At 43.2% G+C, this 71301-nt stretch overlaps 2 protein-coding genes and 2 non-coding genes across 6 annotated transcripts; 3 read left to right on the forward strand and 1 right to left on the reverse strand.

Annotated features, from left to right (window-relative positions):
• Nucleotides 1-1784: 1784 nt before the first annotated feature.
• On the reverse strand, nt 1785-30944 carry Kars1 (lysyl-tRNA synthetase 1). 3 transcript variants are annotated; one of them, XM_004659604.2, is made up of 15 exons: nt 30825-30944; nt 27666-27845; nt 22258-22417; nt 18512-18677; nt 15344-15437; nt 14583-14769; nt 14370-14495; nt 12728-12847; nt 9723-9885; nt 9444-9617; nt 9232-9317; nt 8738-8823; nt 7887-8013; nt 2510-2653; nt 1785-2040 (listed from the first exon to the last, which is right to left on the reverse strand). In XM_004659604.2, exons 2-15 carry the CDS (start codon nt 27809-27811, stop codon nt 1960-1962), a joined length of 1860 nt encoding a protein of 619 aa, XP_004659661.1. In that variant the 5' UTR covers nt 27812-27845; nt 30825-30944; the 3' UTR covers nt 1785-1959. The 3 variants fall into 3 exon arrangements, with proteins under 3 accessions (XP_004659661.1, XP_044997555.1, XP_004659662.1); XM_045141620.1 differs by lacking the exon at nt 30825-30944 and adding an exon at nt 30298-30516; XM_004659605.3 differs by lacking the exon at nt 27666-27845 and having other exon boundaries at nt 30825-30941.
• On the forward strand, nt 5654-5756 carry LOC123458144. The gene has a single exon (XR_006635442.1). It is a non-coding gene; the product is annotated as a U6 spliceosomal RNA (small nuclear RNA).
• Nucleotides 30945-31031: 87 nt separating the features above from the next.
• On the forward strand, nt 31032-40247 carry LOC101616032 (TERF2 interacting protein). Its single transcript, XM_045142445.1, has 3 exons — nt 31032-31757; nt 37971-38095; nt 38892-40247. The coding sequence occupies exons 1-3, from the start codon at nt 31073-31075 to the stop codon at nt 39279-39281; spliced, it is 1200 nt and encodes a 399-aa protein (XP_044998380.1). The 5' UTR covers nt 31032-31072; the 3' UTR covers nt 39282-40247.
• Nucleotides 40248-55371: 15124 nt separating this feature from the next.
• LOC123458310 lies at nt 55372-55475 on the forward strand. The gene has a single exon (XR_006635596.1). It is a non-coding gene; the product is annotated as a U6 spliceosomal RNA (small nuclear RNA).
• The last annotated feature ends 15826 nt before the right edge of the window (nt 55476-71301 follow it).

Consider the following 71301-nt stretch of genomic DNA (forward strand, 5'->3'; position numbering starts at 1 on the left):
TCTATCAGATGTATAGCTGGCAGAGATATTTTTCCCATTCTGTAGGTTGCAAACACCTTAACTACTGAGCTCTCTTCAGCCTTTTTTCCTCACCTTTTTCGAGTCAAGGTCTCACTCTAGCCCAGAGGCCTCACTCATAGGAGACCTGCTTTATCCTCCTCAGTGCTGGGATTAAAGCGAGCTGTGTCCAGTTCTGTCCTTCCTATTTGTCACTTTTTCTGCCAAATCCCATATGTAAGTTGTCTAGAGCCTCAGTTCTTTGCAGCCACAAGACAATTGGCATCGACTTCTAGTCTTCTACTTATCTGTAGGTCACTTATAGATTCACTAATTATTGCAGCTTTTTCCAATGGTCTCCATAAAAGACATTGCCTTATTTGGTCCTGACTCTAATCTCCCTTGAAGAGAATAATCCACCTTTGTACAATCACCTTGATGAGGTATTCCACACTGGAAGTGTTTCTTCTGAAAAGACTACCTGGATCAACATAGGTGCGAGTCACCACGCTCTGCTATCCCTTCTGGAGTTTTCCCTCTAAGTAAATGACAACTCATTTCTTCAGGCATTCAGGCCCAAGCCATTTTCTCCTTTGACATCCAATTAGCAAATTGTTGTTCTAGGGAACAAGGACAAAGTACAGCTGTGACCTTTCCCCAACTATAGCCCAACTAATTGGTCTTCTTGTTTTCTCTTACTTTGAGATGCTCTAGTCATGTTGCTTCTGCAATTACAGATATGTGCTACCATGCTTGGCTGACCTGCTTTCACCTGCCTTCCATGTCCCTTTAAACACTCCAGCTTTCCGCCTTGCTCCCTAGTGACTGTGAGGGGCTCGCACAACCCAGGCCCTCACTGACCTTCACTCACTTTTCTCCCATGTACCAGGTGCTCTAGTCCTCTAGTCTGGTTGTCCTTTTCCTTTTCCCATACATCTCTCTGCCTACAGATTTTTACTTATGTGTCACCTGGCAAAGGTCTTCCTGCTGTTTTCAAAAATAGCTCTGTCTGGAGCCTTTAATCCCAACACTTGGGAGGCAGAGGTAGGTGGACTGCCATGAGTTCGAGGCCACCCTGAAACTATATAGTGAATTCCAGGTCAGCCTGAGCTACAGTGAGACCTTACCTCAGAAAACAACAAAAACAAAAGCTGTCTCGACTACTTCTGTCCTCTTACCCCATATGCTCTTCTTTAAAAAACAAAACAGTGGGGCTGGAGAGATGGCTTAGCGGTTAAGCACTTGCCTATAAGGCCTAAGGATCCCGGTTCGAAGCTCGATTCTCCAGGACCCACATTAGCCAGATGCACAAGGGGGCACACACATCTGGAGTTTTGTTTGCGGTGGCTGGAGGCCCTGGTGCGCCCATTCTCTCTCTCTGCTGCAACTCAATCCCGTGCAAACGAACTTCAGGCGCATGCACCACCTTATGCACCTGGTTTACAGGGTCCTGGGGTATCAAACCTGGGTTCTTTGGCTTCACAGGTATGCGGCTTAACCATTAAGCCATCTCTGCAGTCCTGATTTGCTCTTCTTAACGTGCATGCATTATCACCAAAAAGATCTTGTTTCTTGTTTCCCTAGTTTTCCCTCTGCCATCCATTCCAGCCTTAAGAAAATGTAAATTCCACAGAAGCATTGACTTAGTTTTTGTTGAGCGCTGTCTCCAATCCCTTAGAACAATACTAGGTACTGAGCAGACATTAATATAAATCAGTTCAAGGAAGAAGATAATACTAAGTATTCATTAGGACCAGCAGTCTGGCAAAAACTTAACATCCCAAAAGTTAAGAGACAAATGGTTTATTTGGTAACAAGGATTAAAAAGAAGTTTTCAGTTCCTTTTCTCTTTTCTGGTAGCTGACTGAACCATGGTGGTCAAATGGATGGCAACACAAGAATTTCCTCAGACACAGTCTTCTGCAGAAATGCAAAGATGTCAGTTTTAAGACTTGCACTATTCTATACAGAAGTGCCAACTGTTGTACCTTCCACAGTCTCCTTCTTATCTTCAGGTTTCATGGCAGGAAATAGAAGTACTTCCTACAAAAGATTAAAAACAATTTTGAAGCTATACTCCCAGTGTTCAGGAGTTGGAGACTGGAGTACAGATGTTCAAAGTTAGCCTTGGCAACCTAGTTAGTTTGAGGCCAGCCTGGGCTATATGAGGACCCTGTCTCAATAAAACAACAAAAATTAGAATTCCACCCCCCTTTATAGGAACATTAAAAAAAAAAATTTTCCAAGCCTCACAGTACTGACTTAGACAAGGTAATGCATACAGAGGGCTGAGCACTTCTCTAGATCTTCAAGAGAAGTGAACAGTTGGTATTTCTCCTGTCCCAAGTAGGGAAAAACTAAAATCCTGTAATGTCATGCTTTTAAGTCTCCTTAGAACTCCTTTGTCTATTCCTCCTCCAGCCTAAAGTCCTTTAGTTTCTAGGGACACCACGTCTGCCTCCCACACAGTGACACTCCAGGACAGTGTGTGCTGTGGAGGGCTGCTGTGTACCTTGATGTTGTTAGAATCTGTGAGAAACATGGTAATGCGATCGATGCCCATGCCCCAGCCAGCTGTGGGAGGCAGCCCATACTCCAGGGCTGTACAGAAGTTTTCATCTATGAACATGGCCTCGTCGTCACCAGCGGCCTTGGCCTAGAAGAATAAAGAACATCAAAAGTAATATGCTTCCAGGACATTTCAGTGTCCAAGTGGACAAAGTAAATAAAATTTTCAAAAGGGAATACCAGGTAACATTATTTCAGGAATGCTCCCAACACTTAGGGCTTGGTGGGAACTGAGTTCGCTTTCACTCTAGAATTTAGCTATTTCTCCCATAGACTAGGAAGTCAGGACTAATAAAATCTACCTCAGAGACAAAGTCAATTTTTTTTTTTTAGTTTTGCGAGGTAGGGTCTCACTCTAGCCTAGGCTGACCTGGAATTTACTATGGAGTCTCAGGGTGGCCTCGAACTCATGGCAATCCTCCTACTTCTGCCTCCCGAGTACTGGGATTAAAGGCTTGCGCCACCATGCCCGGCTGAAAGACTAAGTTTATTATTGTAAAAAGAAAGTAGTAACACACACTTGTAATCCCAGCACCTGAGAGGCTGAGGTAGGAGGACTGCCAAGAATTGGAGGCCCGCCTTGATTACATAGTGAGTTCCAGGCCAACTAGGGCCACAAAGTGTGACCTTGTCTCAAAAAGCCAAGGGGAGGTGTATTATTTAGCGTAAGTAACACACACAAATTAAAAAAAAAAAAAAGGTGTAATGGCTTACACCTGTAATCCCTGCTTAATTTAAGGCCAGCCTGGGCTACAGGGTAAGTTTCAAGTCAGCCTAGGCTAGAGTGATACCTTGCCTAAAAATTAAAAAAAAATAGACCCAGGGGTGGTGGCGCACGCCTTTAATCCCAGCACTTGGGCGGTAGAGGTAGGAGGATCACCGTGAGTTTGAGGCCATCCTGAGACTCCACAGTGAATTCCAGGTCAGCCTGGGCTAGAGTGAGACCCTACCTAAAAAAAAAAAAAAAAAAAAGGCAAGAGAAATCTATCTCAGTGCACACAAATTTTCCTGAAATAAAAATGCTTCCTGTTTGGGGATATGCTCCAGTAAGACTAGTGCTCAGAGTCTCCTATTTCTTGAATCTACCTACTGCAACGTAAGTCATATTAAAAAAATGTGCTGTAACTGTTAGAGCTGATCAAAACCTACAGCCATGTAGTAGGATACAAAATAAATACACAGAAGTCAGTAGCCTTCATATATGCTAACAACAAACACACAGAGGATGCAATCAGAAAATCACTCCCATTCACAATTGCATCAAAAAAAAATAAAGTACCATGGAACAAACCTAACCAAGGATGTAAAGAATCTCTACAATGAGAACTTTAAAACACTCATGCGAGAAATTGCAGAAGACACTAGAAAGTGGAGAAACATCCTTTGTTCCTGGATTGGAAGAATCAATATTGTGAAAATGGCAATCTTACCTAAAGCAATATACACATTTAATGCAATCCCTACCAAAATTCCAAAGGTATTCTTCATGGAAATAGAAAAACAATCCAAAATTCATTTGGAATCACAAAAAACCTCAAATATCTAAAATAATACTGAGCAACAAAAATAAGGCTGGTGGTATCACCATACCTGATTTTAACCTATACTACAGAGACATAGTAACAAAAACAGTGTGGTACTGGCACAAAAACAGACATGTAGATCAGTGGAACAGCATAGAGGACCCAGATGTAAGCCCAAGTAGCTATAGCCACCTGATATTCGATAAAAATGCCAAAAATACTCATCGGAGAAGAGACAGCCTCTTCAGCAAATGGTGTTGGGAAAACTGGATATATATCTGCAGAAGGATGAAAATAGATTCTTCTCTCTTGCCATGCACAAGAATTAAGTCCAAATGGACTAAAGACCTTAACATCAGACCTGAAACTCTGAAACTGCTCGAGGAAAAAGTAGGGGAAACCCTTCAACATATAGGTCTTGGCAAAGACTTTCTGAATACAACCCCAATCGCTCAGGCAATAAAACCACAGATTAATCACTGGGACCTCATGAAATTACAAAGATTTTGCACTGCAAAGGACACAGTGAAAAAAGCAAAGAGGCAACTTACAGAATGGGAAAAAATCTTTGCCAGCTATATATCTGATAGAGGATTAACATCTAGGATATACAAAGAACTCAAAAAGTTAAATAATAAGGAAGCAAACAAGCCAACCAAAAAATGGGCTATGGAGCTAAATAGAGCATTCTCAAAGGAAGAAATACAAATGGCATATAAGCATCTAAAAAATGTTCTACGTCACTAGTCATCAGGGAAATGCAGATTAAAACTACATTGAGATTCCATCTCACTCCTGTCAAATTGGCCACCATCTTGAAAACAAATGATCATAAATGTTGGCGGGGATGTGGAAAAAGAGGAACCCTTCTACACTGCTGGTGGGAATGCAATCTGGTCCAGCCATTGTGGAAATCAGTGTGGAGGTTCCTAAAACAGCTAAAGATTGATCTACCATATGACCCAGCTATAGCACTCCTAGGCATATATCCAAAGGACTCATCTCATTTCCTTAGAAGTACGTGCTCAACCATGTTTATTGCTGCTCAATTTATAATAGCTGGGAAATGGAACCAGCCTAGATGTCCCTCAACTGATGAGTGGATAATGAAGATGGGGCACATTTATACAATGGAGTTCTACTCAGCGTAAAGAAAAATGAAGTTATGAAATTTGCAGGAAAATGGATGGACCTGGAAAGGATTATACTAAGTGAGGTAACCCAGGCCCAGAAAGCCAAGCGCCACATGTTCTCTCTCATATGTGGATCCTAGCTACAGATGATTGGGCTTCTGCGTGAGAAGGAAATTACTTAGTAGCGGAGGCCAGTAAGTTAAAAAGGAGACATAAAGGGAAGAGAAAGGAAGGGAGGAGGGTACTTAATAGGTTGATATTGTATATATGTAAGTACAATGATTGAGATGGGGAGGTAATATGATAGAGAATGGAATTTCAAAGGGGAAAGTGTCAGGGGGGAGGGAGGGAATTATCATGGGATTTTTTTTTTATAATCATGGAAAATGTAAATAAAAATTTAAAAATTAAAAAAAAAATGTGCTGTTATGCTTGCTTTGGCAGCACATATACTAAAATTGGAATGATACAGAGAAGATTAGCATGGCCCCTGCGCAAGGATGACATGCAAGTTCGTGAAGGGTTCCAAATTTTTAGGCCTCTGCAAAACTGATCGCGAGTAGAAACCCCGCACGGTGGTTGGCTGCAGCTGTGTAGTTGTCAAGGACTACAGCAAGGAATCTCAGGCCAAGGATGTCATCGAAGAGTACTTCAAATGCAAGAAATGAGCAAATAAAACTATGGCTCATTTTCTTCACAAAAAAAAAAAAAAATGTGCTGTTTAATCTTATTAAGATCTGACTCTAAAATTGGAGTAGCCCCTCCATTTCAGATCCAATTATGTGTTTATCTCAAAGTGTTGTCTAAGACTCCTTGTCCTGGGGCAGGCTGGGCCCCTGGCCCTTCAACAGGAAGAAAGAAAAATAAATGGTTGAAAGGTTAAAAAGCACATCTTCTAGGAATAAAGAGATGGCGCAGTGGTTAGGGAGCTTGCCTGGAAAGCCTAAGGATGAGGGTTCAATTCCCCAGTTTCCAGGTAAAGCCAGTTGTACAACGTGGCACATGCATCTGAAGTTGATTTGCAGCAGCTATATATCTAATCTCTATCTACCCCACTTTCTCTCAAATAAATAAATAAAACATTAAAAAGAAAAAAAAACAACCCTGGGCTGGGGAGATGGCTTAGCGGTTAAGCGCTTGCCTGTGAAGCCTAAGGATCCTGGTTCGAGGCTCGATTCCCCAGGTCCCGCATTAGCCAGATGCACAAGGGGGCGCACGCGTCTGGAGCTCGTTTGCAGAGGCTGGAGGCCCTGGCGTGCCCATTCTCTCTCTCTCTACCTGTCTTTCTCTCTGTGCCAGTTGCTCTCAAATAAATAAATAAATAAATAATTAAAAAAAAAAAGAAAAAACCCACAGCCTTCTTTTCGAATAGTTGGCAGGTGAACCATTTCCAGGATTGTCTCCCTTCCCCACCAACCCCCGCTCTTAAGACTTTTTTGATTCAGCGTCTCACTCCAGCCCAGGTTGTCCTGGAATTCACTATGTAGTCTCATGGTGGCCTCGAACTCATGGCCATCCTCCTATCTCCGCCTCCCGAGTGCTAGGATTACAGGCGTGTGCCACCATGCCTGGCCAACACTTAGGTAGAGACCACTGTTGACACTATGGTATAAAAATGCCCCTTGGTGGGAGCTGCTAATTGCCTAATTGGAAGCCTAACCCAGTGAAGACATGCTCTATCCAGGACCATCCTGACAGCAAACTCCCTGACGCTTTCTTTTCTTTTCTTTTTGTTTATTTTTATTTATTTATTTGGCAGTGACAGAGAAAGAGGTAGAGAAAGGTAGAAAGAGAGAGAGACAGAGAGAGAGAATGGGTGCACCAGGGCCTCCAGCCACTGCAAACGAACTCCAGATGTGTGAGCCCCCTTGTGCATCTGGCTAATGTGGGTCCTGGGGGATTGAGCCTCAAACCAGGGTCCTTAAGTTTCACAGGCAAGTGCTTAACTGCTAAACCATCTCTCCAGCCCTGACACTTTCTTATTCATTTATTTATTTTACAGAAAGAGGGAGAAAGGGAGGGAGGGAGAGAGGCAGAGGTAGGAGAGGATCACTGTGAGTTCAAGGTTACCCTGAGACTACCCAGTGAGTTCCAGGTCAGCCTGAGCTACAGTGAAACCCTACCAAAAACAAAAATTAAAAAAAAAATGAGCGAGCAAGCAAGACAATGGGTGCCCCAGGGCCTCTAGCCACTGCAAACAAACTCCAGATGCATGTGCCACCTTGTGTATCTGGCTTATGTGGGTCCTGGGGAATTGAACCTGGGTCCTTTGGCTTTGCAGGCAAGCACCTTAACTGATAAGCCATCCCTCCAGCTCTCAGCTGACATTTTCAATGGGGCTCCTGCAGTCATTTCTGCTGGATGTTCTGAGTGTCCCATCTGATGTCTGTGGATGTCCAGCAGAAGTAACAGGAATCCCTATTGATGGCAGCAGCAGCAATAAGAGAATGCCTATGACAATCCGATGGGATACAACCCATTTACAGCATGTTCACATATTTAGTTCCCAATAAAAAAATTTTAAATAAACAAAGTTAGTCTCCATTTTGAAATATGGCTTCCTCTAGCGAGGCCTATGGTTTTATCTTTCATTCTGTAAAACCATCAACTCCCGGTGTATGAGCTCAGTGCGAAACAGGTGGTTTTGCTCACTGTCCCTCCTCACCTTGGCCTGTTCTTCAAAGAGCTGCCTCTGCCGCATGGGGTCATTCAGCTCAGTGTAGGCATTGCATACTTCTTTCTTCATGACAAATAGCTCAAAGCGCTCAGTTAGACCCTTTTTGGAGCGGTGCCTGGGAACAGAAGACCCAAGAGGATGAATACACAGGTCACTGATAATTTAACATCTGCCACAGTAATTCCTGAATTATGCTAGACTCAAAAATGTGACTGAGCAGGGCATGGTGGTATACATCTAGAGGGATTAGAATTCCAACACTTGGGAGGCAGAGACAGAAGGATTACTGTGAGTTCAAGGCCATCCTGAGACTACAAAGTGAGTTCCAGGTCAGCCTAGGTAAGAGTGAGATACTACCTAGAAAAAAAAAATAGAAAAAGTGATTGATTTCAACCTGAAGTGCCATGAACCACTTAGTACCCAGTGATGAGACCAGGATCTGAAGTAGACTACTACCTCCTGGATCCATGCCCTTCTGTGTCCCTCTCACACGACTCTGGGCAGCCCACATGACTTGGTTTGGTCAGTGAGGGATCAACAGAGGCTTGAGATGTGTTTGCATGTTGAGGCTTGCTCTTTGGGAATGCTTCCCTTGAAAACCCGCCCATCATGCTGAAAGCAGCCCAGGCTATGCTGACAGAGAAGTCACATGAAAAGGCCTTGCAGGACAAGATCAAAGTGCCCTGGCAGAATTCCCAGCTGAAAAAAACCTACTTGAGTTTTCCTAGCCAATACATGGAACAGAAAAACCACCTGGTCAACACAGAACATCTGCAAATAAAATTGTTGCTTTCCATCAATAACATCTGGGGTCTATGTGGCAACATACTATATCTTACCATTTGGCCAAAGGGCTCATTATCTGTGGGTGATCACAGATGAATGTAGGATTGATACATGTTACTTCAAGGAACTCCCCAACGAGCTTAATGAGAAAGCAAAGCAGAATTAAGACATGGTTTCTGAAGAGTATTTTGATAATCCCAGTTCAGGGCGAGATCTCAGCTCCCACATACAGATTATATCATAATTTTTTCAAAGGACAGAGAGGACTAACTATGATAATACAAATGAATTGTTTGTCACAGAGCTTAGTGGCAATTCCAAGTCTCTTTTTGCTATGTTTTATGGGTCTAGGACTGAGCTCCAGGCCTTGGACTTGCTAGGTGAGCACTCCACTGAGCTACATCTCCAGCTCCAGTTCAGCTTCTTAATTTTCTTATTCCTCTGAAAGGTTTTATGGATGGAAAGGAATACTCTTTAGTGAGATTCGCTTTCTAGGAGAAGGGGGCTGGGCAAGCACAAGTATGACTGACAGGGTGCGGTGTCTCACCTTATCAAGGAGTCGGGCTGTGGTACGAGGGGCAGGGCATTCAACAGCTTTTGCTACACAGATATCATCAAGAATTTTACGAGTTTCTGTGATACAAAAGTACAAATTGGGACATAAGATATCACCCTTGTCCAATAAAAGCAGAAACAGTATGGGAAATTTAGTTTAGAGGTGAACAGGAAGGAAGGCCATACAGTAGAGGAGTGTTTTACCTTCAGTTTCAAAGAGGCTAGTTTCTGGCAGCTTCACACCCAGGGCTTTCTCAAGCTCTTCTACCATGCTGATTCTCCGGAAGGGAGGAGTAAAGTCAATCTCAAAGGCCTCGCCCTCTGGGCCCTCGGGGTGGTAGGTGAGCTTGTAACTCCCTGTGATGCTTTTCACCATCCCTGGGAGAGAAAGTCATTTCAAGAGGATGAAGCCCAAGAAGCTCTCCTCTGAACATGGTGCGCCATTCTCTCAGACAAGCAAGAGCTGAAAACAGCTGGACTTACCTGACAGCATCTTCTCTGTGATTTCCATGAGATCGTGATAGTCTGCATAGGCCATGTAGAACTCACAGGTGGTGAACTCAGGGTTGTGAGTCAAATCAATGCCTTCATTCCGGAATTGGCGACCAATTTCATAAACTCGGTCAATGCCACCAACAACCAGCATCTACCAAAAACACATGGCCATGGGCATGTGAGCTAATCTTGTCTTAACAGCTTTCGCAGCTTAGGTGTGCTTTCCATTCAAAATGCCTAGTATCCTGCTCTCTAGACTTTCGCAGCAGATGGAAGTCACTCTTTTGGCTGTGCAGGTCTTCTGAATGTTCTTATGCATTGAACATTACTGCTCTGGCAAGTCTGAGCCTCTCCAAAGAAAGAAGCCTCTAGTGGAGTTAGACTACCACTGCTGAGAGGTCAGCAGAGAAGCTACTAAAGGAAGATGTAGGTAGCACAGCGGATTCATTCTGGTGGAGGGGCAGGCTAGCTACCTCATCAAGATGGGATGCAGAGATCCTGTGGTAGTGACTTGTGCTCAGCAGAAGACACTGCTCTCCTGAGAACAGCCAGTGCTTTGATTCAGCACCATTCCTAGATATATGGTCTCCAGGCACAACCTCAACTCTTCAGGTGATTGTCAGCTGCCTTATATGCCTGAATAAATCTTTTTCTCTAATTGGTTACCACAGGTTCTGCTGTCTATACTATGAATATTTAAAAAATTTTTAATTATTTGCATGTGTGCACATGTGTGTGTTCATGTCAGAGTCTTCTGTCACTGCAATTGAATGCCAGATGCTTGCACCACTTTTTGTGGATGGCATTACATGGGTGTTGGGAAACTGAACCCAGGTTGGCAGGTTTTGCAAGCAAGCCATTTCCCCAGACCACAACTAAGAATCTTGAATGACTGTCTTTGATATTTATGCCAGTAATTTAGAAACATTTTAATTTCAAGAGAGAAATTCAAAGTAACTAAACTCATCTACAAAATCTCAGGAGAGATGGGATGTAACTCAATGGTAGAATGCTTCCAATTAAAACAAACAAACAAACAAACAAACACTAAAATTAGGGCTGGAGAGATGGCTCAGCAAGTTAAGGTGCTTGCTTGCAAAGCCTAATGGTCTGGGTTCAATTTCCCAGTGCTCATTTAAAGCCATATGCATAAAGTGGTACATGTGTCTGGAGTTTGTTTGCAGTGGCAAGAGGCCCTGGTATGCCTATTCTCTCACTCTCTCTTTGCTTGCAAATAAATAAAAAATTTAAACTAAAATTAGACCTAATTCAAAGAAAACTACAAATTTAAAAGTTTTTAGGGGAACTAAAGTAGGAATATCTGTGTACCGGGGGAAGACAATCCTATCAACCCTTTCTCTCTCTTTAATATTTTGTTTTTATTTATTTATTTGGGAGAGGAAAAAATGGAGAGAGAGAGAAAGAGAGAATAGGCACACCAGGGCTTCCAGCCACTGCAAACAAATTCCAGATGCATGTGCCACGTCATGCATCTGGCTTATATGGGTACTGGGAAATTGAACTGAGGTCCTTTGGCTCTGCAGGCAAGTGCCTTAACTGCTAAGCCATCTCTCCAGCCCCCTATCAACCTTCTCTTGATCTTAAAAAGAAATTCTAGAAGTTATTACACTTAAACCTGACAAATTAAAACATACTCCTAGCCTTTTATTTATTATATTCATTTTGTTTTATATTTTATCTATTTATGTATTGGAGAGAAAGAGATGATAGAGAATGAGTACCCCAGGGCCACCAGACACTGTAAACTTAATGCATGCACCTCCCTGTGCATCTGGCTTATGTGGGTATTGGAGAATCAAACCTGGGTCAATAGATTTTGCAAGCAAGTGCCTTAACCACTATGCTATCTCTCCAGCCCTTACTTTATTTATTTATTATTTATTTATTTATTTATTTATTTTTAGTTTTCTGAGATAGGGTTTCACTCTAGCCCAGGCTGACCTGGGATTCACTATATAGTCTCAAGGTGGCCTCTAACTCATAGAGATCCTCCTACCTCTGTCTCCTGAGTTCTGGGATTAAAGATGTGTGCCACCACACCTGGCTTTTTTTTTTTTTTATTGTTTGGTTTTTCAAGGTAGAGTCTCACCCTATCCCAGGCTAACCTGGAATTCACTGTGTAGTCTCAGGGTGGCCTCGAACTTATGGCGACCTTCCTACCTCTAAGTGCTGGAATTAATGGCATGCACCACCACGCCCGATGCTTATTTTTATTTTTAAGCAGAAAGAAATAGAACAGAGAGAGTCAGAGAGACTCTGCAAGTGGACTCCAGATGCATACGCCACTTTGTGCATCTGGCTTTACATGGGTACTGGGGAATTGAACTTAGGTTGTTAGGCTTTTTAGGCAAAAGACCTAATTGCTGAGCCATCTCTCCAGTCTGACTCCTGGCTTTTTAAAAAAAATCTTCAATGTTCTTATTATCATTTTAATAATTTTTTTTAAAATATTTTATTTATTTATTTATTTGAGAGCGACAGACACAGAGAGAAAGACAGAGGGAGAGAGAGAGAATGGGTGCGCCAGGGCTTCCAGCCTCTGCAAACGAACTCCAGACGCGTGCGCCCCCTTGTGCATCTGGCTAACGTGGGACCTGGGGAACCAAGCCTCGAACCGTGGTCCTTAGGCTTCACAGGCGAGCGCTTAACCGCTAAGCCATCTCTCCAGCCCAATTTTAATAATTTATTTATTTGAGAGAGGAGGCAGAGAGAGAGAGAGAGACAGAGAGAGAATGGGCAAGCCAGGGACTCCAGCTACTGCAAATGAATTCCAGGCGCATGTGCCCCCTTGTGCATCTGGCTTATGTGGGTCCTGGGGAACTGAACCAGGGTCCTTAGGCTTCACAGGCAAACGCCTTAGCTGCTAAGCCATTTTCCCAGCCCCCAATGTTCTTATTTTTGTCTAGTCAAAGCTTTTCTAGTCTTCTGCTTCTTTAAGGAGATAGAGAAGCGGGGATGTTATTCTTGATTACCTTGTGGTAGAGTTCTGGAGCAATTCTCATATATAAGTTCATATCCAGCTCATTGTGGTAAGTGATAAAAGGCTTGGCTACAGCACCCCCTGGGATGATGTTCATCATGGGAGTTTCAATCTAAAAAAAGACAGAAACATTAGTTCTCAGACTACCAGAGGCCTTAGGAACAGCTCATGTTCTGCATGCAATACAGTATAGGTTGGTCATATTCCAAAGTAAAACTTAGTAAGTTTAGTAAGCAAATGGCTAACAAAGAACAGATTGCTTAATTTTCTAGAAGAGTGCCTCCATGTCTAATAGCAAGCACAGTAGCATATACACTGGCAAGCTGTAAATGCTTATGTATACATATACACAATGAATGGCTAAGGAGGATACACACCATATCAAAGTTTGGGGAGGGAAACTAGTCAAAAGGAATAGGGGTACTTTTAGTTTTGCTTGTATTTCTTGTTCACACTTGTTTTACAGTGCATGCATATGTCTTTCTCACAATTAAGGAACATTAAAAAATTATTTATATTTATATTTATATTTGCAGAGAGAAAGAAAGAAGAAGAGCAAGAAAGAGAGAATGAGCCAGGCACAGTGGTACATGCCTTTAATCTCAGCATTGGGAGGCAGAGGTAGGAGGATCACTGTGAGTTCAAGGCCATTCTGTGACTACATAGTGAATTCCACATCAGCCTGGGCAAGACCCTACCTCAAAACAAACAAATGAGAGAATGGAGAATGGGCAAAGCAAGGCCTTTTGCCACTGAAGACAAACTATACACATACACCATTTTATGCATCTGGCTTTACATGTGTACTGAAAAATTGAACCCAGGCTGTCAGGCCTTACAAGCAAGTGCCTCTAATTGCTGAGTCATCTCCCTAGCCCAAGAACATTTCTTTCTTTCTTTTTCTTCTTCTTCTCTTTCTTTGTCAAGGTAGGATCTCACTCTATCCCAGGCTGATCTGGAATTCATTCTCTAGTTTTAGACTGGCCTCACAGTGATCCTTCTACCTTGGCCTCCTGAGTGCTGGGACTAAAGGTGTGTGCCACCATGCCCAGTTAACTTCTTTTTTAATGCTACAAAACATCCAAAATAATTTAACATATTAATCATGGCATCATTTTTCTTTTCCTTTTCTTTCTTTTTTTTTTTTTTTTGAGGTAGGGTTTCACTCTTGTGCAGGCTGACCTGAAATTGACTATGTAGTCTCAGGGTGGCCTTGAACTCATGGTGATCCTCCTACCTCTGCCTCCTGAGTGCTGGAATTAAAGGTGTGTGCCACCACATCCGGCTTCATGGCATCATTATTATATGAAGGTGTTGTAACTTGCTCATTATTTTGGAAGTCATGTTCTGCCTTTCTAAATCAGAGCACTAAATAAATAAGATGGAACAAGGATTGTGTGTGAGTGCAAGTATAAATATATAAAGAATATGGTCTCCTTAGGCATGAAGGACACGGACAAGAAATGTGTGGAAGGCCAGCCTTGGTGGTGCTTGCCTTTAATTCTTGCAGGCTGTGGTGGGAGAAATACCATGAGTTTGGAGGAAAAAATGTGTTTGAAAAGGAAGGGAAGGATAGTAAGACACAAGTAAGGCAGGCCATCACTTTAAGTAAAGAACCCTCCACTCTCTGTCACCTCTAGGAATCCCAGCTCATCCAAGAAACTTCTTATATATGTGATGATCTTAGAGCGGATGATAAATTTCTGTCTTACAAAGTCATTCAGTATCAAGTCCAAGTATCTCTGGCGATACCTTGTTTCCTAAGCCAAAAACAGCAGTTAGAAATGGCATGATACAACAAATAAAATACATCTTTGTGCCACGGCTAGCAGAATATGAGAACTTACCTTGTCTTTGAGGCCAAAGTGAAGATGAGGTAACATATGTAAGCAGGGAGACAACAGTGTGATCTCATGGGGAATGATGCTCAGCTCACCCTTCTTGGTTTTCCCAGGATTCCCCTGAACTCCAATTATGTCCCCCCTGCGCAGTTTGTTATTGATCTGAACAAATTCTTCCTCTGATTTATAATTCCTGAGTGGGAGGAAATATAAGTCATTGTACAATTGTTCAAATGGATACTGACTACTGGTTTACCCTGGAATCCTCACTTAATTGTTTATATGAGAGCCCAAGAAAACTGCAGCTTCAGGGGCAACTGTTGGATCATCTTCTGTTTCTTTTCTTTTCTTTCTTTTTTTTTTTTTTTTGGGAGGTAGGGTCTCACTATAGCCCAGGCTGACCTAAAATTTACTATGTAGTCTAAGGGTGGTCTTTCTTGAACCCACTGTGAACCTCCTATCTCTGCCTCCCGAGTGTTGGGATTAAAGGCACGTGCCACCACACCTGGCTTATCTTCTGTTTCTACTGTGATATTATTTGAGAGCAGTCATCTTCCAGGCAAGCAGCTGGCTTTCTCAATTATTACCCAACCTCACCTAGCTAAGTCCTCTTTCCACCTCCAACCTCACATGGCACTACAGTCAAGAGCACACCAATCTCTGCTGCTCTAGGTCAGCACAAAGGGGCCAGTCACTGGAGATATATACACACACATACACATATATATGTATGTATTGTTATTCCCCCTACTGGATATTTCATGTACCTGGAATTGGCCATGACTTGTAACTTGACCCCCTCTCCTCGAAGGTCATAGAAGATGAGCTTTCCCCCAGAAGCTCTCTTGGCATGGATCCTACCTAGAAAAAGAATAGTGAAAAACCTGACAGATGAGAAATCACTTCAGTGTCAGTGACAAAAATTCCTGATGTGGTATAAGGTCTAATCCTGTTCTTTCCTCCAACCAGTTAAGGATGTACAGAAAGATCTCATCTCAGAGATGTTCAGTGGACTATTGGATGATGGCAGTGCTGGTAGAAACATAAGACTTTGGATCTTCTTGATCCTTAAATAAAAGTAAAAGGTGTCAGGTGTGGTGACACATACCTTTAATCGGATCACAGTGAGTTCAAGGCCAACCTGAGACTACATAGTGAATTCCAGGTCAGTCTGGGCTAATATAAAACATTACCTCAAAATCCCCCTCCCTCCCTCCCTCCCTCCCCCCCCTCCCCTCCCTCTCTCTCTCTCTCTCTCTCTCACACACACACACACACACACACACACACACACACACACACACACACAGTAAAAGGTGCAACTGCACAAGTTAAGCCAAAAAAATCCATTGATAAAATTATGTGGGAACATATTCCTGTGAATTCCCAAAAATAGTAGTAGGTGAGTACTAGAACATCTGATGGATCTGAAAACTGGAGACTTCCCACTTGGCCAAGGGTATTCACAGAAAAATTTGAACATTTTACCTCAGGCTAAGTGGAGGACAACAGCAGAAACTGGGACAGGATGGGCCAATTCCCATGCAAGTGAGGGCTATGCTAAAAAAGCCTAAAAAGGGCCAGAAAAATCAGCCCACAGAAACTTATCAGGGAGGTTCCCTTCAGAATGAGTCACTAGAAATATCCATACTCAACAGAGCAAGGAAAGGAGACAAAGTAAAAGGAAGCCTAGTAAAAGTGAGGGAGCAGAGGTGAACTGGGAAATCCAACAGCAGCCAGCCACTGTATTTATTTATTTTTATTTTTTATAATTTTTTAAATTAATTAATTAATTTATTTGAGAGTGACAGACACAGAGAGAAAGACAGATAGAGGGAGAGAGAGAGAATGGGCGCGCCAGGCCTTCCAGCCTCTGCAAACGAACTCCAGACGCGTGCGCCCCCTTGTGCATCTGGCTAACGTGGGACCTGGGGAACCGAGCCTCAAGCCGGGGTCCTTAGGCTTCACAGGCAAGCGCTTAACCACTAAGCCATCTCTCCAGCCCAAGAGAAACTTCTTATGATAAATACAGGTCAAAGGAATTTATGACCACAAAGCCAGTTCTATAAAAGATACTGGATGGAGGGCTGGAGAGATGGCTTAGCAGTTAAGGCGCTTGCCTGCAAAGCCTAAAGATCTGAGTTCAACTACCCAGAGTCTATGTAAAGCTAGATGCACAAAGTGGCACATGCATCTGGAGTCTGTTTGCAGTGGCTAGAAGCTCTGGCATGCTCATTCTCTCAGTCTGTTTCTCTTCTCTCTCTCTGCTTATATTAAAAAGAAAGAAAGAAAGCTGGGCTGGAGAGATGCTTAGCAGTTAAGATGCAAAAGGTGGTGCATGCATCTAGAGTTGGTGTGCAGTGGCTAGAGGTTCTAGCGTGCCCATTCTCTCTCTCTAATAAATAAAATATATATATAAAGATACTGAATGGAAAACTTCAAATTGAAGAAAAAGATAACACATTTAAGAAAATACAGGAGGGAAAAATAATCAATGCTAGAGTACTTAAGTAAATGAAGACTAAGAAAATATCAAGCACCACAAAACCACCAACATGACAAGGATTAACTCACACATTTCAATAACTGTAAACATTAATGGTCTCAATTTTCCAAATCAAAAGACACAGACTAACAGACTGGGTCAGAAAACAGGACCCAAGGATAGAGAAATGGCTCAGTGGTTAAAGACATTGCTTATAAAGTCTGCTTGGCCTGGGTTCAAACCCCCAGCACCCATATAAAGCCAGATACAAAAGTGACACAAGCATCTGGCATTTGTTTGCAGTGGCAAGAGATCCTGGTGTTCCCCACCCCCCACCCACACACATACAGAAATGAAATTTAAAATGGGACTGGAAAGATGGCTTAGCTGTTGAGGCACTTGCCTGTGAAGCCTAAGGACCCAGGTTTGATTCCCAGTGCCCACGTAAGCCAGATACACATGGTGTAGCAAGCATATGGAGTTTGTTCACACACACTGGTAAGAGGCTCTGCTGTCCCCGTTCACTCTCTTTCTGTTTGCAAATACTAAGCCAGAATGACCAATATTAAAAGATTTTGCACCCAGACGTGGTGGCACCTGGGAGGCAGAGGTAGGAAGATTGCCTTGAGTTCAAAGTCACCCTGAGACTACATAGTGAATCCCAGGTCAGTCTGGACTAGAGCAAAACCCTACCTTGAAAAAATAACCCACAAAAGCCAGATATATAAGGTGGTGCACGCATTTGGAGTTTGTTTCCAGTGGCTAGAAGCCCTGGTATGCCCATTCTCTCCCTCTTTCCCCCCTGCTTCTTTCAAATAAAAACACAATAATTAAACAGTAAAAGATCTCACACAAGATGTTACAACCCCCAAATAATAATATTCTAGAAATAATGGTCTCAGGGCAAAGTATTCACAGATCCAAATTTGAAGTTCTTAGGAGACTTGGGCCATGGTTCCTAATGATAAAAAGTTCTTCATGTGATGGACACCTCATTCCACTTCTTTCTGTGAGCAGATATAACGGTATTGTCCCCATTTAGGTAGCTTCATATATATAGCCTACTTAACAGCAAGACTGGGTAGGCACTGTTGTGGCTCATGCCTATAATCCCAGCAACTGGGAGAATGACACAGATGAATTTTAAGTCGAAGGCTAGTCCAGGTTATACAGTGAGACTGTCTCAAAAAACCCAAAGGGAGGGGGACAAGACCACCCCAAATTCTTCTCTTTTGTTTTTGAGGTAGGGTTTCACTCTAGCTCACGGTGACCTGGAATTCACTAGGTAGTCTCAGGCTAGCCTCAAACAGCGATCCTCCTACCTCTGCCTCCTGAGTGCTGATATTAAAAAAGTATGTGCCACCACACCTGGCTTCTAGACCCTTCTTTGTGTTACCAAAGACGCCTGTCTGCTATGAGAGCCCAGTGAGTCACCAGAGAATCTTCCTACCTGCCACTTTTAAGGTGATGTCAGTCAGATGGTCTCCAGGCTGCAGGTGAGAGTATTGTTGGATGAAGTGAGTGAGTGAGATGTCCACATGGAACTTGTGTGGGTATGGGTCCTCCCCACTGATCTTCAGCTGGTGAACTGCTTGACTCCGGATCTTATAATATTGCTGTGGAAAAGAGACAGAGAAAGAGCCCTTGAGAAGTTGAACCTTGTCAGATTGTGGTCCATATAGCACAGTACTGTATTTGGCTTTGAGTGGCCTCAGTATGTGGAGGTTCTCTCTAATTTGTATTATTTATTTTTCTTGTTGCTATGACAGAATACCCGACCTAACAACTTAAGGGAAGAAGGAGTTGCTCTGACTCCCTGTTAAAGATGAAGTCATGGAAGGGAAGACATGATAGCTGGAGCAGCTTGGTCCAGGCATCAGGAGCTTGTAGAAAACATCTCTGCTGTGGATCAGGGGGTAGAGTGCGTGCTTGTGCTAAACAGAGCTAACGCTTAAGACTTGATCCAACAGTGATTCACTTCCTTCAATTAGGACCCACTTCTTAAAGGATCCACAATCTCCCAAAATAACAGTACTAGCTGGGAACCAAGCACCCAAACATAAAAGCTTGTGGGGGGAACAACACTGATCAAGCCCTTTGTACTCTTGAAATCATAGAACTGAACAGAGAGTAACATTTACACTTCAAATATGCAGAATCACAACAGGAAAATGAAGACCACAATCCCAAAATGCAAGATTCAATAAAAAGAGAAAAAAATGAGTTGTCTAGCCGGGAGTGGTGGCGCATGCCTTTAATCCCAGCACTCAGGAGGCAGATAGGAGGATTGTCGTGAGTCTGAGGCAACCGTGAGACTCTATAGTGAAATTCAGGTCCGCCTGGGCTAGAGTGAGACCCTACATTGAAAAAACAAAACAAAAAAAGAGTTGTCTAAAATAATAGATATATAATATAACAATATAATAATATAACAATAACAATATAGCCACTGTAATTGAACTTCATACCTTGTGCCACCTTGAGTGCATGTGCAGCCTTGCACGCTTGCATCACCCTGTGCACCTGGCTTACATGGGACCTGGAGAGTCCAACATGGGTCCATTTACTCCACAGGAAAGAGCCTTAACCACTAAGCCACCTCTCCAGCCAGGCCTTGGTACTTTTGTGGGCCACGTATATGCTGAAGTTACTTACCTTCTTAACTACTCTACTGGCCATACATTAGACTTTGCTTTCAGTTAAGCTCATGGAGCCTGTAGGATATAAATATGGATATTCTACCACAGCAGTCCACAAAACTTATTTTTTAAAATATATTTATTTATTTATTTGAGAGCAACAGACAAAGAGAGAAAGAGGCAGACAGAGAGAGAGCGAAGAGAGAGAGAGAGGGAGAGGAAGAGAGAATGGGCACGCCAGGGCCTCCAGCCACTGCAAACGAACTCCAGATGTGTGCGCCCCCTTGTGCATCTGGCTTGTGTGGGTCCTGGGAAATTGAGTCTTGAACCAGGGTCCTTAGGCTTCACATGCAAGCGCTTAACCACTAAGCCATCTCTCCATCTCCAGCCCCACAAAACTTTTTTAGAAAAAATTTACTTGAAAAAAAAAATTTTTTTTTGAGGTAGGGTCTCATTCTATCCCAGGCTGACCTGGAACATATTACATAGTCTGAGGCTGGGATTAAAGATGTATGCCATCATGCCCATCCAGACCACTTTTTTGTTTTTTTCAAGGTAGGGTCTCACTCTAGCCCAAGCTGACCTGCAATTCACTCTGTAGTCTCAGGGTGGTCTCAAACTGACAGCAATCCTCCTACCTCTGCCTCCTGAGTACTAGGATTAACCACTTCTTTTTTAAATTAATTAATTAATTAATTTATTTTTTCACGGCCTCGAGAGTTTATTCTTACATGTAGGTTTATATAGGGTTGTAGGGGGAAGGGGACGTGGCCAGGGCAAGGAGTTGTCAGGAAACCTAGAGGGGATGTAATTAGGTGTTCATCTAATCTTGCCTCACTGGCTTAACATCCTGACTGCACCAGGTTTCACATCCTGACCATAAACTGGCGTTTTGCAAAAGATAAGATTCTGTAAGTAGTCTGCTGACCAGTTCCAGAAGTACCTAACAGAAAGCTGGATGGACCAGCTTTCTGAGTAATGAGTCAGTTTATGAGCAGGCCCAGGCAAAATGGAGAGGCTTTTGCTCTATGGCTCCGGACACCTCCTCCCTTCTTTTATACAAAAGAGGGGGAGGCCCGCTATTCAGTGGTGGGCTGCAATGCCTTTGTTTCTTCATCAGCTACCAGCAGGATGGGGGAGTATTCAGCCAAGTGTACGATCCCCTGGTAGTTGAATATTAGGTGAGGAAGTAGAAACTTAACTTGCTATATGGCAGTCTTTGTTTTTGGTAGTTGAGTATTAGGTGACCAGATCACTTCTTGAGGCAGCTTTCCAATGCTGCTATTGCAATGGGAAATTGGCTTTACATATATGGCATGTCTGTATTGATGCACAAAACTATGAACGAAAGATAAGGTGGGGGAGTAGAGAGGTGGATCTAACTTATGGAGTGTGTCTTGCCAACCACAGCAATCCCTAATTTATCTTTAGGGAGACATTTCTGGGGCTGCTACAAGGCCCAGTTGGTTCCCAGGAAGATTAACTAATCAGTGTGGCAGTATGATTCAGGTGTCCCCCATAAACTTAGGTGTTCTGAATGCTAGGTTCCCAGCTGATGGAGATTTGGGAATTAATGCCTCCTGGAGGCAGTGTACTGGTGGGGGCAAGCTTATGGGTATCATACCCAGTTTCCCCTTGCCAGTGTTTGGCACACTCTCCTGTTGCTGTTGTCTACCTGATGTTGGCCAGGAGGTGATGTCCATCCTCTGCTTATGCCATCATTTTCCTCTGCCATCATGGAACCTCCCCTCAAGTTGTAAGCCAAAATAAACCTTTTTTTTTTTTTCTACAAGCTGCTCTTGGATGATTTCTGTCAGCAATGCGAACCTGACTGCAACACTTAGGAATACTGAACATTCCCAATTGACTAATGGGAAATGGGAGTTGATATTAAAAATCCTTAGGGGGGACTGGAGAGATGGCTTAGTGGTTAAACGCTTGCCTGTGAAGCCTAAGGACCCCGGTTTGAGGCTCGATTCTCCAGGACCTACGTTAGCCAGATGTACAAGGGGGCGCACGCATCTGGAGTTCATTTGCAGTGGCAGGAGGCCCTGGCGCGCCCATTCGCTCTCTGTCTGCCTCTTTCTTTCTGTCCATTGCTTTCAAATAAATAAAAATAAAAACAAAAAATTTCTTAGGGGGATTTAGAAATGGTTTAGTGATTAAGGCACTTGCCTGTGAAGACTAAGGCCCCAGGTTTGATTCCCCAGTACCCATGTAAAACTGGATGCACAATGTGGCGCATGTGTCTGTAGTTCGTTTGCAAAGGACAGAGGCCTTGGTGTGCCTATTCCCTCTCTCAACAACAACAACAACAAAACAAAACAAAAACAAAAACAAAAACAAAAAACAAATTCAGAACCTGTGCCTACAGCCAAATAGAAGGGCAGAATTTCCTCTTCCCCCACTCCACTGGCACTGACAAGGGTTCAGCATCTGTTTCAAATTTATCTTCTTAGTCACTAGTCCCCTCTACTGCCTGGTCCTAAAGGAGTCAGCCAAAAGTTCACCACAAGCTTTCCTGTGTTCAACCATTCCAGTGACCAAGGAGACTCACGTTTGGGTCGAGGGTCTCTTCCTCGGCACCCACACCATTGTTGGTGGTGTGGTTTGTGGCAGCAGCAGTAGCCTGGTTCAGCTGCTTCTCACTGAGCTCCTTTTGCTTGGCCTCTTTCTCTGCCACTTTCTTCTCAGCTTTCAGGCGTCTTTTTAGTTCACTGTGGGGAAGATAACAGCATGCAATGTGAAAAGCTGCAAAAAAAGCCCCCCATCTTCTGGCCCCCCACTTTAAAAAACATGAACAACCTGAGGAAAATATTCTTGCTCAGTTCCACACCCTCATTTAATTTCACTCCCCGAGTCTAGCCCATTAGCCATAAACTCTATACGTGAAAGACACAAAGGAAAAAACAAGCTCAGAACAAAATGCAAAAGATCATCTTCAGCCTGTGCCAACTTGACCTGATATTAAGGTACAACCAAAGCAAAGATATACCATGACAAAGAAACTACCATATACCAGAACTGGAACAAAGATTTCCCAAAATCTGTAAGGCAAGTTACCTAGGTTACAGAGCTTACTTAGCTCTTTGACATGAAGAACTGCATCTCAGTTTGGGTATCCCCTCAGGAAGATGAAGTTCCTACAGTCCCAATCAAATGTGTGATAGATAAGGCAATACCTCTAGCTCTGCCAGCCCCTCACTGCCACTCCCTGAGGACTGAGTTAGGCTGGAGGAAGGGTAGGCTCTCTGAAGCTCAAGCAAACTTCTCATAGTTAATCTCTCCATAATAGGTGTCAAAGATTGGTCTTTGACAATAGAGCAGAATACTGTATCAAGCACTGAAATACAGGGGATATTAGACTATTCCTGTAGTCAAACTGCCTGGGACTAAATCCTGAAACATCTACTAATTAGAACCTTGGGCAAATGAGTTACCCTCCCTATCCAGAAATGAAAATAAAACACCCTCTTACTGGTTGTATAATATGACTGAAATGTTTATAAAAAAAAAAAGATCCTGGGCTGGAGAGATGGCTTAGTGGTTAAGGCGACTGCCTGGGAAGCCTTGGGACCCAGGTTCAATTCCCCAGTACCCACATCAGGCAAGTGCATAAGGTGACACATGCATCTGGAGTTTGTTTGCAGTAGCTAGAGGCCCTGATGTGCTTATTCTGTATCTGCCCCTCTCTCCACCCCTGGCTCAAATTAAAAAAAAATAATAATAATAAAATATTTTTTTAAAAAAGTAATGGAGCCAGGCTTGATGGCACATGCCTTTAATTCCAGCACTCAACAGGCAGAGGTAGGAGGATTGCCAAGAGTTTGAGGCCACCCTGAGACTACATAATGATTTCCAGGTTAGCGTGGGCTAGAGGGAGATTCTACCTTGAAAAACAAAACAAAACAAAAGATCCTGTCCTACCATTCAGTTAGCACTCAAATGTAAGATATTCTAAGCATCTCATTTCCTTAACCTTTCTTACTCTGCCTGTAGGACATAAACTCTATACAAATTTGGATATATTTCTGGTCAAGTCTCTCATTATACAAGCCCTTCATTCTTTTTTTTTTTCCTGTGGGGTGTTTCGAGGTAGAGACAGTGATTGCTAAATTGCCCAGTCTGGCCTTGCCTTCAACTCGCAATCTCCTGCCTTAGCCTGGGATTACAGGTATGTATCACTGCAATTTTCAATATGAACTTAGAATGATTTCTTTAGGATTCTTTAACATTTTATTTTTATTTATTTATTTGAGAGATACTGAAATAGGAAAGGGGGGGGGGAATGGGCACGCCAGGGCCTTCAGCCACTGCAAATGAACTCCACATGCATGCACCCTCTTATGCATCTGACTTACGTGGGTCTAGGGGAATTGAACCTGGGTTCTTTGGATTTGGAGGCAAGTGCCTTACCTGCTAAACCATCTCTCTAGCCCTAGAATGATTTCTTGAAAATAAAGACTTTAATCAATGACCTTTCAAATGCAAAACTGGCTGGGCATGGTGGCGCAGGCCTTTATTCCCAGCATGGAGGATTGCCATGAGTTTGAGGCCACCCTGGGACTACATAGTGAGTTCCAGAACAGCCTAAGCTACCTTGGGGGAAAAAAACAATCGAAGAAACAAACAAACAAAAACAAAACAAAACAAAACTGTGGCCAGTAAGTTAAAAAGGAGATATAAAGGGAAGAGGAAAGAAGGGAGGAGGGTACTTAGTAGGTTGGTATTATATATATTTAAGTAGAAGAATAGATTAATGGGGGTGAAAAGGCCCAAAGTGAGGTCAAGGGAAGACATTAAGGAAAGGTGGAGGGAAAGCCAATCAAAATTTAAGAGGATATAAATAAATCATATGGAATCCTCCAGTTTTGGACAATGGAACACTCAGGACACATAGATCGTTGTTAGAAAATTTTCAGTGCCAGGGATGGGATACCTCCAGTGAGTTGTTGGTCAGGGAGGTCTCTGCTGCCCCCAAAACATTATAGGCCATTGTGGAGGCTCTTGGTCTCCCACCAGGAATAGATGGTAAGACCCTATTGCTGAAGACTCCACATACTTGGGCTGCAAGGCCACTGAGAAATCCTGCTGGAATTGAATTGATAACCTCCTCCATGTAGATCAGCTGACAGAAAGCTGGAAGAAGCCATTCTACATGTAGTTCAATGGGAGAAAGAGATACCACCAGTGAAGATACTCAACAGTGGACACTGCAAGCCTTATAATTGGCCAGCTAGGCCAAATGAGCCAATGGGTGCAATAATGGCACATCTGTCATGGTGGAAACCAACTGCCCTCCAGTTGGACTGGAGGCCCGCTCCATGGGAGGGAATACATCCCTGATACTGACAACTTAAAACAGGGGTAGTCATGAACCCCAGGGGTATAACATCCGCTGATGTCTGGCTAAATGTATATACTATGCTTATCAAACTGCCCAGTAAGCACTTCTCTTAATATTTATACCCTTATATTAATGCTACTTTCACTGTGGGTAGAGAATCTTCTCTTTTCAGATGGCAGTGACTTTGGGACAACTCAGAAGGTATCACAGAGCTGGAAAGAAAGTGACTGGAGTACTGGGTAACATCTTGATCACACCTTCCAAGGCTCAGGGTCTAATGCAGAAGAAGTGGTAGAAAGAATGTAAGAGCCAAAGGAAGGGTAGGACTCCTTACAACATGCTCCCTCCAGGCATAAAATGGCCTGGATATCCATGACCTCATAGTGCCTGATACTACCTATACAAGACCATCATGAGGAGGAAAAGATCATGACATCAAATTAAAAGAAAGACTGATTGAGATGAAGAGGGAATATGATGAAGAATGGAATTTCAAAGGGGAAAGTGGGGGAAGGGAGGATATTACCATGAGATATTTTTTATAATCATGGAAAATGTTAATAAAAATTGAGGAAAAAAAAACAAAACAGAACTGTGATGGCTTAAAAACAGGCAACTTAGGCCAAGTGTGTTGGCACATGCCTTTAATCCCAACACTCAGAAAGCAGAGGTAGAAGGATCTCTGTGAGTTCAAGGCCAGCCTGAGACTAAATGGTGAATTCCAGGTCAGCCTGGGCTAGAGTGAGACCCTACCTCAAAAAAAAAAGAAAACAAAACTAGAAAAAGGTGAACTCTTTCTAAATACAATCTGTCTCGCCGGGCGTGGTGGCGCACGCCTTTAATCCCAGCACTCGGGAGGCAGAGGTAGGAGGATCACCGTGAGTTCAAGGCCACCCTGAGATGACAGAGTTAATTCCAGGTCAGCCTGGACCAGAGTGAGACCCTAACTCAAAAAACCAGAAAAAAAAAAAAAACAAAAAAAACTAAATACAATCTGTCTCATAGCATGATGAAAAGATAAGCTTTCCAAACAGGCACTACTAGGACTATCATGCTGTATTTCAGTCAGTGGGCATCTAAGGCTGATTCTCCCTAGGATTAAGATGAATCTGATTTTCACCTAACAGAGATACTGGTCTTAAACTGAATCTAAAAGAACAAAAAAGATCCTAAGGATAGCACCAAAACTAGCACCAAATTAATCTCAAGAGTAAGTAAGATCCCAGGAACACAGAAAAAATAACTAGCATTAGGAAGTCTCTTATTTGGGAGACTGGGGAGATGGCATGGTGGTTAAAAGTTACAAAGTCGGGGAAAGTGGGGGGGGGAGGGAATTACCATGGGATTTTTTTTATAATCATGGAAAATGCTTATAAAATTTTAAAAAAAAGTTACAAAGCTTGTTGGCCAGGGATCAACTCCCCAGCACCCATAGAAAGCTAGATGTGAAGTGGTGCATGTATGTGAGAAAATCAAATAATTAAAAATAAATTCCGGGCTGGAGAGATGGCTTAGCGGTTAAGTGCTTGCCTGTGAAGCCTAAAGACCCTAGTTCGAGGTTAGATTCCCCAAGACCCACGTAAGCCAGATGCACAAGGTGGCACATGCATCTGGAGTTTGTTTGCAGTGGCTGGAGGCCTCAGCGTGTTCATTCTCTCTCTCTCCCTGTCTCTTTCTTTCTTTCTCTGTCTTCTGTCCCTATCAAATAAAGAAATAAAAATAAACAAGAAAAATAAGTAAATTCCTGCCAAGTGTGGTGGCACATGCCTTTAATTCCAGCACTCAGGAGGCAGAGGTGGGAGGATCACCATGAGTTTGAGGCCACCCTGAGACTACATAGTGAATTCCAGGTCAGCCTGGGCTACAGTGAGACCCTACTTCAAAAAACAAAACAAAAAACCCCAAAATAATAAGTTATATATCTGCTGGGCAAGATGACTGGTGCCTGTAATGGGATTGGAGGCAGAAGGATTAGTAGGAGCTCAAAATCATCCCAGAATTACAAAGTCTGAAACTAATCTGGGTTACATGACACCCTGTCTCAACACACTCCAACCCAGTAAATACATATAAACAAATAGGATCTTTGCTTAGCAGTAGTCTAGCTTGAGAACCAGAAGTCATCTTAAGACTGTAAAGAAGTTGAAGATGGTGGTATGTGTCTGTAATCCACCAATAAGGATGCTGAGGGCAAAGCACTGTGAGTTCAAGGCTAGCCAGGGATGCCTGGCAAGACAGTCTCAAAAAACAAAAACCTGCAAAAAGTGGGGAGGAGAGGGAAAAATGGAAAGGTGAAGGGATTACAATTTATACAGAAAAAGTGAGAAAGGACTATTGGTTTTAGCAGTAAAGCTCTGTTTTCTTAAGTCCAAAGACTTAACCAGGAGCTCAGTAGAAACTGAAGTTTTTTGTTTTTTGTTTTTTTTTTCCCGAGGTAGAGTCTCACTCTGGCTCAGGCTGACCTGGTATTTACTATGTAGTCTCAGTGTGGCCTCGAACTCATGGTGATCCTCCTACCCCTGCCTCCTGAGTACTGGAATTAAAGGCGTGTGCCACCACACTTGGCAAAGGAAAGGATTTTTGCTCACAGAGCAATAAAGAAGGTAATGGGCACCAACCTTCTTTTATCAGAAAGTGGCTTGTCCTTGTGAAGCGTTGTGAAAGGAGCAAGTTGACCCAGTCGAAGTTCCCTCTGAACCCACTGTGCCCAGGAGGCTTGGCGCATGGACCCCCTAACAAGCCTTACAGCAGCTTGCGTCAACATTGCAGAACGCCCTGGAACTAATGATTACCACCACCTAGCAGGAAACAGAGATGTGGAGTCAGATGGGACAAGCAGTATACACCCACTCAAAATGTGCTCCTGGAATTAGGGGAGGGAGCCATGATTTGGACTATCTTTTTTTCAAGGTAGGATTTCACTCTAACAGACTGACCTGAAATTCACTAGGGAGCCTCAGGGTGGCCTTGAACTCACTGCGATCCTCATCCTCCTGCCTCCTGGGTGCTGGGATTAAAGGCGTGTGCCATGATGCCCAGCTTTGGACTACCTTTTTATGCTCCATTTAACTTCAGACACTCTTAACAGTAATCCTGTTAAGATTCATTGTTCTGAAGTATAACTGACAAGGTCTTGATATGGAAAAAAGGAACATATCTGGGACCAAAAAGTCAATCAACACCTCACGTGTAAAAATGATCACAGCATTCTAAAATATGAGGGAGGGATGGAGGGAGGGAGACTGAATATGAGACAGTTTTTTAAAGCCCTGAAGTGTAGTTTCTCCCCTGGAGGTGAAATATCTGGCTATAAGATGACCAAGAAAAGCATATAAAACACAAGGAAATGTCTTTTCAAATGCAAACACCAGACAATGATAAAAGTAGCTGGATGTGGTGGCATATGTCTGTAATTTCAGTCACTCAGGAGACTGAAGAAGGATCCTTTGCACTTAGGAGTTTGACACCAGACTAGCTAACATAATGAGATTCCATATTGGAAAATAAGTAAATAAATAAAAATGAGCAAACAAGCCACACAAAAACACAGCAAAAATGAGCCTAGTTTGAGTTTCAAGGAAAAAAAAAAGAAAGACAGGGTCTCAGAGTACATTATGTGTCAACACTAGATGGCATCAGAAATACCAGGATCACACTATTGTGTTCAAGTTAGCTTAAGGGGAAAATCTCTCAGTTAAGATTTCAGAACAAAAAGTTCTATTAATAACACTTATATATAAAAAAGAGAATGCTGGGCTGGAGAAATGGCTTAGCACTTAAGTACTTGCCTGTGAGGCCCAAGGACCCCAGTTCGAGGCTCGGTTCCCCAGGACCCACGTTAGCCAGTTGCACAAGGGGGCACATGCATCTAGAGTTCATTTGCAGTTGCTGGAAACCCTGGCGCACCCATTCTCTATCTCTCTGTCACTCTCAAATAAATAAGAATGAACAAAAAATATTTTAAAAAAAGGGAATGTTAATCTCAAAAAATTATTTTAGCCCAGTCACTACAGGAATATACAACGTTAACAATGAATTTTTTTTTTAATTTTAAAATTTATTTGAGAGAGGGAGAGGAAAAGGGAGAGAGCAAGAGAGAAAGGGTGCGCCAGAGCCTCTAGCCACTGTAAACAAAATCCAGATGCATGAGCCACCTTGTGCATCTGGCTTACATGGGACCTGTAGAATCACACCTGGGTCCTTAGGCTTCACAGGCAAGTGTCTTAACTGCTAAGCCATCTCTCCAGCCCCCAAAATGAATTCTTTTAGACAATGTAGGAATAGGGACTTTGCAGCTAGACTTGATAAAGACTTCACTTTGGATCTCTGCCCCAGTGCTTCACTGGCAGATCAATTTTACAAGGCAAGAGGTTATTTTTTGTTGTTGTTGTAGATGCACTCCCCAACCTCTTGTCTTGTGAGATTATTACTGAGATTAGACAAAAAGCTTCTACAGATCTAGCCTTGTGCGGGGCACATAAATGATCCTCAAAAAAGTGGTAGGTGTGTTTAAGAAAAGTAAATAAAAAGAAGGAGGAGAGAGAGAGAGAGAGAGAGGGAGGGAGGGAGGGAGGGAGGGAGGGGAAGCTGGGTGTGGTGGCACACGCCTTTAATCCCAGCAGTTGGGAGGCAGAGGTAGGCAGATCACCAGGAGTTCAAGGCCACCCTGAGACTACATAGTGAATTCCAGGTCAGCTTGGGATAGAGTGAGACCCTATGTCAGGGGGAAAAAAAAAAAAAAAAAAGGCTAACTAGTTTTTTCAATTGCCCTGAAAACTGCAGTCTTACCTAAAAACTCTGCTTTAAATGTACCTGTGATATATGATCTAAAAATTCAATTTAACAGATCAAATTCTACTCAATTATCCCCAAAGCAGAAGTCTAAGAGAAGGTTCCAAACATTTACAGAATGTCATCATATCACTCTAATGAAAGACAATATGAGGATGACAGCAAACCATATGTATAGTTCCCTTACAATTCTTCTACAACACAGAAAACAAGGGCCGAGAAACACAAAAGGGAAAACAGTTAGTTCCTATCCAGCAGCTCTAGTGCACTAAAGGGGCAATAACAAGTGATAACGCCTACGTCTCTGGAATGGTACCAATGACAGAGTCCTTCCAAGCACCAAGAAGGCACTCAAGCCATTATAGTTCAGATGAGGAACCTTGATGGAGAGGGTGCATAGTATTTAGAGAATATAAGACAGATAAAGTGGCTAATGTAGATATGTCCATGTTGACTTACACACTTGTAGGTTTGGGGGGTGGTCAATAAAGATGCCCCCAGGCTGAATACGACTTAGTTCTCAGAGATCCTTTGAATAACGCACGATTTCAGAACGGATCCCTTTTAATACACAGGCTTCAGAATGACCTTGGGGAGGCCAAGGAACACTTAAAGGCTCTTCTGTGCAAAGCTATTTAGTCGTCCTCTATCCTCTTCCTCAGGGATCCACAGCAAGAGCATTTCTTAGAAGTTAGTTTCAGTTTTCTTTCCTGTCACCTCCCAAGATTTCGTGTTGGGCTCATCCTCCATGTTCTGGTACCTGCGGTCGGGACGGCGGGAAAGGGCCAGCCGCGGCCGGGTGGCCTCGGGGCACGCCGGAGGCTGCGGCGTCCAGGGCGCAGCAGCGGCGTCCCAGCAGCATGTGCGCACCCCCGAGGGCAGCCAGGAAGACCCGCGGCCCCGTCGCCTCCGGCGGCAGCCTCGAGCTGCTGCCCCAGCCGGCCTCCGAGACCCCGGGGAACCTAGTTACCGTCAACAACACTTACTTCTTGCTCAGCTTCGGCTCGCCGTCTACTTTCACCTCGGCCTCTTGCACCGTGGCCATCTTCACCCAGGGGCCCGACCCCAAAAAGCTTCCGGGTCGGAGCTCGAAGCCTCCGCCTCTTCCGGGCCGGCCAGACCGCGCGCCGGAGGCTCCGCGGCTCTCGCGTGCGCAGGCGCAGTGCTGGGCGTCCGCCCCCCCCCCCCCGCCCGTGGCGTCGGTGGCGACGGCTGTCACCTGCGCTCGGCGGACATGGCGGAGGGCATGGATGCGGGCAAAGACCCCAACGGGCCCACCCATTCGTCCACTCTGTTCCTGCGGGGAGACGGCACCCCGCTGTCGTTCTACGTGCGGCCCAGCCCCGCGAAGCGCCGCCTGTCCACGCTGATCCTGCACGGCGGCGGCTCGGTGTGCAGGGTGCAGGAGCCCGGGGCCGTGCTGCTGGCCCAGCCCGGGGAGGCGCTGGCCGAGGCCTCGGGAGACTTCATCTCCACGCAGTACATCCTGGACTGCGTCGAGCGCAACGAGAGGCTGGAGCTGGAGGCCTACCGGCTGGGCCCGGCGGCGACGACGACGACGACGACGGCCGAGCAGGCCTGGGACACAGAGCCCGGGGCTCCCGCCGAGGCCTCCGCGGAGGCCGAGCCGCAGCCGGCGTCCGGGCGAATCGCCTTCACCGACGCCGACGACGTGGCCATCTTGACCTACGTGAAGGAGAATGCCCGCTCGGCCAGCTCGGTCACGGGCACCGTCTTGTGGAAAGCGCTGGAGAAGAGCGCGCTCACGCAGCACTCGTGGCAGGCCCTCAAGGACCGCTACCTCAAGCACCTGCGGGGCCACGAGCACAAGTACCTGCTGGGCGACGCCCCCGTGAGTCCCTCTTCGCAGAAGCTCAAGCGGAAGGCCGAGCAGGACCCCGAGGCTGCGGACAGCGGGGGTGAGGGCTGCTCGGGCCCGCGTGCGAGGGGGGAAGGGGTGGCGTTGTTTGGGCCTGCTCAGCCTCATTCCTCTGTTGACATCCGGGTAAAATGGCACCACTTTCTTTTCTCCCCTTGCTCTCTGATTTAAATTTACCTCTCCCCCTAGAATAGGTTTTTGTTTGTTTGTGGCCTGCATAATAGCATCGCGCCGGAGTTGTCCAGGCTCCCCTTGAACCCTTGAACTGAAGTGAGCTTTCTGTTTCAGCCTCCTGAGTGGAACTAGTTCTATATTCAAAACAAAGTGTAGTCTATAGTAATATCTGCCTACCACCATATCTACCCAGTTTTCCTCCATCAGAGGCCATGGGTAACCTGTTTCTCTTTTCTGAGATTTCAAGATTCTTTTTCTCCCCCCCACCCCCCACAGGTAGGGTCTTACTGTAGCCCAGGCTGACCTGGAATTCACTCTGTAGTCCCAGGCTGGCCTCAAACTCACAGTGATCCTCCTAGTGCCTCCAAGTGCTGGGATTAAAAGCATGTACCACCATGTGTCCCCCCTCCCCCGCCCTTTTTTTAGAGATGGTTTCTATCTTCTGGTTGATTCAATCTAAGCCATGTTAAAGACATGACAGAGCAATTTATTTTCATGTTTGGGTTAATTGAATGTGCATTCACTTAAGAAGGCTGTCTTCAACTGAAAGGTCACTTCTTGGTCTTAGGTGAAGAGAATTGAAGATTGGGATTCAGATATGATTAGGATACAGTACAGGAAGCTTTTGTTTTCTTTAGTGTCCAACGAGCTCTCAGAAGTCACTAAGACTGCCCTCACACCTAAAGTCTCATGCTGCTCATCAGCATGTATGCTTTTGCTTTTCAAATATTCTCTCTTCTGAATAAATCTTTTGTCTGCTGACAAAGGGGAATAAAAGGAAAAATGGAATGGTTAAGTTCTCAGAAAAGGAAATAAGGGGCCAAGAAACACATGTAAAATATTGTGTTATTAAGGGCTGGGGAGATGGCTCAGGCGTTAAAAGTGCTTTCTTGCAAAGCCTACCCCCCTGGGTTCAATGCCCCAGTACCCAGGTAAAGCCAGATGCACAAAGTGGCACATGTGTCTGGAGTTCTTTTGTGGTGGCAAGAGGCCCTAGGACACCCATATTCTCTTTCTTTGCAGATAAATAAAAATATTTTAAAAAATATTGTGTTAAGCTGGGTGTGATGGTGCATGCCTTTAATCTCAGCACTCTGGAGGCAGAGGTAGGAGGGTCACTGTGAGTTCGAGACCACCCTGAGACTATAGCCTGAATTCCAGGTCAGTCTGGGTTACAGTGAAAAAAACAGTGATGTTAAATGAAAATGAATGACTGGACTTATGAAGCCCACCCTTCTCTGAGGAGCTAATGGCAATTAATGGTGGGGAGGGTAGTTAACTTTCTTCTGTGGCATAGCCACTGGTGAGTTACTCACTCCAGTAAATAATCACACATGTTTGGGCTGAAGAGATGGCTTAGCGCTTAAGGCACTTGCCTGCAAAGCTAAAGGACCTTGGTTCGATTCCCCAGGACTCATGTAAGCCAGATGCACAAGGTGGAACATGTGTCTGGAGTTCGATTGCAGTGGCTGGAGGCCTTGTGGCACACCCATTCTCTCTGTCCCTGTCTCTCTCCTCTCAAATATATAAATGAAATGTTTAAAAACCACCCATGCTCATTTAAACAACCTAATTAAACTCACAAAAAAAAGTAGGTGGGGGAATGAATAGTTGGGAAGAAGAAAGGTTCAGCAGGAATGGGGAGAGACTGAGAGAGTAATGGATAAATATAAAAATACATTATATGCATTTATGAAATTGTTAAAAAATATGTTCAAGAAAAAAAATGTTAAGAGCAGAGGCCAAACTAAAATAGGTAAATGTTTTGGAGTTGTCAAAATTAGAGCAAGGAGCTACTATGGTATGCTATCAATAGCATTAGTAATTTTCATAGTTATTGAGGAATAGGAAAGCAAGTACATTCCTTCATAGTTAATAGAAGAGAGTTAGTAGTTTCTTTGGTGGACATTTTAATAGTGCCTGATGTTTAAAATGCATATTTGCTTCCATGACAGTTTTGCTTCTAGGAATTTATCCTACAGATCAATGTGGCGCATAGTAAAGTCAGTCTTTGCACTTGATAAATCTTCCTCAGGCCCCTGTCCTAGAAGCAACTGTTGTCAGGCCTTGTCTGTCCTGTCCTTTCACTCATAGTCATACTAGCACACTAGACATGTGCAATTTGCTTTAAAAACTTAATAATTTTATCTTTAAGTCTTTCTGTCTGTGAATAGATTTGCCTTATTTTTTCTCATCAGTTGCCCCCCCCCTCCAATTATGTAACTATAACTTTTCTTTTGGTGTTGAATATAGAACCTTGGGCCTTAGGTATGGTTAAATACATGCTCTTATCACTGTGTTATACCCCAACCTTCTTATTTATAAAGTATTTTTATTTATTTATTCATGAGTGTGAAAGAGAATGGTTATGCCAGAGCCGCTAGCCACTACAAACAAACTCCACATGCTTGTGTCGCCATGTGCATCTGGCTTATATGAGTTTTGGGGAATTGACCTGGGTCCTTAGACTTCACAGGCAAGCACCTTAACTGCTAAGCCATCTCTTCAGCCCTACTTATTTATTTTTGTTCTTAAGTTTTTTTTTTCAAGGGTAGAGAGAGAGAGAGGAGACAAAGAATGGGCACGCCAGGGCCTCTAGCCACTGCAAACAAACTCCAGGTGCATGTACCCCTTGTGCATCTGCCTTATGTGGGGTCCTGGGGAATCAAACCTGGGTCTTTTGGTTTTGCAGGCAAACACCTTAACTACTAAGCCATTTCACCAGCCCTATTTTTGTTCTTTTGAGGTAAGGTTTCACTAAGTCCAGGATGATCGGGAACTCTAGTCTTAGCCTGGTCTTGAACTCCTGGTGATTCTCCTACTTCTGCCTTCCAAGTGCTGGGATTTAAGGTGTGTGCCGACCACGCCTAGCTCCTCTTTCCATAAATTTGTAAAAATAAGAATAGTATGGTAAACCACACTACATATATTCATCATGAAATTCCATTTCATCTGGCTGTAGTTCATGGTCAGTTTTTTCATATTACTCTTTTTTAAAAAAAATTAAAATTTTATTTATTTGCAAGTAAAGAGAGAGAGAGAGAAAGAGAGAGGAGGGGAGAGGAGATAGAGAATGTGCATGCCAGGGCCTCTAGCCATTGCAAACAACTCCAGATGCATGTGCCCCTCATTCAGATGCTTACGTAGGTACTGGGGAATTGAACCTGGGTCCTTAGGCTTTGCAGGCAAACACCTTAACCACTAAGCAATCTCTCCTATTACTTTTTTTTTTTTAACTTTTATTTATTTGAGAATGACAGAGAGAAAGAGGCAGAGAGACAGAGAGAGTGGGCACACCAGGGCCTCCAGCCACTGCAAACGAACTCCAGAGGCATGCACCACCTTGTGCATCTGGCTTACATGGATACTGGGGAAATCGAGCCTTGAACCAGGGTCCTTAGGTTTCACAAGCAAGTGCTTAACTGCTAAACCATCTCTCTAGTCCCCCATATTACTCTTTGTACCAATTTATTTATTATTGTGAACAGCATGCAAGGAATTTTTTCTTTTTTTTCCAATTTTTTTAAATTTATTCGAGAGAGGGGAAGAGGCAGAGAGAGAAGGGAGGGGGAGAGAGAGAATATGGGTGCAGCAGAGCTTCCAGCCAATGCAAATGAACTCCAGATGCATGTACTACCTTGTGCATGTGGCTATGTGGGTCTTGGGGAATTGAACTGAAGTCCTTTGGCTTTGTAGGCAAGCGCCTTAACCACTAAGCCATCTCTCCAGCCCTTTTTTTCCCTTTTCCTATGTGCAGTATATTAACATATACTTTTTAATTGGCTACTTAAATAATTATAGACAGTAAACCATGATAATTCCCTCCCTCTCATTTTCTCCTCCCCCTCTCAATCATTTCTTTCTTTTATTTTGGTTTGTTTTATTTGTTTATTTGTAAGTGACAGACAGAAAGAGGCAGAGAGAGAGAGAATGGATGCATTAGGACCTCTAGCTACTGCAAACTTAACTCCAGACGCAGGCACCACATTGTGCATTGGTCCTGGGGAATCAGACTGGGATCCTTTGGTTTTGCAGGCAAACGCCTTAACTGCTAAGCCATCTCTCCAGCCCTCTTTCTTTCTTTCTCTCTCTCTCTCTCTCTCTCTCTCTTTCTTTCTTTCTTTTTTTGGTTTTACAAGGTAGGGTCTCACTCTGGTCCTGGCTGACCTGGAACTAACTATGTAGTCTCAGGGTAGCCTCGAACTCACGATCCTCCTACCTCTGCCTCCCGAGTGCTGGGATTAAAGGCGGGCACCACCACGCCCGGCTCTCTTTCTTTTATTTTGGTGTCATCATTTTTTTCTCCTATTACGAGTATCTTCTATAGGTGGTGCCAGGCACTGCGGTATCATGGGTATCAGGCCATTTTGTGTCTGGAAGAATGCATTCTAAGGAGTCTTATACTTCCTTTGGCTATTACATTCTTTCCACCACCTCTTCTGCAATGGACTCTGAGCCTTGGAAGGTGTGATAGAGATGTTTCAATGCTGAGCACTCCTCTTGTCACTTCTCAGCTCTATGGTGCCTTTTGAGTCATCCTAGAGGTCACCACCATCTGAAAAGAGAAGCTTCTCTAACCCAAAAGTGAGAGTAGCATTAGTATATAATTATGAATATTAAGAAAAGTGTTTACAGGGCAGTTTGATGAGCATAATGTGTGCATTTTGCCAGACAACAGCAGGCTTTACTCCTCTAGGGCTCATGGCCTCCCCTGCCATAGGCTTTTGACTAGGTTTCCAGTACCAGGTATGAGTTCCCTCCCATGGAGTAGGTTTCTGGCACAGTTAGAGAGCAGTTGGTTTCCCCTGTAACATGCCACTATTGCACCTGTTGGCTCATTTGGCCTGGCTGGCCAAACTTAAGGCTTGCAGTGTCCATTGTTTATATCCACTGGTGACTTCTCTCTCTCCCATAGAGCTGCACGCAGCATAGCTTTTTCTAGCTTTCTGTTAGCTGGTCTACAGGGAGGAGGTTTTCAGCTCTGTTCCAGCAAGATTTCTCAGTGTCCTTGCAGCCTAAGCATGTGGAGTCTTTAGCAATAGGGTCTTACCATCTATACTTGGTGGGAAACCCAAGAGCCTTGGCAATTGCCTGTAATGTTTTGAGGACATCAGGGACCTCTCTGGCTAACAAATCACTAGAAGATACCCCATCCCTGGCACTGAAATTTTTCTATTAACAATTGGTGTCTACTGGGTGTACCGTTGTTCAGAAAAGTGTTTTCATATGGCTTATTCATATTCTCTTAGACTCTGATTAACTTTCCCCTACCCTTCCTTTACTCAGTCTCTTCCCCTGACCTTATTTAGGGCTTTCCACCCCCAGTAATCTGTACATCTACTTACATATATACACTAATGTCCCCTTAAGTCCTCCCCTTTCCTCCCTCCCTTATAGCCCCTTTCTAGCTTACTGGCCTCTGCTGTGGAGTTTTATTCCAACTCACAAGTTCAAACATTTTTAGCTAGAATCCACATATGAGAGAGAACATGTGGCGCTTGGTTTTCTGGGCCTGGGTTACTTCACTAAGTATAATCCTTTCCAGGTCCATCCATTTCCCTGCAAATTTCATAATTTTGCTTTTCTGTATCACTGAATATAACTCCATTGTATAAATGTACCACATCTTCGTTATCCATTCATCAACTGAGGGACATCTAGACTGGTCTGACTTCCCAGAACCCATGTAAGCCAGATGCACATAGTGATGCATGTGTCTGGAGTTCATTTGCAGTGGTTAAAGGTTGTGGTGTGTCCATTGTCATTCTCCCTGTCCATCTGTCTTTCTCTGATAAGTAAATAAAAATAATATAAAATTCAAAAACAATGTTTTAATATGCCCAAACCTAGGAATATTATCATTTGCATAGTATATCCAGCTTTTTGTACACAAATACAGAAATTGTTGGGCATACTTGTCATATGCTTTCTACCCTTCTGAATAAAAAACAGGTATCTTATAATAGAAAAACAAACAGGTACATGTTCACTCCTGCCACAGGTTTCATATTGTATGCACTGTATTTTTGTCTGTGCAAAAGATGTTAATGCTAATCTATGTGATTATTCTCTTTAATAGAGCCACAGAATAAAAGAACTCCAGACTTGCCTGAAGAAGAATGTGTGATGAAAGAAGTCAAGGAGAATGATAAAGTAGCCAAAGACTTGTTTGAGGAAGTTCCTCAGGAGTTTGAAGAAGTTTCGGTACATTAGCTCAAATTACTTGTATTCCCCACCCTCATTTTCCTTTGGTTATCTTGCTACCCTTTCTATCTACTTGAGGTCCAGAACAGTAAGAAAAGTTTAAGATACAGAAGGAAGCTTGGTGTGGTGGAGGTGTTGGTCAAAGATCTGTGTATATGGTTTTATGTAGGGAATTGATCCTAGGTCATTATGGTTTCAAGCAAGTGCCTTTGACCACCATATCTCCAGCCCCTCCTTCTAGTTTAATTTTAATTAATTAATTAATTATTTTTTGAAATAGGGTCTCACTTTAGCCTAGGCTGACCTAGAATTTACTTTGTAGTCCCAGGCTGGCCTCAAACTCACAAGTGATCCTCCTACCTCTGCCTCCCGAGTACTGGGAATATGTATGTATGTATGATTGATACACACACACACACACACACAAACACTTATCACCCTTCCACATACTTTTTTTTTTTTTTTTTTTTGTGGTAGAGTCTTGTAGCCCATGCTGACCTGGAATCACTACAGTCTCAGGATGGCCTCAATTTCATGATGAGGCATGATGATCCTACCTCTACCTCCCCAGTGCAGGGATTAAAAGTGTGTGCCACCATGCCTGGCTTTGTACACATTTGTATGCACACACACCTGCTCTGAAGAAGTGTAATCAGTAATGTAGCATATTATAGGAACTGAAGGAAGGTCTGGGTAATTGGTATGCAAAGAGCAAGGGAGTGGTAGTTGGGAGAGACCACATATTATAAGAATTCATGATTTGGTAATTAGGAACTGGTCTTGTCATTCTTTGCAGGTAGATAAGAACACTGATTTTGAAATCCATATAACAATGTGTGATGATGATCCTCCCACACCAGAGGAAGATTCAGAAACACAGCCTGATGAGGAAGAAGAAAAGGTTTCTACACCAGAGGTGGGAGCTGCCATCAAGATCATCCGGCAGTTAATGGAAAAGTTTAACTTGGATTTATCTACTGTTACACAGGCCTTCCTAAAAAACAGTGGTGAGCTAGAGGCTACGTCCTTCTTTTTGGAGTCTGGTCACAGAGCTGATGGATATCCCATTTGGTCTCGACAAGATGACTTAGATTTGCAAAAGGATGATGAAGAAACTAGAGGTGCACTGGTCAAAAAATTTGGTGCTCAGAATGTAGCTCGGAGGATTGAATTCCGAAAGAAATAATGGACAAGATAATAAAAGGGGTGTGGTATGTATGGCTATAAAAAGATGTGACCACTCAGTTTTAGAGAGTTCTTAAGTTGAAACTGATGCTTATCTTCTGATCGATACTGCTACTGTTCTGTGAGTCCCAGATTTATAGCCAAGCAGGGTTATGTAGCAGAATAAGTATAAAGAGCTGGGTGTGGTAGCGCACACCTTTAATCCCAGCACTCGGGAGGCAGAGGTAGGAGGATCGCTGTGAGTTCGAGGCCACCCTGAGACTACATAGTGAATTCCAGGTCAGCCTGAGCTAGAGTGAGACCTTATCTCAACAAAACAAAACAAAAAAAGAATATAAAGAAATTGGATACATTTAAAGCAAGTATGAATTTGCTTAGTAAAGAAACTAGAGAGGTTGGTCTATATAATAGTGGTAATCCTTTGCTAGAATGTAATTCCTGCCAAACTGGTGACAGGAGCCTCATGCCAAGTTAAAGAGGAAAAAGATGGAAGGCATAGGATAGGTCTTTCACCTATCAGTGAAGAACTTCCTTTCTGTCCTTTGGCAGGAGTTCCTGTAAAGGATGGTGATTTTAAATCAAGAATCTAGAAATAAGGGAAGTTTTAATTATAAGGCCTTTAACGTGAACTGCCCCAAACCATTCTACCCATCAATGAGCTTTGTTTTCTACCACTTTGAAAAGTCCCATATTCACTCTGCTAACTTAGCATTTGGAAATTCTGCTCTTTGGATATTGTTTTATTTGAGTTGCATCAAGTCTCTATCATTTCTTTGCTTACCACTGTTTCATTTAAAACAAAAAAGGTAGAGTCTGAAGAACTATCTTACTCTGTTAATTGTAATGTGTGATGTTTTATTGAGCATAATTTTCTGCTAAAGATTGTGTCAAACTTTAAAATTAGTGGATTGGGTCTACTTTTTTGTGTTGCTTTCATTGTTGATAATAAATGCAACTTTGTGTTAAAGTATTGTCAACAATCATTTTCTTTGATCTAAAAACCATGGGCTGGGTGTGGTAGTGCTATGGAGGACGAGGTAGGAGGATTGCTTTGAGTTCGAGGCCAGCCTGAGACTACATAGTAAATTTCAGGTCAGTCTGTGCTAGAGCAAGATTCTACCTCACAAAAACAAAACAAGGAGGCTGGGCATGGTGGCACACGCTTTTAATCCCAGCACTTGGGAGGCAGAGGTAGGAGCATCACCGAGAGTTCAAGGCCACCCTGAGACTACATAGTCAATTCCAGGTCAGCCTGGCCCAGTGAGACCCTACCTCAAAAAAACCAACCAACCAACCAACCAAACAAACAAACAAAAACAGAACAAGGGCTGAAGAGATGGTTTAGCAGTTAAAGCACTTGCTGCAAACCCTAAGGACCCAGTACTCTTGTAAAGCCAGATAAACAAGGTGGTACATGTGTCTGGAGTTCACTTGCAGTGGCTAGAGGCCCTGCTGTAGCCATTCTCTACCCCTTCAGCTGCCTCCTCTTTCTCTCTTTCAAATAAATCACCAAAATATTAAAAAACAAAATCAGGGCTGGAGAGATGGCTTAGCGGTTAAGCGCTTGCCTGTGAAGCTGAAGGACCCCGGTTTGAGGCTTGATTCTCCAGGACCCACGTTGGCCAGATGCACAAGCGGGGGGGGGGGGGGGACGGGGACGACAAGCGTCTGGAGTTCATTTGCAGTGGCTGGAAGCCCTGGCGCGCCCATTCTCTCTCTCTCTCTCTCTCTCTCTCTATCTGCCTCTTTCTTGCTCTGTCACTCAAATAAATAAGTAAAAATGAACAACAAAAAAAATTTTTTTAAATCAAAACAAAATTACTGTTTTAGGTGTATTTCATGTAGGATGTCTATACCTTAGTAAAGTTAACACAGTACTGTTTTCTTGTGTTTTGGTGTTTTTTGATTTTTCGAGGTAGGGTCTCACTCTAGCCCAGGCTGTCCTGGAATTCACTATGGAGTCTCAGGGTGGCCTCGAACTCATGGCAATCCTCCTACCTCTGCCTCCCGAGTGCTGGGATTAAAGGTGTGCGACACCACGCCCGGCTACAGTACTGTTTTTTAAGAGCTAAAAATTTCAGTTTTGTCAAATATGTAAAGGGGGTTTAATTTATTATATCCTGAGTCTCAAAAGACTTTTTTTTTTTTTTTTTTTGAGGTAGGGTCTCACTCTAGTCCTGGCTGAACTGGAACTCATTTTGTAGTTCCAGCTGTCCTTGAACACATGGTGATCCTCCTACCTCTGCCTCCTGAGTGCTGGAATTAAGGGCGTGTGCCACAATGACTGGCTAAAATATATAAAATATATATATATATATATATATGTATGTATGTATGTATGTATGTATATATACACATATACATACATACACACATCTATATGTATATATATGTATATATGTATGTATATATGTATATATAGATGTGTGTATGTATGTATATATAATTTTTTTTTTCTGAGGTAGGGTCTCTCTCAGGTCCAGGCTGACTTGAAATTCACTATGTATTCTCAGGGTGGCCTTGAACTCACAGTGGTCCTGTTACCTCTGCCTCCCAAGTGCTGTGATTAAAGGCTTGTGCCACCATGCCCAGCTCTAAAAATATTTTTGAGACAGAATATGGGCACACCTGGGCCTCTTGTCATTGCTGTCGCTGTACACAAACTCAACAGGCATGTGCCACTTTGTGCATCTTAACATGGCTACTGGGGAATTGAACTGGGCCATCAGGCTTTGTAAGCAAGTGCCTTTAATCACTGAGCAATTTCTCCAGCACTAATTTCTTATTATTTATTTTTAGGCAGGGTCTCACTCTAGTCTAGGCTGTCTTGGAACAAGGTGTAAGCCACAATGCCTGGTCCCTAGTTTACTTTTAAGGCTATCTGTCAGATTAGCATAGGATGCTAATGGCTTCATTTTACCTTAGTTACTTTTCCTTTTCTTACTTTTTTCTATTTTTCACATGGTAGGGTCTCTCTCTAGCCCAGGCTGTCCTAGATGTAGTCTCAGGCTGGCCTTGAACTCATGGTGATCCTCTTACCTCAGCCTCCTGAATGCTAGGACTACCAGGCCGGGGGGTGGGGTGGAGAGGAGAGTGAGGGAGAGGGAGAGAAAATGGCTCCAGCAGCTGCAAATGAACTCCAGATACATATACCATTTTGTGTATCTGGCTTTACATGGGTGCTGGGGAATCAAACTTAGGTCATTAAGCTTTAAAGGCAAGCACCTTGACTATTGAGCCATCTCTCTAGCCTCTGTGGGTTCCATTCTTGATTCCACATTTCTCTTGGCTTTCTGGTCTTCCAAACTCCAGCCAGAATGTCTGATCAAGCCGTTCATAGCATTGTATGTCCAAAATTCCAAATCTTTCTATATTCCTCCTACAAGCCAGTTCCAAAATATTAATAACCGCATGATAGCACATGTCTGCCTTTTCTTCTTTTTTGGCTTTTAACCTGAAATCCTTCTGTCACAGACTCCATAGCACTTGGATTGCAGGCATGTGCCACCAGGCCCCATTACATTACCTCTGATAGTGTTGGTGATTAACCAGGATTGAGTGAGAGGTTGTTACTGGGTCTCACACACCCCCAATGAGGTGCAGGTGAAAATAATCACCTAAAGGCTCACGTGGTCCTACCTCTTTGTGAGGTAAACAGATTAAAAATCTGTCCAGTTGAAGATTTTTGGGTTACCTTTCCTTGTTTTCCAAAGCTACAGAAAGTTAAAGTATTTGGAGACCAGATGTGACTATGTTGATTGTGACATGAACAATATCCTATCACATTATTTTTAGGAAAGGTTATGAGAATGTGTACTAGGCATTAATAATGTCTGATAAAGTATTTATAGTAGTTACAAGTATTAAAGTACTGTTTAACATAAAATGCAACTATTTGAGGAAGAAAGAATTAAAGTCTATTCATCAGGGAAATGTAGATTAAAACTACATTGAGATTCCATCTCACTTCTGTCAGATTGGCCACCATCATGAAAACAAATGATCATAAATGTTGGTGGGGATGTGGAAAAAGAGGAACCCTTCTACACTGCTGGTGGGAATGCAATCTGGTCCAGCCATTGTGGAAATCAGTGTGGAGGTTCCTAAAACAGAGATTGATCTACCATATGACCCAGCTATAGCACTCCTAGGCATATATCTGAAGGACTTAGCTCATTTCCTTAGAAGTACGTGCTCAACCATGTTTATTGCTGCTCAATTTATAATAGCTGGGAAATGGAACCAGCCTAGATGTCCCTCAACAGATGAGTGGATAATGAAGATGTGGCACATTTATACAATGGAGTTCTACTCAGCGGTAAAGAAAAATGAAGTTATGAAATTTGCAGAAAAATGGATGGACCTGGAAAGGATTATACTAAGTGAGGTAACCCAGGCCCAGAAAGCCAAGTGCCACATGTTCTCTCTCATATGTGGATCCTAGCTACAAATGATTGGGCTTCTGTGTGAGAATGAAAATACTTAGTAGCAGAGGCCAGTAAGTTAAAAAGGAGACATAAAGGGAAGAGAAAGGAAGAGAGGAGGGTACTTAATAGGTTGATATTGTATATATGTAAGTGTAATGATTGTGATGGGGAAGTAATATGATGGAGAATGGAATTTCAAAGGGGAAAGTGGGTGGGGGAGGGAGGGAATTACCATGGGATATTTTTTAATAATCATGGAAAATGCTAATAAAAATTAAAAAAAAAGAATTAAAGGGTATTATGCAAAAGAAGTACTGTTTTCAATTAGGGTAGACATATTTCTGTTTTCCTATAGGTGAAATAAAAGAACTTGTCTTTATTTAGTGTCTATTAATGTAGATGTATTTGGCCTAAGTGCTTTCCCTTGTTCCCAATTCTTCAGATGCTATTCGAGGTAGGTAATTATCACTGTAAAGGAGATAAGACAAATTTCGTATAAGGACACAATCCACCAGGCATGGTGACACATGCCTTTCATCCCAGCACTCAGGAGGCAGAGGTAGGGTTGCTGTGAGTTCGAGACCAGCCTGATACTACATAGTGAGTTCCAGGTTGGCCTGGGCGACAGTGAGATCCTACCACAAAACAACAACAAAACGTGCAAATAGTGCCAGGCGTGGTGGTGCGTGCCTACAATCCCATCACTTGGGAGGCAGAGATGGTAGGAACACTGTGAGTTCAAGGCCCGCCTGGGACTCCTGAGTTAGTGCCAGGTCAATCTGGGATGGAAAAAACAAACAAAATAATTCAGTTGAATTTAGGGACCATTGTTAAACTCATAGAAACAGGTTTTCATTCAAATGAAACTACATAAGGTACTGTCAAAAAAGGAAACTCTGAAAAGGAAACTCTGGAATGAATTAGTTGCTTTCTTGGAAAGCTGTGTCATGGATGCGAACTTAGCATAGCCTACTTCTTCCTAAAGGAATATTGTCCCACAGACATTTGCTGTATTTGTTGTTGGGTATTTCTGTTTATGTCAAGTCAACTCTATGTTCTTTAAGTGTTCTGATCCTTAGATTTAGAATGGCCTTGATGATTCTTTGTATCTGAATGCAGTCTATCAAGGTTTGGTAAATGCCTTGCACATACTAAAATTTTCAATGAATAATAAAAAAATACACATTTATATGATAGGAAAGGGTACTTGATTATGAAAGAAAATTCAAAGGAATCCCTTCATGCTGTTTGAAACCAGGATTAACAACTATTACAGCACAATGTCTAAACAGAAAAAAAATATTTGTGTGTGAACACATGTGCATATGTGTGTGTGATGTGTGTGTATACCAGGGGCTCTCGATGCACCACTTTTTGCATCTGGCTTTAAATGAGTGGCTGAGGAATTGAACCTGGATTGGCAGGCTTTGCAAAAGTGCTTTTAACTGTGGAGCCATCTCCCAAGCCCTAGTAAATTTAAGGAGACTTTTTTAAAAATTTCAGTTGGATATTTATTTTTTAATATATTTTTAAATTTTTTATTAACTTCCATGATTATAAAAAATACCCCATGGTGATACCCCTGCCCACTTACCCCTTTGAAACTCCACTTTCCATCATACCCCCTCCCCATGTCAATCAGTCTCTCTTTTACTTTTGATGTCTTGATCTTTTCCTCCTCTTATGATGGTCTTATGCAGGTAGTATCAGGCACTGTGAGGCCATGGATATCCAGGCCATTTTGTGTCTGGAGGGAGCATGTTGTATGGAGTCCTGCCCTTCCTTTGGCTCTTATATTCTTTCTGCTACCTCTTCCGCATTAGACCCTGAGTCTTGGAAGGTGTGATAGAGATATTGCAGTACTGAGCACTGCAGTCATTTCTTTCCATCACCATGATACCTTCTGGGTCATCCCAAGGTCACTGCCATCTGAAAAGAGAAGATTCTCAACCAAAAGTGAGAGTAGCATTAATATAAGGGTGTGAACATTAACGGAAGTGCTTACTGGGCAGTTTAATAAGCAGAGTATATACATTTGGCCAGACAACTGCAGATGTTACACCCCTAGGGCTTATGACTACCCCTGTTTTAAGTTTTCAGTATCAGGGATGTATTCCCTTCCCATGGAGCAGGCCTCCAGTCCAATTAGAGGGAAGCTGGTTTCCTCCATAACAGACGTGCCACTATTGCATCCATTGGCTCATTTGGCCTGGCTGGCCAATTATAAGGCTTGCAGTGTCCACTGATGAGTATCTTCACTGGTGATTCTCTTTCTCCCATTGAACTACATGCAGAATGGCTTCTTCCAGCTTTCTGTCAGCTGGTCTACATGGAGGAGGTTATTGGCTCAGTTCCAGCAAGATTTCTCAGTGGCCTTGCAGCCCAAGTATATGGAGTCTTCAGCAATAGGGTCTTACCATCTGTTGCAGTCCGGTTAGCATTGCTGGTAGAAATCACCCAACTAAGAGCTGCTTCTGGGAAAAAGAGATTTATTTTGGCTTACAGGCTCGAGGGGAAGCTCCACGATGGCAGGGAAAAACGATGGCATGAGCAGAGGGTGGACATCACCCCCTGGCTAACATAAGGTGGACTACAGCAACAGGAAGGTGTGCCAAACACTGGCATGGGGAACCTGGCTATAAAGCCCTTAAGCCCGCCCCCAACAATACATTCCCTCCAGGAGGCATTAATTCCCAAATATCCATCAGCTGGGAACCTAGCATTCAGAACACCTAAGTTTATGGGGGACACCTGAATCAAACCACCACACCATCTATTCCTGGTGGGAAACCAAGGGCCTTGACAATGGCCTATAATGTTTTGGGGGCATCAGGGATCTCCCTGGCCAACAACTCACTGGAAGATATCCCATCTCTGGCACTGAAAATTTTCTAGCAACAATCTACAGTTCCTGAGTGTTCCCTTATTCAAAAAAGTGTATTTTATTTATTTATTTATTTGAGAGAGAAAGGGGGAGAGAGAGAGGGAGGAGAGGGAGAGAATGGCCTCCAGCTACTACAAACGAATTCCAGACGCACGCGCCCCCTTGTGCATCTGGCTTGTGTGGGTCCTGGAGAATCAAACCGGGATTCTTTGGCTTTGCAGACAAACACCTTAACTGCTAAGTCATCTCTCCAGCCCCACCTCCTTTTTTTAAGGTAGGATCTCATTCTGGCCCAGACTGACCTGGAATTCACTCTGCAGTTTCAGGCTGGCCTCGAACTCACAGCAGTCCTCCTATCTCTGCCTCCAGAGTGCTGGGATTAAGGTGTGCTCCAATCATGCATGGCTAAGCGTATTCTTAATTGAGCTGGGGTCTCTTACTGATTCCTGAGTTTGCTGATTTTTCTTAGGCCCCAGTAATTCTGTGATCTCTGCTCCCCTATAGGGCTAGGGTTGAAGACATGCCAGGCCATGCTCAGCTGTTTGTATGTGTATTGGGGCTCAAACTTGAGCAGTCTTGCAGGCCCTCATGCTTGCATAGGAAGTGCTCTTGAGACATCCCTTCAACCCTCTCTCAATTATGTTTAACAATGGAAATTTGGGTTGGAGAGATGGTTTAGTGGTTAAAGCACTTGTCTGCAAAGCCTAAGGATCCATGTCCCATCTCTCTCCAAATCTCACATAAGCCAGATGCACAAAGGTGAGGCAAGCACAAGGTTGTACATGCCTAGTAGGTGGTGCAAGTGTCTGCAGTTTGATTGCAGTGGCTGAGTTCCTCGCACCCCAATTCTCTCTCAAAAAACCCCCACAAAAACAGAAATTCAACAGTTTGGAAATATAATTCTCTATAGTCTTGTTTTGTGAAAAACATACCTTCCTACTTCCTACTTTTGTTAGGCTTTATGCCAATGCAATAGGAACACCAAAAATGAAAATGAAAGCCAGGAGTGATGGTTCAATCCTTCAAACTGAGCACTAGGGGGCTGGAAAGATGGCTTAGTGGTTCAGGTGCTTGTCTATGGAGCCTAACAACCCAGGTATGATTCCCCAGTGCCCATGTAAGCCAGATGCACAAGGTGGCTCATGGGTCTGGAGCTTGTTTGCAGTGGCTAGAGGCCCTGCCATGCCCACTCTTTCTATATCTGCCTCGTTCTCAAATAAATATAATAATGTAAAAATTAAAATAATATAAAAAATAAACTCAGCACCAGGGAGGCTGAGGTAGGATGATCACTGTGAGTTCAAGGCTAGCTGGGACTACAGAGTGAGTTCCAGGTCAGCTTTGGCTACAGTGAGGCCTTACCTCAAACAAACAAAATGGTATTAAGTCAAACATGTCTGTAGTCCCAGCACTGAGAAATGTGAAGCTGGAAAATCTTTGAGTTCCTGGCCAACCTGGGCTACTACACACAGAGACTTAGTCTCATAACAGACAAAAGAAGTGGAATTACTACATGACCCAACACTTCTGGTCACATACATGATAACTGAAAATATATTTTCATGCAAACACTTGTGCATACATATTCACATTCACAGAAATTTTAATGGTAACTTCAAGGTGGAACTAACATAGATATCCATGAGATAATCTATGGATGCACAGAAAAAGAAAAGAAAAAAAGAAATGAGCTCTTTGGATGCTAAGGCTGTGGCAAACCTTACAGGTAATAGAGTATCTGACAGTCTTTCTTACTGAGGGGCTATTGGGGGCCTGGGAGGTCTTCCTGTTCATCAGGATTTAGAAAAGCTTTCTTGTTCCTTTGATCCATCTATCCATGTATGTATTGCATGTATGTATGTATCTGGTTAAGTAACCACAAGGGTGCACCAGCATGTCTTGATGTATACTTGTGTGGTGGTTTGATTCAGGTGTCCCCCATAAACTTAGGTGTTCTGAATGCTAGGTTCCCAGCTGATGGATATTTGGGAATTAATGCCTCCTGGAGGGAGTGTATTGTTGGGGGCGGGCTTATGGGCTTTATAGCCAGTTTCCCCATGCCAGTGTTTGGCACACCCTCCTGTTGCTGTGTTCCATCTTATGTTGGCCAGGGGGTGATGTTCACCCTCTGCTCATGCCATCGTTTCCCCCTGCCATCGTGAAGCTTCCCCTCAAGCCTGTAAGCCAAAATAAACCTCTTTTTCCCAGAAGCTACTCTTGGTTGGGTGATTTCTACCAGTAATGCGAACCGGACTGCAACAACTTGCTTCTGGCTTTATGTGGGTGTCAGTGAACTGAACCTGGGCCAGCAGGCTTTGCAAGAAGTCATCTTGTTTCACTGAATCTGTGCTGACAGAACTTCATGTAGACCCTGGTGCTGTTTGCTGAGTGGATGAAATGGCTCTCTGGCTGACAGTGCCTGTTGTTGGTACATGGATGAGTCAGTGTATGCCCCTTTGAGAGGTTCCCATTCTGCAATCAGAGCCAGGCGGTCCTTCTCCCACCACTGCATAATGTAGGAGATGTCAGTGCAGCTCAGGTCTTCAGATTGTTGTTTCTTATGCTCAGCACCAGGCTGAGAATACAAAGGAGTCTTGGTATCTGAAAAACCCTCTCCTGGAGTTGGCTGCTCTGGCAAGCGACTCCCAGAAGTCAGAGGAGGATCAGGATTCCCTTTTCTCTGCACAGCTTGTGTGGGCTGCGTGATCATGACACTGGGTACATGGTTGTTAGAGACCCTTAATGATTCCCAAGGAATAAAGATCACATAGGATGCAGGAGGCAACAGCTGCAATGTCTGCTGGCTGCAGGAGGAATTGGAAGGAGGAGGATAACTCACTGGGTAAGCTAACAGATTGATTTGGTGCTGCTGAGTGGCCAGATGTGGTCTCACATTTGTACCATGTGTTAGGAAATTCTCTGGCTCTCTTTCTTGCTCAGGACATAGAGATCTTTGCTTCTCAAACCATATCTGAAGAAAAGAGGCAAAGACATAAAGCAGGTTACAGATAAAAGGTCTAATCAAGTGTGCATACACATACATACTTACATACACATGAATACTTAATGTATGATCTTGATCTTGGACCAAGGTTTATAAACATAAGTAAGGGTTTGTGGAGTTACTGGGGAAGTGGAGATAAATTCTACTCATGTATATTTGGTAGAGGCCAGTTCCTCTGAAAAATACTCTACCATGTACTGAAACCCTCACAAGAAGAATTATTTGGTTTAAAAGGAAAACATTGCCTATGTTGCAGAAAAACTAATAGAGAATTCTCAAAACAACTATTAGCTCTCACATTTTCCCAGATTTCCTGATTGTGATTATTTTTGTGTGTGCACATGTGCAGAGACCAGAGGTCAACATCAGGTGTCTTCCTCTATCACACTTCATCTTATTTTGAGACTTGGGCTCTCACCGAACCCAGAGCTTGCCAATTTGGCTAGACTAGCTAGTCAGCTAGCCTCAGGGATCCTGTTACCACCTCAGCATTGAAATCACAGGTGTGCACTGCCATGCCTGGAAATTTTCATGGACACTGGCGATCCAGATTCAGATTCTCATATTGCATGACAAGCATTTTACCTGCTCAGCCATCTCCCCACTTTCCTGCTTGTGATTCTCATTGGATTCACCCCAACTTTAAAAGTTCTTCCTGTACAGGAATGTGAAGTACAGTGCTGCATGTTCACGATTCAGACCTTTGCTCTCTCTAACTGCTCACCAACAATGCACAAAATCACACCTTTAGGGACAATGTCAGTTACATACATACAACTTACTTGAATTCTTGATTCATCAATGCCTGTTTGTCCAGCCAGTACTTGCCTAGTAGCAGTATCAGGGAATCTGTTACTCTCAAAGACTTGAAGTAGGGTCTCTATTTGAGTTCTTGTGAGGAGTGCCTGGTGTTTTCTGGCATTTGTTGAGAAGTATTCTATAGAAGAACACAGGAACAAAATTAGACTTTGGCCAGTTTTCTCATTCCTACTGGAAGATAATGCTGACTAGTTACTCTCTGTGAATCCCCCAGAAGTGGCAGCAAAGAAGCCACTGTGCTGGTGAGAACCAAAGCCTTGCTTTTTGGGAACCTGCCTGTTCCAGCCAACTGTGGGGAATGTTTGTTTTTGACATTTGGCAGTGCAGAGCAAGCTGTAGCTTTACAAGAGTCTGGATACAACACTCATTTTAGCTGTCAATAAGACGCACTGAAGGGGGCTGGAGAGGTGGCTTGGCAGTTAAGGTACTTGCTTGTGAAGTCTTAAGGATCCAGGTTTGATTCCCCAGGACCCATATAAGCCAGATGCACAAGGTGGCACAAGAGTCTGGAGTTCATTGACAGTGGCCGGAGGTCCTCTACTGTACCCATTCTCTCTAATCTGCCTCTTCCTCTCTCTCTGTCAAGTAAATAAATAAATTAATTTTAAAAAAATGACTCACTGAAGAATTACATTGGGACTAGTGGGTTCTAACCTTGAGTCACCAGCTGAGACTGGACTTGTTCCTGTGTTTGCTGTTTTCCTAAAGAAGATTTAGATTCCAATTTTCTCCGTTTGGCTCTCTGGTTACGAAACCAAGTCTAAGTGGGAAAAGAAGATGTTAAAGTCATGTAGCTGTATATGTCATTCTAACAATGAACCCTGTTAAACTCAACTGATATATATGATCATCTACCCCTGGAACCCTGTCCACAAGAGGCAGGCAATATAGCATCCTAACAATGTTGCTACTCTTGGTATACAATTCAAGACTGCACCTGGATCACACTCAACTCACAGGAGCATTTCCATATGGCTGTCCTTGTGGCATCCAAAGTAAATCCCTCTGACTTTGTGAGTAGGAATAAAACTCAGCAGCAGAGGGCAGTAAGCTAGGAAGGAGATATAAAGGGAATAGAAAGGGAGGGAGGGAGACTTAATAGGATGGCACTGTATATACGTAAGTAGAAGAACAGATTAATGGGGGTGAAAAGGCCTAAGTGAGGTCAGGGAAAGAGATTGAGTAAAGGAAAGGTAGAGGGAGGGCTAGTCAAAATCTAAGAGGAGGGCTGGAGGGATGGCTTAGCCGTTAAGATGCTTGCCTGCAAAACCAAAGGACTCAGGTTTGATTCTCTAGGACCCACGTTAGCCAGATGCACAAGATGGTACATGCATCTGGAGTTCATTTGCAGTGACTAGAGGCCTTGGTGCACCCATTTATTCTCTCTCCCCCCCTCTGTCAAATAAATAAAAATAAATAAAATATTTTTTAAAAATCTAAGAGGATATAAATAAGTCATAGGGAAACTTACTTTTTGGACAATGGAACACTCAGAAGCCATAGACTGTTACTATAAAATTTTCAGTGCCAGGGATGGGATACCTTCCTGTGAGTTGTTGACCAGGGAGGTCCCTGATACTCCCAAAACATTACAGGCCATTGCCGAGGCTCTTGGTTTCCCACCAGAATAGATGGCAAGACCCTGTTGCTGAAAACTGCACACACTTGGGCTGCAAGGTCACTGAGAAATCTTGTTGGAGCTGAGCTGAAAACCTCCTCCATGTAGACTAGTGACAAAGCTGGTAAAACCTACGCTGCATGAGGTTCAATGTGTGAGACAGAAATCACCAGTGAAGATTCTCAACAGTGGACTTTGCAAGCCTTAAATTTGGCCAGCCAGGCCAAATGAGCCAATGGGTGCAATAGTGGCATGTCTGTTATGGGGAAAACCAACCGCTCTCTCATTGGACTGGAGACCTGCTCCATGGGAGGGAATACATGCCTGATACTGAAAACCTACAACAGGGGAAGTCATGAGCCCTAGAAGTGTAACGTCTGTTGTTGTCTGGCTAAATGTATATATACTATGCTCATCAAACTGCCTTATAAGCACTTATCTTAATGTCATACCCATACATTAATGCTACTCTCACTTTTTGTTAGAGAACCTTCTCTTTTCAGATGGCAGTGGCCTTGGGATGACTCAGAAGGCACCATGGGCTGAGAAGAAGTGACAGAGGAGTGCTCAATACTGAAATATCTCCTCTATCACACCTTCCAAGGCTCACGGTCCATTATGGAAGAGGTGGTGGAAAGAATGTAAGAGCCAAAGGAAGGGTAGAATTCCTTACAACATGCTTCTCCAGACACAAAATGGCCTGGATATCCATGACTTTATAGTGCCTGACACTACCTACCATCATAATAGGAGGAAAAGATCATGACATCAAAATAAAAGAGACTGATTGAGAGGGGCAGGGGATATGATAGAGAGCAGAGGGGAATGTGGGGGGGAGGGAGGGAATTACCATGGGTTGTTGCCTACAATTATGGAAATTGTCAATTAAAAAAAATTGCTGGGTGTGGTGGTGCACACCTTTTTATTTATTTATTTATTTTTTTAAAAAAATATTTTTTTTGTTCATTTTTTATTTATTTATTTGAGAGCGACAGACACAGGGAGAAAGATAGATAGAGGGAGGGAGATAGAATGGGCGCACCAGGGCTTCCAGCCACTGCAAACGAACTCCAGACGCGTACGCCCCCTTGTGCATCTGGCTAACGTGGGACCTGGGGAACCGAGCCTTGAACCGGGGTCCTTAGGCTTCACAGGCAAGCGCTTAACCACTAAGCCATCTCTCCAGCCCTGGTGCACACCTTTAATCCCAGCATTTGGGAGGCAGAGGTAGGAGGATCGCCATGAGTTTGAGGCCACCCTGAGACTACATAGTTAATTCCAGGTCAGCCTGAGCTAGAGTGAGACCTTACCTTGAAAAACAAAACAAAAATAAACTTATTATTATTTTTTTTCAGAGAGAGGGAAAGAAAGAATGTGTGCACCAGGATCTTTAGCCAGCTGTGAACAAACTCAAGACACGTCCGCCCCCTTGTGACACATGTGCAACATTGCATGCTTGTGCCACTGTGCATCTGGCTACATGGGAGCTGAAGATTTAAACATAAGTTCTTTGGCTTTGCAGGCAAGCACCTTAACTGCTAAGTCATATCTCTAGCCCTTAATTCATTTATTTGAGAGAGTGAAGGCACATTGAGAGAGAATGGGTGCACCAGGACCTCCAGCCACTGCAAACGAACTCCAGACACAAGTGCTACCTTGTGCATCTGGTTTATGTGGGTACTGGGGAATCAAACCTGAGTCCTTAGGCTTCACAGGCAAGCACCTTAATTGCTAAGCCATCTCTCCAGTCCATGGCCTTTGTTTTTAATGTGAGAAAGCAAGAGTGCATGTGTGCACCCAAGAGAGAAAGAATTGGTGCACCAGGGCTTTCAGCCACTGTAATTGAACTCCAGACATGTGTGCTACCTTGTGCACACTTGCACACTGGTATCACCTTGTGTGTCTGGCTTATATGGAATCTGGAGTGTTGAACATGGGTCCTTAGGTTTTGCAGGCAATGCCTTAACTGCTAAGCCATCTCTCCAGCCCTAAATATTTATCTTTATTTATTTATTTGAGAGAGAGAGAAAGGGAGACAGAGAGAGAGGACATGCATGCAAGGGCTTCCAGCCACTGCAAAAGAACTCCAGATGCAATGTGCCATCTTGTGCATCTGGCTTACGTGGGTCCTGGGGAATCGCACTTGAGTCCTTTGGCTTTGCAAACAAGTGCCTTAACTGCTAAGCCATCTTTCCAGCCAATGTTTTTTTTTTTTTTAATAAATAAATATTTATTTATTACAGACAGGGAGAGGGAGACAGAGAGAGAGAGAATGGGTGTGCCAGGGCCTCTAGCCACTGCAAACGAACTCCAGATACATGTGCCACCATGTGCAGCTGGCCTATGTGGGACTTGGATAATTGAACCTGAGTTTTTGGGCTTCACAGGCAAGTGACTTAACCACTATGCCATTTCCCCAGCCCTAAATAAATATTTCTATTTACTTGCAAGCAGAGAGAAGAGAGACAAGACAGAGAATGGGCAAATCAGGGTCTCCTGCTGGTGTAAACCAATTCCAGATGCAAGTGCCACTTTGTGCATCTGGCTTTTTCTTAAAATAAGGGTACTAAAGAATTGAACTTGGGTCATTAGGCTTTGCAAACAAGTGCCGTAAATGCTGAGCCATCCCTCCAACCATTTATGTTTTATGACACTGTCACTCTAGTCCAAACTGGCCCAGAATCATGACAGTCTTCCTGCCTGGATTACAGGCAGGTACTATAATGTTCAGCTTCTTACCTGAAGTTTCAGTGTTGGAACACCAGTGCATTTGACTAGTTGTTTCTGGGTCTCAGCATCAGGATATGGGTTGTGTTCAAACCATGTGTGGAGGGCATCCTTTTGGCTCTGTGTGTATGCCATCCTGTATTGCCAGGCTTCTTTTGTATTGTGCCAGATGGAGAGAAGAGAGGGGCCCAAAGAAAATATGAGTTAAAAACTGATGTGGGGCTGGACAGATAGCTTAGTGGTTAAGGAGTTTGCCTGCAAAGCCTAAAGACCCATGTTCAACTCTATAGATCCCATGTAAGCCAGACACACAAGGTGATGCAAGCATACAAAACTGCACATGTGCACAAGGTGGTACATACTGTCTGCAGTTTAATTACAGTAGCTGAGGCCCTGGCACACCAATTCTCGCTTGCATTAAAAAAAAAAGGCTAAGCCAGGCATGGTGATGCATGCCTTTAATCCCAGCACTCAGGAGGCAGAGGTGGGAGGATTGCTGAGAGTTCGAGGCCACCCCGAGGCTACATAGTGAATTCCAGGTCAGCCTGAGCCACAGTGAGACCCTACCTTGAAAAGAAGAAAACAAAAACTTTCAACAACAAAAAAAGGCTAGTGTTCACTTCAACAGCACATATACTAAAATTTGAATGATATAGAGATTAGCATGGCCTGTGTGCAAGAGTGACATGCAAGTTTGTGAAACATTCTATATTTTTAAAATAAAAAGGTTGCAAGCACATTTCAAGTCCCTGAAAATGTATTTATAAAATTCTAAATATTTGGGAAAATCTTAAATGTCCTGAGTCACAACTCAAAGTAAAGATACAGGAAATAACACCTATCACAAGCCATGGCACGTGGAATAATACGAGAGGATCCAGAGCTCTACCTGCCATATCAGGTATTATTTTTCAAGGAATTATTCAATAGTTACTATAACCATATTAAAAGCTTTGGAAGGACCAGGTATAAAAAAGTGAACTTTATAAATCTTTGGTGCTTATAGTATGGTTATAGACAGAGATTTATACTTTAATTTTTAGCATGTATAATGTATTTAATGTTTTTTGAAATTTTATTGTAATCATGAAGGCAAATAAAAGTGTGCTTTTGAGAGAAAACAAGGGAGCATTAAAAAAAAAAAAAAAAAAAAAGGAAAGGCCAGTTTGATGGGCTCACCTAAAAAACAAACAAACAAACAAACAAAAAACCCTGATATGAACATTTGCCTTACATGCATACCAGGTTGACTGACAGTCTGAAGAGCCATCCAGGCATGGTACTCCCTGTGTGAAATCCTATTGCTTGAGAGGCAGGAAGATCTCAGTTTGAAACTAGCTTATGTGACATAGTTGCAGGCATGACTGGGTTTTATAGTGAGACCCTGTCCTAAAATACCAACAGATGGGACTTTTGGGTAAGATGGTGGCATAGTAGTCAGCCTGGTATGTATGGGGAATTAAGCAAAAAAAAAGGAAGACATTACAATTCTAAACATATATGCACCTAATATGGGTGCTTCCAATTTAATCAAGCAAACACTATTAGACTTAAAGTCACAGATAACACCAGGCACAATTATAGTTGGTGACTTCAATACCCCACTCTCATCCAAAGGTCATCCCAGCAAAAAACAACAGAGGGCTGGAGAGATGGCTTAGCGGTTAAGTGATTGCCTGTGAAGCCTAAGACCTTGGTTCAAGGCTTGATTCCCCAGGACCCACATTAGCCAGATGCACAAGGGAGCACATGCGTCTGGAGTTCCTTTGCAGTGGCTGGAGGCCCTGGCATGCCCATTCTCTCTTTCTCTGTCTGTTGCTCTCAAATAAATAAAAATAAACAACAAAAAAAGTAAAAAACAAACAAAAAAAACACAACAGAGCCAGGCGTGGTGGCACATACCTTTAATCCTAGCACTTGGGAGGCAGGCAGAGGTAGGAGGATCACATGAGTTCCTGGCTACCCTAAGAATACATAGTGAATTCCAGGTCAGCCTGAGCTAAAGTTAGACCCTACCTCCAAAATAAATAAATAAATAAGAGAAGCATCTGGATTAAATGATAGCCCTTATAAGGGCACAAAGCAAATCATAACAAATACATGAAAATTGAAATAATTCCTTGAACACTATCCAATCACAATTGGTTAAACTACAAATCAACAAGAAAAACTATAGAGCATACATAAAATCATGGAAACTAAACAGTACACTATTAAATGATGAATGGGTCATTGAAGAAATCAAGAAAGAATTCATAGAATCAAATATATTAAAGCTTTTGGGACACAATGAAGGCAGTCCTAAGTGGGAAATTTATAGCTTTGAGTGCCTATATTAAGAAATTAGACCTTAGCCGGGCGTGGTGGCGCATGCCTTTAATCCCAGCACTCGGGAGGCAGAGGTAGGAGGATCGCCGTGAATTTGAGGCCACCCTGAGACTACATAATTCCAGGTCAGCCTGAGCTAGAGTGAGACTCTACCTTGAAAAACCAAAAAAAAAAAAAAAAAAAGAAATTAGACCTTGAATTACCATGGGATATATTTTATAATCATGGAAAATGTTAATAAAAAATTTTAAAAAATTATTAAAAAAAAAGAAATTAGACCTTGATGCCCCCTAACATTACAGACCATTGCCAAGGTTCTTGGTTTCCTATCAGGAATAGATGGTAAGACCTTATTGCTGGTGATTCCACATGCTTGGACTGCAAGGTCACTGAGAAATCTTGCTGGAGCTGAGCTGAAAATCTCCTCCCTATAGAGCAGCTGAAAGAATTCTGGAAAAAGGTACACTACATGCAGGTCTATGGGAAAGAGAAGTCATCAGTGGAGATAAACAGTAGTGGACATTGCAAACCATTAGTTTGGCCAGCCAAACCAAATGAGCCAACAGGTGCAATAGTGGCATGTCTGTTATGGTGGAAACCAACCACTTTATAATTGGACTGGAAGCCTGCTCCACAGGAGGGAATACATTCCTAGTACTGAAAACCTATGACAGAGGTATGAGCCCTAGGGATGTAATGCCTGCTGCTATCTGGCTAAATGTATATACTATGCTCATCAAACTGCCCAGTAAGCACTTCTCTTAATGTCTGTACTCATATATTAATGCTACTCTCACTTCTGGTTAGAGAAGCTTCTCTTTTCAGATGAATGTGACCTCTGGGATGACTCAAAGGACACCATAGTGCTGAGAAGAGGTGACAGAGGAATGCTCAGCACTGAAACATCTCTTATCCCAAAGGCTTAGGATCCATTGCTGAAGAGGTGGCGAAAAGAATGTAAGAGCCAAAGGAAAAGTAGGACTGCTTACAATGTGCTATTCCAGACACAAAATGGCCAGGATATCCATGATCTTGCAATGCCTATTACTACCTACACAAGGCTCTCATAGTAGGAAAAGATGATGATATCAAAATAAAAGAGTCAGGTACGATGGTACATGCTTTAATTTCACCACTCAGGAGGAAGAGGTAGGAGGATCACCATGAGTTCAAGGACACCTTGAGACTACATAGTGAATCTGAGGTCAGCCTGGGATAGAGCGAGACCCTACCTCAAATAAAATAAAATAAAGTAAAGCAGCACTCAGGAGGCAGAGGTAGGAGGATCACCGTCAGTACCAGACCATCCTGAGACTACATAGTGAATTCCAGGTCAGCTTGGACTAGACTGAAACCTTACCTCGAAAAATCAAAAACTAAAAATAAAAAGAAAAACCAAGGTATTCATTTCTGTCGGGCATGGTGGTGCACTCCTTTAATCCCAGAACTCGGGAGGCAGAGGTAGGAGGATTGCTGCGAATCCAAGGCCACCCTGAGACTACATAGTGAATTCCAGGTCAGCCTGTGAGACCTTACCTCGGAAAACAAAACAAAAAATTATGTATATTGTTGCTGTTCAGTCACTTTCCACTTTCTCTTTAGAACTCCACACCCACATTCGGATTCCTTAAGTGTCTGTCACCCCCTTGCTTATATCTATGTTAAAATCTTCAATTCTACTTTCTACTGACTTCCTCCTGAAGGTCTTTCCCTGTGTAGCCTAGAATCCTGAATAGAAGTATCTGGAAAAGACTCAGGCTGCTGCAGCTGTAAGCCTGGAGCTGTATTTTTTCCCAATGTAGCTGATGTGGAACCTGGGAGAGGTGGCCCATGCTGTAATCCCAGTGCTCAGAAGCCAGAGAGAGAAGGGAGTTCAAGGCTAGCCTGGGATACATGAAACCCTGTCTAAAAAACAGTCAGGAGTGATGATTCACTCCTACAATCCATGCTATAGGGAGGCTAAGGTAGGAGGATCTCTGTGAGTTCTAGGTCAGCCTGGGCTACAGTGAGACCATTCCCCAGAGAACCTAAAACAATCGTATTCATAATAATCTAAGTTTTAAAGAAGGGCTTATAAAAATATACAAAAATTAGGGTTGGGGAAGTGGCTCAGCGATTAAACACACTTGCTTGCAAAACCTGCCCACCTGGGATTCTGTTCCCCAGTACCTACATAAAGCCAGACGCACAAGTGCCACACGGGTCTCGAGTTTGTTTGCAGTGGCAACAGGCTCTGGTGTGCCTATTCTCTCTCCTTTTCTTGCTTTTATTCTTCCTCTTTCTGCAGCAAATAAATAAATAAAACTACCTTTACGAAATACAAACATAAGCCGGGCGTGGTGGCGCATGCCTTTAATCCCAGCACTCGGGAGGTAGAGGTGGGATGATTGCCATGAGTTCGAGGCCACCCTGAGGTGCCATAGTGAATTCCAGGTCAGCCTGGGCTAGAGTGAGACCCTACCTCGAAAAACCAAAAAAGCCCAGCCTGGTGGCACACGCCTTTAACCCCAGCACTCGGGAGGTAGAGGTAGGAGGATCATGGTGAGTTCAAGGCCACCCTGAGACTACATAGTGAATTCCAGGTCAGCCCGGGCTCGAATGAAACTCTACCTTGAAAAACCAAAAAACACCACAAACATGGGCTGGAGATGGCTTAACAGTTAAGGTGCTTGCCTGTGAAACCTAAGCACCCAGGTTCAATTCTCCAGTACCCATGTAATCCAGATGCACAAGGTAGCATGAGTTCGTTTGCAGGGGCTAAAGGCCCTGGTGCACCCATTCTCTCTTTATCTACCTCCTTCTTTCTCAAACAAATAAATAATACTTAAAAAAAATTACCTGGGCATGAGTTGCATGCTTTTAATCCCAGCACTTGGCAGGCAGAGGTGAGTTCAACACCAGCCTGGGACTACAGAGTAAGATCCAGATCAGCCTGAGCTAGACTGGACCCTATCTCAGGAAAAAGGAAAAAAAAAAAAAAAAAAAAAAAAAAGAAGCAGGGGGTGGTGGCACAAGCCTTTAATCCCAGCACTTGGGAGGCAGAGGTAGTGAAAGGCCCAAGAATTCAGAAGCTCAGAAATACTATCACGCTCCAAGGGGAGCTTAAGCGGGCTCCCTGCATACCTCAAACTCCAGGCTTTACTCCCTGTTGGAAGCAAGTAAAGAATCCCTCTTCTCATTATATCAGAGCCCACTCCTAATATAAAACTAGGTAAAAGGGCATGAGATAGCCCTCAAGGATGGGAAATGAGTAATGAAGTGAACCACTTATTTGGTTTCTGTAAATAGCCTGCACTATAAGCCTTACACTATAAGCCTTAATAGCCCACACTGTTAGCCTTAGTAGCTCGCACCATAAGCTGTAGCAGCCTGCCTCAGACCACCAAGGTCACAGGAGGCTGATACCATACTCTGCTACCCCCACCTAAGGAATTACACAAGTGCTGACCTCCAAGGTCATAGGAGACTGGAACCACACTCTGCTACTCCCACCCAAGGACCTGCGCAAATGCTGACCACCAAGGTCATAAACTAATTGGCTTAGAAACTATGGGGTGGCACCAACTGACTGGCTAACACCCTGCGGGGCTCCTAATATTAGAAAATGATTGGTCTAAGGCACAGGCTTTGTTAAAAACCCTATAAAAACTGTCCTGTTCCTGCATTCAGGGCTCTGCAGTCCTCTACCCCTGTGAGGTGTACGACTGTGGGCCCCAGCGCGCTTGGAATAAAATCCTCTTGCAGTTTGCATCAAGACCGCTTCTCGTGAGTGATTTGGGGTGTCGCCTTATCTGGGCAGAGCGTGGGGGCCCCCTGCGGGGGTTTTTTCCTACAGTAGGAGGATCACCATCAGTTTGAGGCCACCCTGAGACTACATAATGAATTCCAGGACAGCCTGGACTAGAGTGAGACCCTACCTCAATGCCCCCCCAAAAAGCAGAAGTTTAAACAAAATATACAGACATCCTTTATAATAAAAGTAAATATATTTCAATAAAATTAAATAATATATATATTAGGTAGTTTATATATATTTTTCCCTTACTTAAAAGTGGCAAATTCGGGCTGGAGAGATGGCTTAGCGATTAAGCGCTTGCCTGTGAAACCTAAGGACCCCAGTTCGAGGATCGGTTCCCCAGGTCCCAGTTAGCCAGATGCATAAGGGGGCACACGTGTCTGGAGTTCGTTTGCAGAGGCTGGAAGCCCTGGCGCACCCATTCTTTCTTCCTCTGTCTTTCTCTCTGTGTCTGTCGCTTCAAATAAATAAATAAAAAATTTAAAAAAATGTGGCAAATTCAACTTTTCAGGTAGGGAGACAGGTAAGAGCTCTTCTCATGTCAACCTAAGGGTGTCAGAAGGCCTGAGGCCACCTGAGTTTGATTCCCTAGCACCCAGCTGGGAAGCAGAAAATACAGGAGGATCTCTGGGGCTAGTGAAAACTGCAAGCTCTGGAGTGGTGAGAGACCAGTCTCAAGGAAAACACGCAAATGCACGAGGGAGGGCCTCCCATATGCATGCACGGGGTGCATACACCACTCCCATGAACATATACCCACGTGCATGCACAGGAAAAAACAAGCCAGAACCAACACAGACAAAACAATACACCCCCAAGAAACAACAAAAATCCAAAACTCAAATGCACTGAATTCATAACTGCCATCTTACATTTGAAATTCAAGTTTCCAACCTCAAAACACTCATCGAGCCCTGAGACAGTGTATTAAGTCAACTTCATCAATCTGTCCATCCAGTCATGTTTATGTTTTATGTTTTTATAATTCTGAAAAATAAACAAGGCACTGGCACAATGGAAAAACTAACAAACTGTAAGAACTTACTCCCCGAAGGGCTGAAGTGATTGAAAGATTCCCGGAGGGTATCTTCCCCGGCTGGAGACCCGCGCCCAAGAACCAAGACTGAGCCACTGGATGCAAAGGCAAAAGGCAGCTTTATTGATCACACAGGCGCCTGTGGGCACTCTAGTCGTTCGAGAGACTGAGCGCGCCGGGGAAGGTAGAGGTTTTTTTTTAATATAGGGTTAGGGAGGGCAGAAGCTGGTGTACAGAAGCAGATGCATGGTTACAATCTTATCATTGGTCAATGTTAGGCTATTTCAGGGTTATGGGGGGGGGGGGGAGAGGGCATAGCTGGGTTCCAGGAACCGAGATGGGATTTGGGAACTAGGTAGTTGAGCAAGGTTTGCTTAAGGGAGTTTGCTTAAGGGATTGGAGGATTCTGATTGGTGGAGTTCAACCACAAAGCTAGGGAGGGGGTCTCGCTCAAGGGGTTAGGGAGGGGGTCTTGCTCAAGGGACTTTCTGATTGGTGGAATCCACCTGTGTTGCTTGGCTAAGTCTGAAGCAACCACAGGCAGGTTGGTGACCTCCTGGGTTCCGGGAAACTGAGACAGGGTTTTTGCAACTGGGGCTGTTTTAGCTTTGGGATTTTTCCATGGGGTTTTACAAGATCCATCTTGGGAAGAAGACCTGATTCCCGAGAGTGAAGAACGCAACTGTTGGGTCAAGGGTCGCGCAAATAATGACGCAGAGACTGCTCGAGCTCAAGAAAACAGAAAGGCGTTTATTACAGCCAAGGCAAAAAGCCAGGCTCGGGAGCAGGAACTGCGACCCCGAAGGAGTGGCTCACAGGGTTTTTAAAGAAAAGACCACAACCAGGTGCTGGGCAAAGTAACAGTTTCAGGGAGGAGTTGGGTGACCTTTAGCAGAATTGGTAGGTTCCAGGTGGGGAGATACTTTGTAACTATGTAACTGTAATTAAGGGACTAGTTGTTTTGGTGTCAGGATGTTGGCCGACTTAGAGGATATTCTGAGAGGGGATCTGGCTTCTTATTGGTTGGCTCAGTTACAGGGAACTACCTTGTGGTTATTCCTGGAACTGGAGGTCAATAAGAGTACACGAACTAAAATGGAGTCACTGTAGTCCGCACGACTCTTCATTCCGTGGAGTCACTATAGTCTGCAGAGCCCTTCAAACTGAACTCTCATAGAGACAGGATTTATAAGGCCCAGGATGACCATGCCCCTTCATTAAATATGCAACACTTTTAGAACGAAATTTGAAACTATTGTATTTAGTGGAAGTACAGATTTTACTTTTGGGATATCTTTTAGACATTCTGATTCTGTGCTATTGAGGCAGTTCAGGGTAGAAACAGCATCCCAAAAGTAAACTCAAAGTGACTAAAGGTAAAAAAAATGTCCTAGAACCTGTAAGGGGGAACTGGGCATTTCCTTATCTCTTTTTTTCTAAAGGAGTTCCTTCCCTAGATCTCCTTTTATTTAAACCTGGTATTCCCTCAGTGTCTTCCTTCCTAAAAGAATTCTCCTTCCGGCAACAACCAGAATCTTGCTGGGCTGGGCATGGTGGGGCACACCTTTAATCATAGTATTTGGGAGGCAGAAGTGGGAGGATTGCCTTGAGTTCAAGGTCACGCTGAGATTACTAAGTGAATTCCAGGTCAGCCTGGGCAACAGGGAGACCTTCCCCTGGGGGAAAAAAAAAAAAGAAAGTTAAAAAAAAAAGGAAATGAGAAAGGTCACAAGTAAACAACTTAATGCTTTACCTTTAAGACCTTGGAAAAAGAACAAGGCAAAACCAAAAATCAGTAGATGGGAGGAAATAATAAAGATTAGGCCAGAAATTAATGAAATAGAAACCAAAAAACAGTACAAAGAATCAATGAAATGAAGAGTTGGTTCTGTTTTAATGTAGGGTCTCACTCTAGCCTGGCTGACCTGGAGTTCACTATGGAGTCTCAGGGTAGCCTTGAACTCATGGTGATCCTCCTACCTCTGCCTACTGAGTGCTGGGATTAAAGGTGTGTGCCACCACTCCCAGCTTGTCTCTCTTCTTGCTATCTCTCTCTGCTTTCAAATAAAGAATCAATGAAATGAAGAGTTGGTTCTGTTTTAATGTAGGGTCTCACTCTAGCCTGGCTGACCTGGAGTTCACTATGCAGTCTTAGGCTGGCCTGGAACGCAAGGCAATCTGTCTCACAAATGCTGGGATTAAAGGCATGTGCTGCCATACCCAGCTAATTGGTTTTTTGAAAGGATAAACAAGGTTAATAAGCCCTTAGCAAGTATGACCAAAAGAAGGAAAGAGACACAAGTCAATAAAATTAGAGATTAAAAAGGCACCATTAAAACAGATGCCAAAGAAATTCAGATAATCTAAGGAGATACTTTAAGAACATATATTCCACTAAATTTAAAAATCTGAAAGAAATGGATGATTTTCTTGATTTATATGACCTAATAAAATTAAGTCAAGATGAGATAAACCATTTAAACAGACCTATAACAAGCATGGAGATCAAAGCAGTTATTAAAAAGAAATCTCCCAACTAGCCAGGCAAGGTGGCACATGCCTTTAATCCCAGCACTCAGGAGGCAGAGGTAGGAGGATTGCTACAAATTAGAGTCTGCTTTAAGACTACATAGTGAACTCCAGGTCAGCCTGGGCTACAGTGAAACCCTACCTCAAAAAACAAGCAAACAAAAAAAATCTCCCAACTACAGGGAGGGTATTATCATGGGATATTTTTTAAAAATTTTTTTAAAATTTTTATTTATTTGAGAGCGACAGACACAGAGAGAAAGACAGATAGAGGGAGAGAGAGAGAATGGGCACGCCAGGGCTTCTAGCCCCTGCAAACAAACTCCAGATGCGTGCGCCCCCTCATGCATCTGGCTAACGTGGGACCTGGGGAAACGAGCCTCGAACCGGGGTCCTTAGGCTTCACAGGCAAGCGCTTAACCGCTAAGCCATCTCTCCAGCCCTATTTTCTATAATCATGGAAAATGTTAATAAAAATTGAGAGGAAAAAAAATCTCCCAACTAAAAAAAGTCCAGGCCCAGGCGAATTCACTGGTGAATTTTATGAGACCTTCATGGAAGAAGTAACACCAGTGCTTCTCAAACTTTTCCATAAAATAGAAAAGGAAGGAATCCTACCAAACTCCTTCTATTAAGGCACTATTACATGTATACCAAGACAAAGACAGAATAAAAAAAGAAAATTATAGACCAATCTCCCTCATAAACAGATACAAAAATTCTCTACAAAATGATGGTCAACAATACAAAAATATCATTCATCCTGACCAAACAGGCTTTATCTCAGAGATGCAGGGATAGTTCAACATATAGAAATTGATAAATATAATGAAGTGTATAAATTGAATAAAGGAATAAAATCACATGATCATTACAATAGTTGCAGATATATCATTTGACAAAATCCAATGTCTCTTCACGGTAAAGGTCCTCAAGAAATTGGGAATAGAAGGAACATATCTTAACATAATAAAGACTATTTATGACAAACTTGCAGCCAACATAATACTGAAAGGGGGAAAACTTGAAGCTTTTCCACTAAAATCAGGAACAAGACAAGGGTGTCCACTGTCTGCACTTTTAATCTCATAATACTGGAAGTCTTAGCTATAGGAATAAGAAAAGGGGTACAAATTGGAAAGGAAGAGATCAAATTATCTTTATTTGCAGATGATATGATTCTATACATAATGGACTCTGCCAAAACAAAACAAAACAAAAACCCTGTTAGAGCTAATAAACACTTTTAGCAATGTAGCAGGACACAAAATTAGCACATAGAACTCAGTACCTTTCCTATATCCTAACAACAAACATGCTAAGGATGAAATCAGGGAATCACTTCCATTCACAATTGCCTTAAAAAAAAAGTACCTTGGAATAAACCTAACCAAGGACGTGAAAGATTTCTACAATGAAAACTTTAAAACTTTAAAATATTCAAGAGATCCGGGTGTGGCGACTCATACCTTTAATCCCAGCACTTGGGAGGCAGATCACCATGAATTTGAGACCACCCTGAGACTACATAGTGAATTCCAGGATAACCTGAGTTAGAGGGAGACTGTACCTTAAGAACAAGTCAAAACAAGCAAGCAAGCAAGCAAACAAAAACACTCAAGAGAGAAATTGCAGAAGACACTAGGAAGTGGAAAAACATTACATGTTCTTGGGTTGTAAGAATCAATATTGTAAAAATGGCAATCTTACCAAAAGTCATTTATATATTTAATGCAATCCCCATCAAAAGTCCATTGGCATTCTTCACATAAACACAAAAACACTCCTAAAATTCATGGGGAAGTAAAAGAAAAACCTAGAATAGCCAAAACAATTTTGAGCAACAAAAATAAGGCTGGTGCCGGGCGTGGTGGCGCACGCCTTTAATCCCAGCACTTGGGAGGCAGAGGTAGGAGGATCGCTGTGAGTTCAAGGCCACCCTGAGACTCCATAGTGAATTCCAGGTCAGCCTGGGCTAGAGTGAGACCCTACCTCGAAAAACCAAAAAAAAAAAAAAAAAAAAAATAAGGCTGGTGGTATCACCATACCTGATTTTAAGATATATTACAGAGTCATAGTAACAAAAACAGTGTTGTTTGTACTGGCTTAAAAGCAGACATATAGGTCAATAGAACAGGATGGAGGACCCAGGTGTAAATCCAGACAGCTACAGCCATCTGATTTTTGACAAAAATATTCGCTGGGGAAAGAACTGCTTCTTTTGGGCTGGAGAGATGGCTTAGCACATGCCAGTGAAGCCTAAGGACCCCGGTTTGATTCTCCAGGCCCCACATAAGCCAGATGCACATGTGGTGCATACATCTGGAGTTCGTTTACAGTGAATAAAGGCCTTAGTGTGCCCATTCTCTCTCTCTCTCTCTCCAATAAAAAAAACAAAAACAAAATCTTTAAAAAAATGAAAAAAGAGGATACAAATAAATCATATGGAATCCTCCGGTTTTGGAAAATGGCACACTCAGGAGCCATAGATAGTTGTTAGAAAATTTTCAGTGCCAGGGATGGGATACCTCCAGTGAGTTGTTGGCCAGGGAGGTCCCTGATGCCCCCAAAACATTATTGGCCATTGCCGAGGCTTGATTTCCCACCAGGAATCAATGGTAAGACCCTATTGCTGAAGACTCCACATACTTGGGCTGCAAGGCCACTGAGAAATCCTGCTGGAACTGAGCCGATAACCTCCTCCATGTAGACCAGCTGACAGAAAGCTGGAAGAAGCCATTCTACATGTAGTTCAATGGGAGGAAGAGATACCACCAGTGAAGATACTCAACAATGGACACTGCAAGCCTTATAAATGGCCAGCCAGGCCACATGAGCCGATGGGTGCAATAGTGGCACGTCTATCATGGTGGAAAACAACTGCCCTCCAATTGGACTGGAGGCCCGCTCCATGGGAGGGAATACATCCCTGATACTGAAAACATAAAACAGGGGTAGTCATGAGCCCTAGGGGTGCAACATCTGCTGATGTCTGGCTAAATGTATATACTATGCTTATCAAACTGCCCAGTAAGCACTTCTCTTAATATTTATACCCTTATATTAACACTACTCTCACTTTGGGTAGAGAATCTTCTCATTTCAGATGGCAGTGACCTTGGGACGACTCAGAAGGTATCACAGAGCTGGAAAGAAAGTGACTGGAGTACTGAGTAACATCTCGATCACACCTTCCAAGGCTCAGGGTCTAATGCGGAAGAGGTGGCGGAAAGAATGTAAGAGCCAAAGGAAGGGTAGGACTCCTTACAACGTGTTCCCTCCAGTCATAAAAAGGACCTGGATATCCATGACCTCATAGTGCCTGACACTACCTACATAAGATCATCATAATAGGAGGAAAAGATCATGACATTAAAATAAAAGAGAGACTGATTGAGAGGGGGAGGTGATATGGTGTAGAATGGACTTTCAAAGGGGAAGGTGGGGGGAAGGGAGGGTATTACCATGGGATATTTTTTATAATCATGGAAAATGTTAATAAAAATTGAGAAAAATAAATAAATAAGGAAAGAACAGCCTCTTTAACAAATAATGCTGGGAGAACTGGATATATATAAGAGGAAGGATGAATATAGATCCTTATCACTTTCCATGCACTAGAATCAAGTCCAAATGGATCAAAGACCTTAATATCAGACCTGAAACTCTAAAACTGCTAGAGCAAAAAGTAGGGGGAACACTTAAACAATTTGACCTGGGCAATGATTTCCTATATATTATTCCAGTTGCTCAGGATATAAAACCACTAATGAACCACCGAGACCTCATGAAATTACAAAGCTTTTGTATTGCAAAGGTCACTGAATAGAGCAAAGAGGCAACCTACAGAATGGGAGAAAATCTTTTCCAGCTATACATCTGACAGATGATCAATATCCAGGACATAAAAGAATTTAAAAAACTAAATAATGTGCTGGAGGGATGGCATAGCAGCTAAGGCACTTGCCTGTATAGCCCAAGGACCCTGGTTCAATTCCCAGGACCCAGGTAAGCCAGATGCACAAAGTAGCCCATGCTTCTGGAGTTCATTTGGAGTGGCTGAAGTCCCTGGCATACCCATTCTCTGTTTTTCCATCTGCTTCATTCTCTCTCTCAAATAAAACAAATAAATAAATATATATTTAAGAAAAAGAAGATTAGGGCTGAAGAGATTGCTTAGTGGTTAAGTGCTTGCCTGTGAAGCCTAAGGACCCTGGTTCAAGGCTCCATTCCCCAGGACCCACATTAGCCAGATGCACAAGGGGACGCATGCATCTGGAGTTCGTTTGCAGTGGCTGGAAGCCCTGGTGTGCTCATTCTCTCTTTCTCTCTCTCTCTATCTGCCTCTTTCTCTCTCTGTGTGTGTCACTCTCAAATAAATTTTAAAAAATGAAACAAAAATTGAAAAAGAAAAAAAAAGATTAAAAAATTAAATAAAAAATCAAACAACACAATTAAAAATGGGCTATGAAACTAAATAGAGAGTTCTCAAAAGAAGAAATACTGATAGCCTATAAACAGCTATAAACATGTTCTACATCCTTAGCCATCAGGGAAATCCAAATTAAAACTACTTTGAGATTCTATCTCACTCCTGTCAGAATGGCTATCATTAAGAAAACAAATGACAGTAAATGCTGGCGTGGATGTGGAAAAAGAGGAACCCTCTACACTGTTAGTGGAATGCAATTTGGTACAGCCATTTTGGAAATCAGTGTGGAGGTTCCTGAGACAGCTAGATTTACATACTCTCCAGTGAGTTGTTGGGCAGGGAGGTCCCTGATGCCCCCAAAACATCATAGGCCATTGCCAAGGCCCTTGGTTTCCCACCAGGAATATATGGTAAAACTCTTTTGCTGAAGACTCCACATACTTGGGCTGGAAGGCCACTGAGAAGTCCTGCTGGAACTGAGCTCTATGTAGACCTCCTCCAGAAAGCTGGAAGAAGCAATTCTGCATGCAGTTCAATGGGAGAGAGAGAAATCACCAGTGAAGATACTCAACAGTGGACACTTCAAGCCTTATATTTGGCCTGGCTAGCCTAAGGCTGTAATATCTGCTGCTGTCTGGCTAAATGTGTATACTATGCTTATCAAACTGCCCAGTAAACACTTTTCTTAATGTTCATACCCTTATACTAATGCTACTCTCACTTTTGGTAGAGGATCTTCTCTTTTCAGATGGCAGTGACCTTGGGATTACTCAGAAGGCATCATGGTGCTGGAAAGAAGTGGCTGGAGCACTCAGTACTGTAACATCTTGATCACACCTTCCAAGACTCAGGGTCTATTGCAGAAGAGGTGGTTGAAAGAATGTAAGAGCCAAAGGAAGGGTAGGACTTCTTACAACGTGCTCCCTCCAGACACAAAATGGCCTGGATATCCATGACCTCACAGTGCCTGACACTGCCTACGCAAGAGGAGGAAAAAAATCATAACATCAAGAGAAAAGAGAGACTGAGATGGGGAGGGGATATGATGGAGAATGGAGTTTCAAAGGGGAAAGTAGGGGGAGGGAGGGTATTACCATGGGATTTTTTTTTTATAATCATGAAAGTTGTTAATAAAAATTTGAAATAAAAAAGTGAAAAAACATAGATTTACCATATGACCCAGCCATACCACTCCTAGGCATATATCCTAAGGACTTGTCTCACTACCTTAGAGATATTTGCACATCCATGTTTTTTGCTGCTCTGTTCTCAACAGCTAGGAAATGGAATCAGCATAGATATCTCTCAACTGGTGAATGGATAATGAACATCTAGGACACTTGTACAACAGAGTTCTGTTCAGTGGTAAAGAAAATGAAATTATTACCAGGAGTGGTGGCACACTCCCAGCACTCGGGAGGCAGAGGTAGGAGGATCGCCGTGAGTTCGAGGCCACCCTGAGACTCCATAGTGAATTCCAGGTCAGCCTGGGCTACAGTGAGACCCTACCTTGAAAAACCAAAAGCAAATAAGCAAAACAAAACAAAACAAAAACCAACAAACAAACAAAAAAAGAGGACTGGAGAGATGGCTTAGTGGTAAGTACTTGCCTGTGAAATCTAAGGACACTCGTTTGAGGCTCAATTCCCCTGGACTCACGTTAGCCAGATGCACAAGGGGGCACACACATCTGGAGTTTGTTTGCAGTGGCTGGAGGCCCTGGCGTGCCCATTCTCTCTCTCTCTCTCTGCCTCTTTTTCTCTCTGTCTGTTGCTCTCAAATAAATAAAAATGAAGAAAAAAAGAAAAGAAAAAAATAAAGAAATTGTGACATTTGCAAGGGAAATGGATTGATTTGAAAAGGATTATACTAAATCAGGTAACCCAGGCCCAGAAGGCCAAATATCATATGTTCTCTCTCATATTAGAGAAAGATAGATAGATGGGGGTGGAGTGTAAAGAAAGAGAGAGAGAATATGGATGTGCTAGGGCCTCTAGTCACTGCAAACAAACTCCAGATGCATGTGCAACCCTGTGTATCTGGTTTTATGTGGGTACTGGGGAATTGAACTTGGGTCTTTTTGCTGTGCCAGCAAGCACCTTAACTGCTAAGCCATTGCTCTAGCTCTATCTGCCTCTGTCTCTAGTAAATAAATAAAAATATCAAGAGAGAGAGAGAGAGAGGGAGGAAGGGAGAGAGAGAGAGAAAGAAGAGCCAGGCATGGTGATGCACGCCTTTAATCCCAGTTGTCTGGAGGCAGAGGTAGGAAATCTCTGTGAGTTCATGGCCAAGTCAGTCTGAGCTAGAGTGAGACCCTACCTCGAAAAAAAAAAAAAAAAATAGAGAGAGATGGCTCAGTGGCTAAAGGAACATGCTTGCAAATTCTAAAGTCCTGGGTTCAATTTCCCAGTAACTACATAA

The sequence above is a fragment of the Jaculus jaculus genome, chromosome 1, assembly GCF_020740685.1.
Source record: "Jaculus jaculus isolate mJacJac1 chromosome 1, mJacJac1.mat.Y.cur, whole genome shotgun sequence".
Classification (NCBI taxonomy): Eukaryota; Metazoa; Chordata; class Mammalia; order Rodentia; family Dipodidae; genus Jaculus; species Jaculus jaculus.

Bases quoted from the DNA above. Each gene is read 5' to 3' on its own strand.
- LOC101616032 (XM_045142445.1), top strand. From the start codon at position 31,073: ATGGCGGAGGGCATGGATGCGGGCAAAGACCCCAACGGGCCCACCCAT. The intron at 31,758-37,970 runs GTGAGGGCTGCT...TCTCTTTAATAG, and splicing joins CGAGGCTGCGGACAGCGGGG to AGCCACAGAATAAAAGAACT. The intron at 38,096-38,891 runs GTACATTAGCTC...CATTCTTTGCAG, and splicing joins AGGAGTTTGAAGAAGTTTCG to GTAGATAAGAACACTGATTT.
- Kars1 (XM_004659604.2), bottom strand. From the start codon at position 27,811: ATGTTGACGCAAGCTGCTGTAAGGCTTGTTAGGGGGTCCATGCGCCAA. The intron at 9,618-9,722 runs GTAAGTCCAGCT...TTTCTCTCCCAG, and splicing joins CACAGAGAAGATGCTGTCAG to GGATGGTGAAAAGCATCACA. The intron at 8,824-9,231 runs GTGAGACACCGC...TTTCTCATTAAG, and splicing joins CAGCCCGACTCCTTGATAAG to CTCGTTGGGGAGTTCCTTGA.